At 40.2% G+C, this 72,089-nt stretch overlaps 1 long non-coding RNA gene across 1 annotated transcript; it reads right to left on the bottom strand.

Annotated features, from left to right (window-relative positions):
* Window positions 1-53,324: 53,324 nt before the first annotated feature.
* On the bottom strand, window positions 53,325-63,282 carry LOC124867427. The gene is made up of 3 exons (XR_007038053.1): window positions 63,103-63,282; window positions 55,919-56,530; window positions 53,325-55,837 (listed from the first exon to the last, which is right to left on the bottom strand). It is a non-coding gene; the product is annotated as an uncharacterized LOC124867427 (long non-coding RNA).
* Window positions 63,283-72,089: the final 8,807 nt, after the last annotated feature.

The raw sequence follows: 72,089 nt of genomic DNA, 5'->3' as shown, positions 1-72,089 counted from the left end.
TGTTTCAATGAGACATGGCTGCAGGATCATATCTCTGACTGCAGCATCTCTCTGCCAGGGTTTCTGACCATACGAGCAGACAGAGATTTAAAGAGGAGCGACAAACGTAAAGGAAGTGAACTGGCAGTATTTGTGATCAACAGATTTAATCCAGGACATGTTACTGTGAAATGCTATCTCTGCAGTTCAAATATTTAACTGTTAGCAGTACTTTTTTGTCCATATTATTTACCGACAGAGTTCACTAGTGTCATTTTGGCAACAGTTTACATTACACCTTCAGCTGTTGCCAACACTGCATGTGATACCATAAACTCAGCTGTTGCTAAGCTACAGGCACAAAACCCCAATGTGTTTGTGGCAATATGTGGTGATTTTAACCATGCTTTACTCTCTGCTACCCTTCCAATGTTTCAACAGTTTGTCAGCTGCTCTACCAGAGAAAACAAGACGTTTATGCAAAAGTCAAGGACTCATACATCTCTAAAGCAAGACCTCCTCTAGGCAAATCAGATCACAATCTTGTGTTTCTTTACTCGAAAAAGAAGGACCTTGTTCAGATGCAACCTGTAATAAAGAGAAGTTTGAGAAGATGGTCACAGGAAGCTGAAGAAGCCCTGCTAGGTTGCTTTGAGGCTACAGACTCGGATGCACTGTGCCAGCCACATAGAGACTACATCAATTACATGACTGAATCTATGTCTGACTATATAGACTTCTGTGTGGGTAACACCATCCCCACCAGAGCAAGCTGTAGGGATTGTGTTCTTTGATTTCTCCAGTGCATTCTACACAATTCAACCTGATTTGCTTTGTCAGAAACACCAGCAGACTCAGGTGGAGGCCACAATAGTTGCCTGGATCATAGACTACCTCACAGACCACAGTTTATCAGACTGAAGGGTTGTGTGCCTAACCATGTAGTCAGCAGCACTCCTCTGGAACGTTTTGAGGTCATTGTGCAAATAAAGATCCTTTTCATGAGTCTGTTGTACAACAATAGGGTCTTTAGTCAGAGGCTTCTTTAAATCTGCTGTAAGACAGACTGCTACAGGAAATCCTTCCTGCCCACAGCCATCATGTCTACAACAGCTCTTTCAAGAAACCTGGATAATAGGAGCTAAAACAAAATTTTATTTCTCTTTGGGATGAAAAAAGTATTTTTGAATTGAATTGAATTCTGAATTGAATTGAATCAAATGCTAGAAGGTATATAATTAACATGTCTGCAGCTGTTGCATGCAAACCTTGCACTGTTGTATTTTAAAATTAGTACACTAGTAGTCTGTGAAAAAATATTATTGTTTTTAGAAGAGAAATGTGGGGACAATTGAGTTTGGCTTTCAGTGAAAACTTTCAGTTTTCTTATTTGGAGTGAGATTTGTCTGGGCAGAGTGAGATTTTGAGAACTAGATGAAAAGCTTGAAACACAGTGTGGCAATCCAGTAGGGCTCTATTGATTAATCGAGGTAAATGTCAACTACAAAAAACTATATTTTTGATACAGACCACTGGGCATCAGCCATGCTAATAAAAGTAACCATGTTACTTTAAGTTAAAAAATCCAAAGAAATTATTTTTACTTGCACATTTATTAACATTGTTGGACCACTTGTTTGCTGAGTATTGGATTATCTGCACGTTGTTGGACATCACTGTGCCCCTCCAATGGCATCGGCCATTTTGTACCCAGGACAGCCCGCTCCTACATATCCCATCGAGCATTGCGACTGATATGACTGGGCGTCCCCAGTCTGACGTCACAGGATGCTATATAGGAGGCGCTCATGTTTGAAAACTCGCCTTCTGCTAGAAATCATCTGGTGATTGAAGCGCGTCACTTTAAGAGAAGAATTCTGTGCAGAGTTTCATTCATTCTCTCTCGTTGGACAACGAACCATTCATAACTGAAGTCTCTGGACTAAGAAGGCCAGAGATTTCACTTTGCAGATCGAAGATGTGAGTTAACACGTAACTGGAGACACGGAGTTTCGGAGAGATGAACCGCTACCGTGTTTCATTTTCAAGTTGACTTTGATGGTCAGATCATATTTTTCCTTTTTGTCAAGAAGACCAAAGGACAAAGACTGACCGTTCCCCTGAAGTTAATTGTGGACGCACATTAACTTAATCCCACTTTTCCTCGCTCGAATTCCCTCACTCGGAAGAAGACGACACAAGTAAAACCCATTTTTTTAAATTTCTTTATTAGAAGGCCTGGGCAGGGTCAGAGGTTGTAGAAGCGATCAGAATCGCTGGTTAGGATCTCATGTGTTCTGAATAATATGTGCATGTAACCTTGCTTGTTGAAACTTTGATGTGTTATGTAATATCGGGATCCGCCGTGTCCCCCAGAGCTGTTTGTGTTTACTATCTGAACGCGGGTGCGTTGCAAGACTGGACTGTTAAAACGACCTCATGGTAAAATTCTCCATTTTACCTTTGTCTTCAATCTCACTGTGCTAGCTTGCCGCCAAAAGTTATCAATCCTTTGTGGTCAGGAGTTAGGGGGAAGTTTTATGATCAGAAGACCATAACGACAGTCGTAGCTGCGCTCCAACCCCCACCACTCGCCACCACTCATATCCCCCTCTCCCTTCGTCTGTAGTGCCATAAACTGCTGGTTGACTCAATACATACCCACTACCGTTTGTTGATTTTGCTTATTTAGATGTGTTACCCCTGTGTTTGTAGAATTTTGCATGTTGAGTAGATGAAAATTAATAAATATTCACATAGATAAAGAGAGAGCGTTTGGTGTTTCATTGTGTGCAAAAAGTGATGTGTCAGTCAAAATAAGGTTCAGGTTCCACACGTTTCGGCAGAAACGGTCGATTAAACAGTGACATCTCCGGCAATAGTTATTAATTTTTACGGAGTATTTAACGGTTGTAATTGTCAGAGGCGTTGAGCCACAATTACAACACCAGAAACATCTCTGGTCTCGATTCGTAAATGAGGATTTATGTTTAAGAAATTGATTTTGTCAGATTATGATTTGTAATTATAATTACTGATCAAGATTATTCAATCAATAATCATAAACCCAACAACATTGACTCATTGTATTCTCTTTACAACTGATAGTGATATTGTGATTTATACAGGCCCTACATTTGACAAGCTTTTAAGCAATGAATTAGAAAAGATCAAAGAGAGAGACTTCTCTCCCTTTGAAATTAGGTTTTTATAAAAAAGAGCTCTTACCACTCAAAGAAATAGGCTAAAAAGTCTGTTTGCTGAACTAACATGCAATAAAGTACAGTAAAACAGAATCAGCCATGAATCTATAATGACTTATGGGTAAAATATGTGACCTTGCTCTTCAATTTAAAACAATAGGGTCCTACTTGAAATCCATGTATTTTTACATCAAGCTTGATGTTATTCTGACAATTTATGTCCAACTTAACCTTTTTGTACCCCAATCGAACCACCAACACAATAAAAAGATTGCCCTGTTGTAGCATGTCTTCCTCTTAAACCAAAATGGCGCCGACGATGTCTGCCTCGGAGCTTCGCTCTCTCTTTGTTTGTGTATTTTGTGTGTTTATATGTTTTTCGAGCCATAGTACTGCGGTCTCGGGCCACAATTCTCTGGTCTCATTCAGTAGAGAGGAACTTCTCAACATCAGAGAGCCCTCTCTTGGGATTTTTACACCATCTTTCATCGATCCGAGGTTCACTGAGCTTCTGGCAAGCGGAGCTGCGGCACTCAATGGGATACTGCGCCGAAAGCAGCGGAGGGGGAAACGTGCTTTGAATGCACAGATTGGACTGTTTTCGAAACCTCAGCCACTGACTTAAACCAACTAACTGATGTGGTGACATCTTACATCAGTTTCTGTTAGGACATGTGTGTGCAGACCAAGACTTTCTGCACCTTTGGCAACAACAAGCCATGGTTTACTCCACACCTTAGGAATCTGCGCAAGGACAAGGGAGAAGCTCACAGCAGTGGACATTGGGCGCGGTACAAGCAGGCCAGGAACAAACTAACAAAGGAGATCAAAGCAGCCAAGAGAAGCTACAGTGAGAAGCTAAATAACATCCTTTCTACTGGTGATGCTTCAGCTGTATGGACCGGTCTGAGAAACCTGACTGCCTACAGGAGCCCCCCCACCCTTCCTGAACAGAATCCTCGCCTGGCGAACCGTCTGAATGGCTTCTACTGCAAACATGACAGGAAGCCGTTCACGCCTCAAATCATCTCCTCCACATCCCATTCATGAACAAGTTCTTCCCACAAAGCTACCAACCATCTACCTTCAGATCCTCCATCTGCACTAAAGATCTCCGATGTAAATAGATGTAAATAGGCTCTTTCAGCACATGAAAACAAAGAAAGTTGGAGGACCTGATAACATCTCCCCATCATGCCTGAAAGCCTGTGCAAATCAACTCGCTCCGATCTTCACCAAGTCACTGGAGACGTGTGACGGCCCCTCCTGCTTCAAACGATCCACCATCATCCCAGTGCCCAAGAAACCCACCATCCTAGGATTAAATGACTACAGGCCTGTAGCCCTGATGTCTGTGGTCATGAAATCCTTTGAGCGGCTGGTGTTGAAGCACCTGAAAGACATCACAGGCACCCTGCTGTACCCCCTGCAGTTTGCTTACCGAGCAATCAGGTCGGCAGATGATGCTGTCAATTTAGGCCTACACCTCATTCTGCAACACCTCGACCGTCCAGGGACGTACACCAGGATCCTGTTTATAGACTTCAGCTTGGCCTTCAACCCCATCATACCAGACATCCTCCACCAGAAGCTCACCCGGCTCAACGTCCCAGCCTCCACCTGTCAGTGGATCAACAGCTTCCTGACGGACCGACAGCAGCAAGTGAGACTGGGGAGAATCTTCTCCAGTAACAGCAGATCTATATGTACTGGTGCCCCCCAGGGGTGTGTTCTATCCCCACTCCTCTTCTCCCTGTACACAAATGACTGAACCTCAGCAGACTCGTCCGTGAAACTCCTGAAGTTTGCAGACGACACCACTGTCATTGGTCTGATCCAGTCTGCATACAGAGAGGAGATGGATCAGCTGGTATACTGGTGTTGTCAGAACTACCTGGAACTCAACCCACCCAACACCGTAGCAGCTGTGGACCACTTCAGGTTCCTAGGAACCACCATCTCTGAGGACCTGAGATGGTCTTCACACATAGGCACTGTTCGAAAGAAGGCTCAGCAGAGACTGTACTTCCTGAGGCAACTCAAAAAGTACAACCTTCCACAGGAGCTGCTAGTCATCTTCTACACTGCCATCATTCAGTCTGTCCTGTCTTCATCCATCTCAGTGTGGTTTGGCTCATCCACAAAACAGGACAAGTGCAGACTGCAACGAATAATCAGGACTGCAGAGAGAATAATCAGGGCTGACCTTCCCTCCATCTAGGACTTATACAGGTCTAGGGTCAGAAAAAGAGGTGCAAAAATCTCACACACCCTGCACATAAACTGTTTAGAGTTTAACCTTCAGGCCGCCGTTACAGAGCACTGTTCACTAAAACCAGCCGCCACAGAGACAGTTTCTTCCCCCTGGCTGTTTCTCTGTTGAACATTCAATAGAGTACCAAACAACAGCATACAGATGCTGCAAATGCACCTTTTTATTTATATATGTGTATATTTGTATATTGTATATATGTATATTCTGTAATGCAAAAACAAAAACCAGAGAGCAAAGTGTACCAGAGTCAAATTCCTTGTTTGTATGTACGAACTTGGCAATAAGGCTGATTCTGATTCTTGCAGGAGAGCAGAGGACACCCTATTAAGATTCTCTCTTCATATAAAGCAAAATAATTTTCTCTCCTATGTGACCCGAGAACCGGACTGTTGTTTTTTTTTATAATTATCTCTGTTCGGATTTCATGTTGATGGATTTCTACAGTCTGTTACTTCTATAGTCAGTCATGTGGATGGTAATATTTGGCACACACTTATTTTTAACGTCGCTCAGCTATTATAATCATCCCTCAACACTTGGTCGACTCCATCACAATGACTGACACAGTGTTTAGTGTTGCAGAATAATCAATACTCCAGCTACAAGACTGAACAATGTTGGTCTAGAATGTCAAAGGCATTGACAGTTAGCTACTTTCAATTCAAATAAGGTGAACATAAGTAAATTATCAATATCTTTGTTTGACCCATACTGTCTGCTAGAATGGTTGGCTGGTCTTTCCTTAAAATATGATGTGCATCTCACTTGGTTCCATCTTGTTAATCAGTCATTCTCAAGAGATTTACATCTATTAGCAAGTCTAATCACTTATGTTCGTATTCCATATTAAGATGATGAGCAGCACCAGGCACACTTCAGGCAATCAGTTTTAATGTTTTAGAACTCTCCCTGTGAGTTATACTGTTGTTTTTTTTATTGCTCATTTCCATTTTTCATTTCTTGGCAGCATTTCTTTCACATTTAGACAGATCATTCCCCTGGGTAGGGCACTATGTGTATGAGAGGACATCATTTGCTATTATTGTATTACACTATGAGGCAGATATTGCTGTCATTAACCTCAGAGGAAATCAAGGCTTCTGTTGTGATGACAATAACATCTTAAATTAATTTTTTCTCAAGTCATTCACTAGGCTTAATATCTGTTGTCATTATTGCCTATAAAGGGCACATACTAACAAACTAGGATTTGATCTACAGTGGGGAGAACAAGTATTTGATACACTGCCAATTTTGCAGTTTTTCCCACTTGCAAAGCTTTAAGAAGTCTTCAATTTTTCCTAAAGTTCTCTTCAACTGTGAGTGACGGAATCTAAAACAAAAATCCAGAAAGTCACATTGTGTCATTTCTTAAGTAATTAATCAGCATTTTATTGCATGACATTAGTATTTGATACATCAGAAAAACTAAAACTAATATTTGGTACAGAAACCTTTGTTTGCAATTACAAATATCAGACCTCTCCTGTAGTTATTGACGGGGTTTGCATACACTGCAGCAGGGATTTTGGAACGCTCCTCCATACAGATCCTCTCCATATCCTTATGGTTTCGGGGCTGTCGCTGGGCAATATGGACTTTCTGCTCCCTCCAAAGATTTTCATATGGGTTGTGTGGAAAGGTGTCTTATATACAGATAATGAGTTTAAACAGGTATAGTTAATACAAGTAGTGAGTGGCAAACAGGAGGGCTTTTTAAAGAAGAACTAACAGGCCTCTGAGAGTCTGAATTTTTACTGGTCGTTAGGTGATCAAATACTTATGTCATGCAATAAAATGCAAATTAATTACCTAAAAATTACCCATTGTGATTTTCTGGATGTTTGTTTTAGATTCTTTCACTCACAGCTGAAGAGTACCTATGATAAAAATTAAATAGTTCTATATGCTTTGAAAGTGGGAAAAGCTGCAAAATCAGCAGTGTATCAAATACTTGTTCTCCCCACTGTATGTAAGTAGCAAAATAGATGACAAATTGTTCTGACAGTGACACATTCCTAGATGCATTTACTGCTTAGAGGAAACAACTAGCTACACCTGGCCTGACTGTGTCTACCTGTGACACCTTTATGGAGAGGGGCATCGTCCAAGCTTCTGCTGGCAACAACTTAATGCTCACCCTCTACCAATGATCCACATGTCCCTGTCTTTCAGTGTTTAACCCTTTCTCTCTCCTAGACATGGCAATTGACTGAGCTTTACTGTAACTAATTATATCTGCTCTCTTGCAGACTCTAACCTTGAAGACTGGCTCAGAGTTTATCTGTTCTTTCTTTCTAGGTGAAACGACTAAAGGAGCTACATCCATTAACATTTACGTTTCCTTCCCATAGAAAGTATTCCTGGATCAGTGCTTCTTTGTTCTCTTTGTGTCTCTGCTCACTTCTCTCAAACCCCCAGTCAGTCGTGGCAGATGGCCGCTCGCACTGAGCCTGGTTCTGCTGGAGGTTTCTTCCTGTTAAAAGGGAGTTTTTCCTCTCCACTGTCGCTACATGCATGCTCAGTATGAGGGATTGCTGCAAAGTCAACGCCAGTGTCTGTCCACTGTCTCTACATGCTCATCCGGGAGGAGTGAATGCTGCAAGTCACTGACTGGATGCAATCTGCTGGGTTTCCTTAGACAGAATAACTTTTTATCCAATTTGAATAAATAACTGAATCTGACTGCACTGTTCAATGGTTAGGATTAATTGGAATGTATGTACCTGACTTTTTTGAAGTGCCTTGAGACATGTGTTGTGAATTGGTGCTATACAAATAAACTGAATTTAATTTAACTATACCTAGTATTTTATCCTTAAAAGATGTCAAAAACTATACACAATCAGTAATTTAACCTATCATCTGAGACAGTAAAATCATTTACACTTCACCAAAATACAGATTTTTTTTGTTTTGTTTAACATTTCCCTGTTTTGTTCATCTTTTTTATTCTCATTTATTATTCAGCCATTTACAATGTTTAAAATCATTTACTAACCAAACTGACATAAACAAAAATGATGTTCACTCTTAAAAATGTGTCAGCTTTGTAGAAAGCAATGCACACAACTGAAGTCATATTGGAAAACCTATCATATCTTATCATTGTATGTTTGATGATAGACACTTTCAATATGTCACCATATGTTCAGTGAGAGTTTAAGATCTTCTCTGATGTTTGTAACCGAACATTTAAATGAATCTACATTAAATCTACAAATAAAGTTTCTTGACAAGCTGAAAGACTAGTGTGTTTTGGACTCACTTCAGAGTGTTCCATTTAGGAACTGGCAGGTAACTGGTTTCGGTTCATCAGGTGTAGAATATAAACTATCTATGTGTGTAACTGGAATGTGCTGATAGAGGTCATAAATTGGTGAAGGACAGGGGAGCAGCGGATAGGGAGTGAAGGAGACAGGATAAGAGGAGCCTACTGGAAGTAATAACAGGAAGCACTCCTTATTTGGACATAAGGAACTGTTATGCAGTACAACTAAGTGATATGATATATGTAAAAAAGGAAATGTTGGACACACCCTGGAGACCTAATAAAACGAGCTGGAAGCGGAGAGAGGGCAGAGTTGTTGCTCGCAAGTGTTGGCTGGGGCATCTCTCTCCCTCTGCGCAGAGGCGAACTTAAGCTGATTGTACTTTGTGTTTATTTCACTCTTTTGAAACCTGTGCCCAAAACAACGGACCAGGGGAAGCAGAGACGGCTTCGACATCTTGAGGGCTCGTCCGGGATTTGGGAAAACAGGTGAAAATTGGGATCACTGACAAGGACCAACAGACACCGGACACAGGCTAGCCAAAAACTACAGAAAAGGTAAGCAGAACCTGTTTTATCAAACTCTGCTTTTGGACTTTCGATAGGCTAAATTAATATTGTGTCCGATGTCTTAGTAAGTCTGAGTCTGCTAAAACTTAAGAAAAAGAGTGTCATAAATGTTGACTAGGATTTAAACTGGTGAATAGGATGTTGTTTTAGGAAAATTACAAGACCCCTGGTGGTGTTGTGTGGAAAAATATAGTAGTTTCTTGAACGTGGCACTTCAGAGTACATCCTTGACGGTGGACTACTGTTAGCTTGGTTAGAGGTCCGAGGACATGAGAAACCGCGAATTCTACATATAACTGAGAACAAGACCAGGCAAATACACTGTGTATGAATGCTGATGAGTAACGGAGATATTTCTCTGCGAAAACTCAGATTACAGACGTCTGCATAAGCACAGAAGAAACAATATAAGTGGTGGAAATAACACCGTAAAAGATAGAAAGTCCTGTGAGTTTGAGGAGTTAAATAAATGAGCTGTGAGCTGGACACATCCCCAGCAATACCAGACAAGATTAACAGTTTAAATGAATGACCTGTGAGCTGGACACATCCCCAGCAAGACCAGACAAGATTTACAGTTTAAATGAATGAGCTGTGAGCTGGACACACACCCTGGCAAGAACAGACTAATTAGAAAAATACGAGTGAATGAAAGCTGTTGTGTGAGTGGGGAAGAACGCCAAGCAGCGAGTGATTCCCATTGCGGGTTAAAAAAAAACGGTGTGAAAGGCCCGGGGACTGGATAAGTGTTCGGTCTGGTAACCTGACGGTGATAACAAGGACCGGCCACTGAAAACAGGCTCCTGGGGGGTGGATATGTTCTGGTGTCTGGAGGGTCAATTAGAGAACCTTCAATTAGACCGGGAACTCGGGACATAGCGTGCCATACATCCCAGTCGGCCAGAACTGAATGAGTGAGTGACTGAGATAACGCATTAAATATATCTTTTAGAAAAAAGGATAGTAGTTGTCATAAGATGGAAGGTGAATTTTATAGAGAAACAGATGATAGCGGATGAGGACAGAATGGTCCATGGAAGAGCATAGAGAACCAGCTGCTAATAATGAAAGCTGCTATTAAAAAATCACATGAACATAAAGAGGAGCAGAAGTTGGTTAAATGGATGGATTCTAAAATAACTGAAGAATTGTCAAAAGATGGAAAAAGCAAGACAGATAAAGAGAATGTTGGCAAGTGGTTCTGGTTGAAGATGAAACAGTCAAAACAGGAGAAAGAGTTGGCTGACAAACAGTGTAGAGACAGCAGGTTGTTGGGAAGAGGAAAGTGGAAAGAACTTAGAGACAAGGCAGAAAAGGATGAAAGATTCCTGGTCACCCGCCTGAACTCTGTGCCTGTTGGGGACGACCTCCTGGTCGCCCGCCTGAACTCTGTTTTTTTGTTTCTGGCCCTCCATCCGAGGCCCCCCTCCACCCACCCTGGTTGGGTTGTTTTTTGTTTCGATCCGCTGGTCGTTTTGGGGGACGGGGAGGGCCGAGAGCAAGGGGATTCCAGAGAGGACCACAGAGGAGACTGGGTAGTGATGATGTGTGTTACTACTGCAATGAGCCTGGACATTGGGCCCGAGATTGCCCACATAAGAATGGTCCACCAGGAGGGTATGGTATGGGTGTTATGGTCCCGCCATGGCTCCTCCGGCCCGTCCATACAGAGGCAGAAGTGGCCCCACCCGCGGCGCACACGGACCACAACTCCAATTACCGGCCTGGGACGAGCTTAGTCTCTGGCCTGAGCACCACTGAAGGTCCCCACCGACCCCAGAAGACAGCGGAACCCCTGCTGTCTGTGACTGTGTCCATAAATAGCCTTCCTTTCCTGGTGGACACTGGGGCCACATGTTCAACCATCAAACAGGTTCCTCCAAACACACTCTCCACCAGGACTACAACTGTCATGGGGTTCTCGGGGGCAAAACAGGTCCTGCCATATACCAAGCCCTTAAAGACTGAAATTGGTGGACAGACACTGAATCAAAGTTATCTAGACTCCACTGACACACCAGTAAATTTACTGAGTAGAGGCATGTTGATAAAAATGGGAGCAACCATTTTATGTGGGAGTGATGGACTGCAGGTTCACCTGCCCAATGGCACCCAGTTATTTTGTGGCAATAACACTTCTTTTTCACATGGACAATACCTCCTCCAGCCACTGCAGGACTCAATGGCTGACATATACCGGGTTTTGCTGCAACCTGAAACCACCGCGCACAGAGGCATTCTCTCGGCTTTCCATCGGTGGAAATCCTGGGTCTCCACTCTGGCGCCCTATGTACCTCCTCCTGACCCCCCGCATGTCACCTTATTTTATGATAGAAACAATTGTGAATGCTACCAGGAAAGCTTTGCTGATGAGTTAGAGGGTACGCACTGGGACAGTGTCACCACAGACATTTATGTAGCACCAGAAGGAGTGGTGGACGAGGTTCACTTGGCTGAAGAGCAGGAAGTGAGGTTTAGGATGTGGTCTGATGGCGTGCCTCATATCTCTTTGGCTCTGCACCCAGGTCATGAAGCACGTGAACTTGGAGGTGTGTTAAATCGCTCCCTGAGCCTACAGGATTGGCAGCCGTTGGCAACCCCCAACCTCTTTTACTCGCCCTCAGGTAACACTTATCGCATATTCAACCACTCCACGGATGTGGGCACACTGGAGCATGTTCAGTTAGAAAGACACCATGGTAGGGAAAAAACACAACATCCGCTGGCAGCTGCTATTGTAGAAAAAATGCCTTCCACCCTCTGGGCAGAGGGACCCACAGATGTAGGCCTGATTCAATGTTCCCCCATTACCTTTCAGTTGACCACCGACCAACCAATGTGGAAGCCCCAATACCCTCACAAACCAGCAGCAGAACTAGGCATTAAAGATACAGTGGAAGGCCTCTGGAACTCAGGTGTTTTAGAGTCCGCACATTCCTCTTCGTGGAACACACCCATTCTGCTAGTGGAGAAAAAAGGGACGGGTAAATGGCGCATGGCACATGATTTACGGGCCATAAATGCAGCTTTGGCCACCCCTACCGTTCCGGTGCCCAATCCCTATGTTGCTCTGACAAATCTTAACCCTGACCATTGCTGGTTTACCTGCATTGACCTGGCCAACGCATTTTTCTGCCTTCTTTTAGCTGAGGAATGCAGGGACATTTTCGCATTTACCTATAATCCCAAAGGTATAGATACACTCGTTTGCCACAGGGATTCACGCTTTCTCCAGGAATCTTCAATCAGGTTCTGGAAGACTCTCTCCAAGATTGCCCATTACCACCAAACACCACTCTGATTCAGTACGTGGATGACATTCTCCTCGCAACACCCACTGTGGCTGAATGCCTAGAGGCAACAGAAATTGTCCCGTCGCATTTGGCCAAAAAAGGCTACAAGGATAGCAAAGCCAAACTCCAAATCTGCAGACGCCAGGTTGACTTTCTGGGCAGAGTTGTTTCCCAACCTGGCACGGGGATGTCCCCAGCTCACCAATCTGCAGTTTTGTCCCACCCAAAACCACTCCTGGTTAAGGACATGTTGTCTTTCCTAGGACTCACAGGCTATAGCAGATCTTTTGTGCCCGGCTACACCGACCTCACTGCACCCCTTAGAGATCTTGTCAAAAAACAGGGCATGAGAAACCTCACTGCCCCGCTTGAATGGACTAGAGAAGCCAAAGAAGTGTTCATTAACTTAAAAACCAGCCTCTCGCAAGCTGCACATTTGGCACACCCAGATTACACGTTGCCCTTCCAGTTGGATGTTTCTGTCACAGCACACACGGCAAATGGTGTGCTGTTCCAGAAAAAAGGGGGAATAAGAACAGTGCTAATGTACATAAGTGTAATGTTGGACAATATGGAACAAAGACATCATGAGTGCACCCGACACGCAGCAGGGATGGCTAAAATAATCCAAAAAACAGCTAATCTTGTGATGGGACATCCTCTTAACATATTGACATCACATGGTGTGGTGGCCTTTGTGAACTCTCAGGCTTTCACACTCTCAACATTAAGACAACAGAGGCTGAGTAAGGTGCTGGAGGCCCCAAACATCACATACACACATGAAGGAATAAACATGGCAGATAGAATAATTACCGGTACACCACATGTCTGCGCAGAGTTCAATGAAAAAATCAGACCAGATCTACAAAGTACATCCCTAACAGACGCCCAAAACCTGTACACAGACGGGTGCTGCTTCAGACATGACACAGAAGGACTTAAGGCAGCATACGCGGTGGTGGAAGACACAGGGACAGATTTTGTCACAGTACAGGCAGATGAACTGACAGACGCACAATCAGCGCAGAGAGCAGACGTTTTGGCAGTAATAGCTGCTCTGGAACTAGGAGCAGGACAGAAGCTTAACATCTACACAGATTCCGCATACGCTACAGGAGCGGTACATGTAGAACTCAAAGAGTGGCTGAGAACAGGATTCAGAACTGCAGGACATAAACCCATTAAACATGAACAGGTAATGAGAAAGCTGGCTGAAGCGTTGTTGCTCCCTCAAGAAGTAGCCGTCATTAAATGCAAAGGACATGACAGCAGTAACAACAGAGTAGCACAAAGGAACCAGGCAGCTGACCAGGCAGCTAAACAGTGTGCAGGATATCAGCCCACGCACATAATGCTGTGTTCAGAAGCAGGGTGGACACCAGAACCCACCCTGGAAGAAGTAATGAAATTACAAAAGGGGGCCTGTCCCAAGGAAAAATCAGTTTGGAAGGCCCGAGGGGGCTCACAGGATCAGAGTGGTCTCTGGAGAAGCCCAGACAGATGTCCCATCTTGCCACCAGGTCTTACCAAAGTAGCCCTAGAAGAAGCACACAGAGTAGGACATGTGGGAACAACGCAAATGTTGAAAATTCTTGAACACTGGTGGCACCCTTTTTTGAAACCAATGGCAGTGCATTGGATTAATTCATGTGAGATGTGCAGGCAGTTCAATGTTAGACCAACCTTGAAGCCAGCACCTGGAAAGTTCCCAGTAGACCCAATAGCAGGAAAATAGGTTATCATTGATTATACAGACATGACTGAGAGAGTAAATGGGTTCAGATATCTGTTGGTGTGTGTGGATGCATTTACTGGATGGCCGGAGGCATGGCCTACAACAAAGGAAGACAGCAAATCTGTGGTGAAGTGTTTGATAAATCATTATATCCCTAGACACGGTTTACCAGCTAAAATAAGGTCTGACAACGGAACACATTTCAAAAATGAGGAACTCGAGAAAGTGGAAAAATTCCTGGGACTGAAACACTAATTTGGTACTGTGTACCATCCACAGTCACAGGGCAAGGTTGAAAGAATAAATCAAACCCTTAAAACCAAATTGGCTAAAATCTGTGCACAAACCAAAATGAATAGGGTTACTGCCTTACCATTAGCTCTGATGTCTGTACAGAGTTCTATAAATCAGAAACATGGTTTGACCCCACAAACAGGGAGGCCATTTCCAGGCCCCCAAACAAGGTTACCGTTTCTCACTGAGTGTGAACAATCTATGTCTCATCGTGATTATTACAGATCTCTCCACAGTCTTGTTACAGCTTTCTCCAAACAGATCCCAGCAGAACCAGAGACCAGGATCGGAACCACCACCTCGGAAGCCGAGTGGGTCCTCCTGAAAGTCATCAAAAGAAAGTGGTCAGAGCCAAGGTGGACCGGTCCATTTCAGGTCACAACCCATGCAGTCAGGCTGAAGGGCAAAGGTGACACTTGGTATCACTGGAGCCAGTGTGCAGGAGCAAAACCACCTCAACGATCCCTTTCTCAGGTCCAGGAAGATCTGAGCGAAAACACAGGAAAAGACAATCTCACTTCTCCCACCTAAGAAGGGGCAGAATAATCCCCGGGTGAGAGAAATTAGCCCAGGGTCAGTCTGCCCTGAGAGCTGAAGACAGAAGAAGAACAGCAGAAGAAGAGGCAGAAGTGATTGAGTTTCCCTCTCACTAGGAGTGGTAGAGCTTCCCTCCCACCCCAGAAGACACTGTTCGGCGAACATTTTATATTTTATACTACATTTTGATTTTTCTGTATCTTTTTCAGGTTATGATTTAACTTTATATGTTTATGTTTTAAGTTTCATACGTTTTAAGAAAAATTAGTACCCAAAGCAAGGGAACTAGACTCTAGGAGTTTCATCATAGGTGGAGTGTTTCTCTCAGTATTCATTGTTACGTTTATCTTAGGGTATTTTTGTGAACTTCCATTCCAGACATGTTCTGAAAACCACTCCGGGAAGGTGTCCAAAAGGTCTAGGGTAACTCCATTCAAGGACGTATGCGTTAAATATTATGGGGGATCAGAACTAAATTACATGTTAGGGGCAACTACCACTTTTCAGTTTGACCTGTGTGAAGTCATAGATTGCGGTAAAAATCCAACAGCATGGAGAGGATATGACATAAATTTCTGTGCTGGTCCTTCCCTACACATTGACTGTTACGAAGGCAGGGCATGCGATTTTATGATGAGCCCTAACATATGTCAGCATTGGGGTTTGGCTGTAGCGTACACAGGAAGGTGGTCCCCGCAGTTCGAACATGGATATGGTTTGGTAGAACGAGGAAAATAAGTTAGTTTGGTAAGACAGGCATTAACCCATGACACAGAGGGGGGAGTAAATCCTCTCCTGCTATCTCTAAAAGCTTTACAGGGCGGGCTGCAGCCAGACTCACATTATGAAAATAAAGTAATCTACTTTGCCATAGGTGTAGAGGAATCAGGAACATACCCTAAGGCAATAATAAAAGTTAATTTGAATAAAGAAACTTCTCAGGTGCAGGCCACCAGGGCTCCTGCTGTCCCAGAACCACCGGTCCCACAAGGAGGGGTAGTAAAAGTAGACTACTCCACCTTGCAACCTTTAGAAATAATACAGATGGCCACAGGTTATGCAGAGGATAATCTTTGGTTGCAGTGGATGGCCCAAACTGCGAAGGAACAAAGTAGGTCTGACTGCATTGCATGTGCATCTGCAAGACCACACTTAACCACTGACCCAGCCCTTTTGTATCCGGAAGATGCTTGGGGGTACAGTTGCATGTTACAACTAACTAAAGAAGCCACCCCAGTCAACTGTACCACACTAGCTAGCATCTTTCCACCCATCCCAAACAATACCAAGACAGGACCATTCACTCCCCAGAGGCTGAATGGGACATATTCTTGTTTCAATTTCACCTCAAACACCCCAAAGGTGAATGTAAGACAAATTCCCTCGGACTGGTGTAATACCACCACATCTGGGAAAGTGATGGGACTTTGGGCACGATCAGGATTATATTACTACTGCGGAGGACATAGACGTCTCACTAATATACCAAATAACACCATAGGAGTATGTGCAGTGGTCAGATTGCAGGCCCCGTTGATTTTAATTGGTCCTAATATTACCTCTGTGACATCAACAAAATAAGGCACTGGCACTCACTCGTAGGAGGAGAAGACATATTATGAAAAGAAGCACTCCAACCACTTTTGATTTGAGTCATGGTTCCCCCACCTATATAGATGCAATTGGAGTTCCGCGAAGAGTCCCGAATGAGTATAAACTTGCGGACCAAATATCAACTGGATTTGAAAACATCCCTATTATAGCTGCCTTGTTCCCAGTAATGCCCAACAAAAACGTAGACCGCATTAATTATATTCATTATAATGTTTTGCGTCTGGCCAATCTAACTCGAGATGCTGTAGAAGGTTTATCTGAACAATTGGCCCCAACTTCCCTCATGGCAGTACAAAATAGGATGGCATTGGATATGTTGTTAGCTAAAAAAGGGGATGTGTGTGCCATGTTTGGAGATATGTGTTGTACCTTTATTCCCAATAACACTGCACCGGATGGTTCAGTGTCAAAGGCTTTAGAGGGACTTAAGACCATCTCCGCCACCATGCATGAACATTCTGGAATTGATAATCCTCTGGAGGAGTGGATGATAGGCATGTTTGGACACTGGAAGGGTTTGATAATGTCTTTGATGATTTCTATTGCAGTATTTGTAGCGATAATGGTGACCTGTGGATGTTGTTGTGTACAATGCATTCGTTCTCTGATGGTGCGCCTCATCACCTTCACAATTGAGGGGAAGGATCCAAAGACAACGATGCCACTGTTGCAAATTGACCATAACCAGGATGAGGACTCAGAGTGTGAATTCATGGACGCATAATAAGATGGATGCAAGTTTTCTTAATGATTTTCTCGTTTTACAGGTGGTACAGTAATAGTTTTATTTATTTCTACTTATTCTTAGAAGTACTTGGTTGAAGGACATTTTACAGTGGGAACTCTTATGAGAGTTCAAAAGGGGGGTTGTAGAATATAAACTATCTATGTGTGTAACTGGAATGTGCTGATAGAGGTCATAAATTGACAGTGGTAAGGTACATTGTAGCCACAGCTACACTTGGACACAAATTAAGGCTGCCATACAGCCTCACTTTTGAACCCACTAGTAACAGGACAAACCCCTACCACTTTCGCCACGGTCTCCCATTGTTGTGGCTTTTGTATTCATGTTGTGGCTTTCAAATTTGTGTTGTGGCTTTTGTATTTGGCTTAAGACCTCTGTTTGTTTTGTTTTACTAAAATCTCGTGTGCTCTCACTTAAAATGCAGTCTTTGGATACACTACTTTTACAATTTGATTTCTATTTAACTGTTTTCTTTATCTGGTGTTTTAATCCAAGGGGGGTTTTGGGAAGTTTGAGTTCAAAATAACATGTGCAAATCTAACATAATTTTTCTGTGAATTGACATACTCTTCATTCATTAACAACGACAACAAACAACCATTAACAGTCATCACGTTACTAATTAGGTTTTTCAAATGGGAGTGATAATACTGGTCTTCCTTTGCTGCTGGTTGAGTAAAACCTTGATGGATTGCGACAAAATGCATTTTTTGGAATCTGTGAACCCTCTGCTTCCAGCAGATATGCTGGTTGTGTGTGTAGAAGCCATGTGGTGAATAGCTGAGACCGAGTTTTGCGGTTACATCATTTTGTGGAATTTGTTTATTTTCTGATTCAACTCGCTTTAGTTTTAACTGTTTTGGGTGTTTGTAGAAGTGGTTTATATCAGCTTTTAGCCAAGATTCTACTATTTCTGTTGATACCAAAAATGTGTAAATTAACATTTGAAAATTTGCACCCCTTGATTACTGGCAGCATGGTGTTATTTTTCGTGCTGCACTTGAATCAACTTACAGCCTGGCCACAGTGTAATTTAAAAGCACAGCATCCAGCCATGGATCAAATAATGGATCATTTTTAACTGTAATGATACAGTAGTCCTCTTGTGCTTGAGATTTTTCTACTTCCAGTTACAGAATTGTTTGAAAGTACTGTGGTTGAGATTTCCTTTCTTCTAAATGAGTGAATTTGCAGAAATACTCACAGATCTTCTATAGTTTTCAAAAGAATGTACAAACAGGTTGTTTATAGAGAAATATTTATCAATAAACAACATCAGAATATATTGTTTTAGCCATTACATCCTGAAGAACTACATATGCATCATGCATTTATTAGCAATACCATTCAATCACAACTGATACCATTCAAAGTGAAAAAGCATTTCAACACCTTACAATGTTGATATAACATAAGAGGTTACTCAGTATTTCTTATGCAACATTATATAATTATTCATCCATGGTCAGAAGTTAGAGTTAAGATTGGGATTTACGTATAGCCAAGCTTTAATTGATCTTAATTAGTCTTAACACTGACATAACTCAATGTATCTTGCCCTTTTAACCACAGCAATTCCTGTCTATAGTTTTGTGACTATGAATCTAAATATATTATTTAATATTAATACTTTAATATTTTATCGAATAATATTTCGGTCTGTTGAGGGTTGTCCTGTGAATACCAGCCCAGTAAGGCGATGGTATTAGGACAACATCGAAAAGGGTCAGCCAAGCTCTGACATTATTGAACAGCATAAACTCTGCACACACATGGAATAAATTCACACAATTTCTTAAAATACAAGAATTTATTAACAAAAATAGGTCAACTAGTAAACAACAAGTAAACAAGTTGATCAAAGATGGTTAAAACCATGACCAAAAGAGTGATGCAATATTATCATGCAATATTTATGTTTGAGAACCAAGGATTATCTTGAGGAATCTGGAAATGAAGTTAAATTAGTCTTGGAACTAACTTAGGCAATAATCAGCATACCTTTAAATAACTGTTCACAATGCAAGATCAGATAAAATATTATTTTAATAAAATAATGTTTTAAAGAATGATCTGCTGAATAAAACCAACCTTCTGGATGACTAATTCCCAACGGTGTCTCATTAGCTAACTTTATTTCTTAAAATAATATTTAAAGAAATATTAAGGAAATTGTAAAATATTTAAGGGAATATTTTGGAAAAGAGCCAAATCTTTCTGGAGAAATGGGGCTTAATGGTGTTTCATTAGCTGCCTTTATTTATTAAAATAATATTTAAAGAAATATTATTAAGGAAATAGTAAAATATTCAAGGAAATATTTTGGAAAATAACCAAATCTTTCTGGAGAAATGGGCTTACGTATGCAAGCACGTGTTCTTAGCTGTTAGCAGTCAAAGCTAACAAAACAAGCTGATAGCTTAACACCAGAATCAAACACACACCTTTTAAATACCATTAACAAAAGGGTTAAAATGCATAAGCACGGACGGTGCGATATGGCCGATTTTCTGTGTTTAAAATCACCCTTTAAATAAAGTTTTTCTCAACTTTCAAAACACACAAACGCAGAACACACAACTGAGCATGTGGTGCTGCAGATAGCCTGCTAGCACTAAGATAGCAGAGTTTCACAAACAAAACCAAACTTCATAAAATGAAAAAAGTTTAGATCATTTCATTCTAAATACTTCTATCTCTCTGCCCAAATCCCTAACCTGTCATGAATTGTGCTGAGGAAAAGTTGTCCATGCGACGACGAAGTTTGAAGAAACTCTGAAGAAAAGGTTAGCTACAGCTAACCTCCGGAGCTGGGTGGGGGCGGCTCGTTCTGTCGGACGACCAAAACTGCACAGTTACTGGTAACCACGTTGATGCGGTCCGTGTTGTCCTCCTAGAAACAGTTCGCTTCTGTAGATCTCAGACAGAAAGTCAAGCAACGCTTGTACCTTAATCACCCCGTTTATGAATGAATCTACCGGATACACAGACAGTAATTCATTCGTACTTAACTTTGTGCATATGATCGCGTGATCTTATGACACCCTTGGATCCAGTTTGAAAAATTTATGTTTGTTTGCAAGCAAAGAGACCTTAGCGCGCTGTGTCCCTCCTGTCCCTGTTGTCACCGGCGTGGAAGAGATGTATTCCTTGGAAAGGGGGTGCTTTTATACAGACAGTGACATCATGGGAAGTTCGCTGTTACGCATTTCCCTGGCTTTGCCGGAAGTAGGTTAAATGCAATTTATTTTGAAAGTTCCAGAAAAGTCTGTACCGCATTTCCTGTTGTAACCATGGCTGTGGATGCCAACAATAGTTAGGTATGGATTTCACAAATGTTTACACAATTTAGAAGATTGTTTTAGCAGTTTCAATTGAAGTTACCAAAAACAGCTTTAACTGAATTATGTGAGTCAACACAACAGTTCCTATGAAGAAGTTACAGTAGAACTCAGGGACAGAGGAAACCACTGCTTTCTCAGTTTGACCCACTTCAGGTCTCTAAAGTGAAGTTTTATATTCGCCTGAAGTGTGCTTAAAGGTCATGTAGAAAATTCCTGAGCATGAGACTAGCAATGTTTCTATAAAAGTTTCAGAGTTCATAAAGTTTCCTTTCTTGCATTTTTAGAAGTCCTCTGGTGCCTTCTACTCCTAAAACTCAAAAACTGTTGGACTAACAACACAGGCTTCACAAATTCTGACTTTTACATAATAGATTTGTTTAGTGTCCTCCAGAGATATTTTACTGTGTTACAGTAGTGAATAGGCTGATGGTGACATTATGTATGTGTAAAATGAAGTTGGGCCTAATAAAATGTTATACATATTATTATACACTGAGAGTGATTTGTATGAATCTCTCATATGTCAAAAGTATAGCCAAATACCTTTTTTAGGAAATAACAATTAACTTAAGCCATGATCATCATATCCTCAAAATATTTTCAAGCCACTGCAGCAGCTGATTGGTTGGCTGTAGAATACAGAAATGAGTCCAGATTTGGGAGCATATGCTTCTTTTTGAGGACATGTGTCTGCTCTCTTGAGCTTTCTTACACGATAATTTAGCATGCTTGAAGCACATATGGAGAGTTTTTTATTTTATTTTTTTATTCCAGCAATAGCTTTTTCCTATGAAATAAAAGCTCATTGGAATCAAAAGCAACATGTCAACACTTCTTTCTTGCATTTCTATTTGGTTTAGCCTTTCACTGCAAAACCTGCAAAAAAAACCTAAAATTAAATATATATTTACCATCTGATTACAGATCCAGTTATATTATTTTGGAACTGATTTAATAGCAGAAGCAGGCATACATCCTTAGGTTTGCAGTCTGACTGGTTCTTACACATTACAGTCAAACAAATGGGTGAATTAGAATTTCCACGGCTGATCTGCATATTATTTGGATTTGTAGGAAAGCTAAAACTATCTGCTGAAGCATACAAAATTATAGCTGAATAGCATGATTGACCTTAAGACAGCTTCATCTAATTTAAAATTGTTAACCTCCCCTTCATCTCTGCCCTAATACTAACTGTGTGAATTATAAAAAATTACTTTTTTGTGTGCCTCTACAAAAAGGATTTTTTGTGCAATTAGTTAGTGGATTATGTTTTTTTTCCCTTTCTGAAACAACCCATTTCAAAACCAAATTAATTATCATCCATCCATCTTCTATGCCCCCTTCTTCTGTACAGGGTCATGGGGAAGCTGGTGCCTATGTCCAGCAGTCTACCGGCAAGATGTACAACCATGCACATACCCATTTACACCGAAGAGCAATTGAGAAAGGCCAGTTACCTAACAGTTATGTTTTTGGATTGTGGGAAGAAGCCCAAGTATCAGGAGAGAACCCCCGCATGCGTGGGGAAAACATGCAAACTCCATAAAGACCTCTGCCCGGGAGTCAAACCCAGCAAGGATGTGCTGCTCAGTCAATAATGTTAAACCACTACTTGCTAATATTTGATATAAACAATATACAATATACAAACTATCGATAATTTACTCTGTTTAATACTTTGCATTATTTCATTTACCATTACCTCGTGGCTGACACATAGAGGATGGCAGAATATCCAGGATTTTTAGCTTTAGTGTGTGTGTGTGTGTGTGTGTGTGTGTGTGTGTGTGTGTGTGTGTGTGTGTGTGAAGGGGTATATTGGGGTATATGTGTGCACAGAACCTCTTTCAGATTTCTGCTGTAGGCCAAAGCATGGTCCAAAAATCCCTTCAGGTATTTGGAATTTGAGGCACAGCTAATTCAACCTGATGAGGCATGACAAAATGGTAAAATGACTTCACAGTTTCTGGATGTATGGTCGTACCTTGGCAGCAAGAGTGTAATTGTTTTGACTCTTGGTTTCTTTTTTTTTTTTGTTCAGGGCAACCTGCCACAGTACTTTAGGGTCTATATAGCTGACATAAAGAAAACTAACCTAATTTAATTTGTTAGTTCACAAGAAATACCCATACAATTGTTCAACAAAATGAAAAACAATCTGCAGGTGTCTGGGTTGCTATGTCCAGTTAGTAATATATTCAACAGTCCCACACAGTTGGTAATTGGATTTCAGGAGAGGTGAGACTAATAAAGACACTCCTATCGGTGTAATGCTAGATGGAAATCTGAGATATGCATGTGTGTATTAGTCTACAGAGCACTGTGCATGATTAATCATTTTATAAAAACTATTTCACTGTCTTAGAGAATTATATCTTAAGTGGTTAATAAAAAAAATGTATTTATCCTTAGAGAGCATGACTGGTTTGATTTGAAAATCATTATTGTGTGCTTATGACAAGAGAAGGGTGTCATTCAATGGGATGTGAAGAAAAAGCAATTTTACAGAACTACATTTAGTTTAGCAAATCTGCTTTGCTTAAATAGCACACCTCATTTAAACTTTAATGTTATTCCAAAGTCCACAGAGTGTATGAATTGATGTCTGCTTCAGTCTTATTTTTTTTTATGTAATAAAAGTTTAATATGTGGATATCAGAAAATCGGCTTTCACTGACATCATGGCATGATGTACTTTAATATTAGGGCTGAATCTCAGTAATCTGGTGGTGTGGTGGAATACTGTATATAGAGCAAGGCAGAGGAACATGGCAGAGAAAAGCTTTAACAGCTAGGTTTAGGAAGACCCCTTTTACTCTGCAGGAGTGTTAAATCTACACAGAAAATGCCAACCTGGTTTATATACAAAGCTGCCTCAGTTAACTCAAGAACATAAAGTAATACATGAAAACTGTAAATTCCTGTCCAAATGTTAAATTCCTTTGTGCAAGCAAGGCAGCTCTCTCCTATGTCCAAAAACTGATAACATCCATGCCAGTTCATGCTGCCTTATGTAACTGCATGTTACCAAAGAAGTAAACAGTTTCAACTGTGGTAACAGCACCAACCTTTTAAAACCCTAACTGTTAAAATCCAAATCATGACTTACAGTGAGCATGAAGGATAGAGGGAAATTCCTCTTCCATGGATTTTGTTTCTTATTAAATGTGTCATCACAGGTTAGTACAAGAGATGTCAGAACACTTCTTGACCACAGGTCATAAAAACTGAAAAGTCTTAATTTGTTTTCATTTTGGCTCTTACTTTTTCTGACCTGCAAGGACAGACATAATGGGATTAAAAGGTGGACTGAATAGTGCAGTGTTTTTTTCCACAGGTCCAAAATAAGCATGGTAAATTGTCTCCTATTCCTTAGCCTGTTTATTGACATATTAAGCCAAAAGTCTTTTTGCTTGTAACCCATTTTCTTTTCTGCTGAAAGCTGCCTTGGCATCATTCATATCAATATTCCAACAATGGACAGCGTAGAGTTCTCTTTTTATTATTTGCAGATTCTGAAAGCTCACAATTAACTTTAATTGCTGTTTTAGACAGACAAAAAAAAGTCTTCCATTTTCATGTGCTAATATTAACAACTGATCCTTTAGAGAGTTGTGGAAATAGCTATTTGATCTAGTTATACATCTAATCCTGATGCCATTTATTATTAAGATTTTTTAAATAATAAAAAAATTATATATTATTATTATTATTTCATCATTTGCATTGCTTCCTTTTCAGAGCCGTTATTATAGTTCTTCAGAACAATTCTCCTAGTATTTCTAATTTATTAGTCTTAAACATTGTGGGCATGGCATAATAGTGGGAGCAAAGCTCTTCGAGCAGTTACATGCACTCGGTCTTTTAGAAGAATATGTCATCAGTATTTTTAAGTTACTATCAATGTATGCTGGCCTTTATTAACATTTCTCTAAACCACTCCCCAACTTTTGTTTTACTGAACGTTAATAGCCTTTCTTATTCCTATTTCTACCAGAAGCAATCTTCACTTATCTGTAGCTTTGCGGTCTTTTAAGTCATTTATTTTTTGTTCGCTAAAGGTTTTCTAGTGTGTAATAACCCTGGCTAATTAATTTGTTCTTTTAGTTTATTTTTGTGTAAATATTGTGAGCAGTTTTATTCCTCTTACTAAGTATGCTCACTTTTTTGCCTTTATTTACAAGTGACTAAAGGGAAACTAGCAAAGTGAACTGACTGAACCTAATCTCAGTTTTCTAATATACCAGTAATCCTCCAAATGAGAAATTCTGCTACAGTACTTCATGGCAAGGGTTCAATGCTTTTTCAAGGGCACTTGATTTGGATGAATGTTTCCTGGGGATTATTTGGCTCGAGACATTCATATTGGATGAGAATTGCCCTGCTCATTTGCATCACGGTCATACTGATGTAGTTTGTTTTTTTTCATTTGAATGGGCAAGCAGCTGCTTTGCGTTGGACATTATTGTTATAATAAGAGATAGAAAACAAACTCTTATACCACCTAGCCACCCAGCTTATCCATTCAGAAGACATCATTCTTCTTATATTTGGCAGTTTCACTTCCATTTACTGTAGTAAATAAAATTCTGACACATTTGTACCAGTGCTCCGGCAAAGTAGTAGAGAGGATGGATGCCTTTTGTCTGAGCATTTTGTCTGACTTCCATCCTATGTGCATTCTAAAAGAAATCATGGCCAAAGGTAAGGCTTTTCTTAGCATGTCAGCATGTCTTTTAAACAAATAGTATTCAATCCTGCCCCTCACGACGAGAGGGATTAATGGGTTCTTTACGGCATTTTGATGTGGATGAAAAATGTCTGTAGCCATCTAGTATACCTTTGTGTCACAATGGGGAAAGGTCTATGGTCAGCTTTTTGTTTGCTGCATTTTTTTCCCCCTTTGCTTGTAAATAATTTATAGTTTTGAAATATTTATTTTGTTAGTTTTTTCTGACTTTTATTTATTTTTTGCTTGTTTTGGATAATTTATTGTATAGCCATTTGGCCAACTCTGTTTTTTAGAGGCGTTTATAAATAAAGCTAATTTGATTTGATTCACTATAATAAATAATAGCCGCTTAAGTGGTAAAGTATTACTACTACTATTTTATTTCTTGGAATTGCTAGCAAGAACATATATCAAACCATTATGTTTGTGGTCTTTTCTTCCTCTTTTTATTATCTTTTGTTGACTACATCTAAATGCTAAAGCCCAAATGCAAATAAACTTTTAATCTGAGTCAATATTTTTGATTAAAATCAGATCTCCTTTTTAACTCAATAAGGGCAATGCTCTTCTTTAGTGCCAAATGGTAAAATAAAGGCCTTTAGGGTGATATTCCACACTGCACTGACTGCGCCAAGTCTTTAATGATCTATCCCGTGCTCTGTGAGAATCCAATTTGTTGCTGTTGTTTTGTGAGTTAGTTTATATTGTTATGGATTAAGCCGAACAGGAGAATCTCTTAGGAAAGCTGCACATGGTCTTATTAGGGTTTTTTTTAGCTGTATTAGGCACATTTTAATGATAATCTAATTAGACCACTAATTTGTTATATTTTACTTTTTTCTATAAAATTTCAAAGTTGGCAAATAGTAAGTTTCTCCATCTTGCAGCATTTCAATGCAAAACTGTCACTGAAAAAGCGAACATTTCAGGTTTTCTATCTTTGTAGGTCTTTTTAAGATGGAAAAAAGTAAATAAAAAAATTAATAACAATAATTTACGAGAAAATGTTCAGTATGAACATATACTTTGTTGCTTCCTCTTCAAGTTTTGAGCCCGTTTAGCCCTCATTGTTGTCAGATGCATTTATTCCAGACAGAACTACATTTAAGCATTGCTACTGCAACATAAGTCATCAGTGACTCAGAAACAGGTTGCTATTTTCTTTGTATTCGAGGTGGTTTATGATTACCCTTCATAACCAGTATTTGTAGCATTTTTGATAATGACTGGAGTTAGAAGGGCACAGCTCTATGCAGACAGCAATATGGACTAAGCATCTTGTCGGAATATGTCGTATTGAATGGAAACTTCTGCAACATAATCTGAACTGACTAATAATTCAGTTTATTTTGTCTACTAATATGCCAGATGTGAGCTTGCATGCCTAGCAAAAACAAAAATTGGCTGCTCTTTGAATGAAAGGGGATTTTAATTTTATAATCAGGATTGCTCAGGTTTGAATCATCTATTTAAGGTACCTGCAAAATTACCACAGCTGCCTGTTTGGCTGTGTTCAAAAAAGAGCAGTTTGTGTTTTTTTTTTTTTTTTGCTTGTTTGTTTTTTCCTAGCAGGTTTGAATCACATACACTATGTAGATGTAAGTTTAAATAAAATTAGGCCTTATGTCAAAGTAATGCAATTATTATTATTATTTTATTCTTACAGAACTATTGCTATTTCTGCAAATCTAATCCTGGATCACTAAACTTTGTCTGGGAACAAAGATTTAAAAGGATGTGAAAAACATGCAAGAGGTAAAATCACACACTTACAACTTTACTCAACTAAGTAATGGGGATCTACTTGCTCTGTCCCATGAAGCTTTGTGGCTTTAAATAAATCCTCAACCCTGTAAGAAAACAAGTATTGTGCACTATAACAATTGTATCTATCATAAGCAATAAGGGAAGCTGCCCTACATAGTCAGTCTCTATAAAGAACAACCTTCTAAGAATGTACTGTATGTGTATCTCCTTATGTCTGTATATCCTTTTATGCATGTCTGCAGTTTGAGAGAGTGACAGTGTGGTCTTGATGGGCGGTTTCAAACAAGGTACTGATAGTGATGGTACTGATGTGCTGTTTCTGCAGATCTTAATGTCTGATCAGCCCTTCTAGCCTCTTGTATCTTCAACCCAACTGTAAAGACCTTCAAAGACAAACAGCAAAGCAGGCCATTTCTATCAGCCATTTAGGGGCACACAAGGCATCAGCTCTCTGGCTGTAATAGTGACCAAATCAGACAAACAGAAAGAAGAACAAATAAGTATTTAACATAAAATAGTTTACTGTTGCAAAGAGAACAGGTGACAGATAACCTGTTGGAATAGGAGGGAAAATGTATTCATGATCTAATTATTTGAGGAGAGAAAAAATAAATGTAGAAAGGCTGTATTTCAACTACTGCAACACATTCTGAACTCTCATTTAGAGGGTTCATGGTTGTATGGGTTTATGAAGAAGCCCTTACGAGGAACTTACAGTCTACCTACGGGGGCATTTTTGGGGGTATTGGGCACCAACAGGATACTTGAACATTGACTATGAGGTACTTGGTGTGGTCCTCACAGGGTATACATAAAATACTTACACAATAATGGGGTTTCTTGTAGAGGTACCTTTTTAGTACCTACCAAGTATTCACTGGCTTTGGATGCTGAGGCATCTATGGGACACAGGCTACTTTAAAGGGCGATAAAGTAGGGTGCCAGATATATTGTTAACTTTTTCTTTCTTCTTAAGTGATGCTGCAGCTGCTATCCGTCCGTCCGTCCGTCCGTCCATCTTCTATTCCCGTGTATCCATACAGGGTCGTGAGGGGCCTGATGCCTATTCCCAGTTGTTATTGGGCAAGAAGCAGGGTGCACCTTTGACAGGTCCCCAGTCCATCATAGGGATATCCTGCAATCATTTATGACAAATGTTACTGAAGATTTTGTGGCATCTGCTCAAATCCATTATGTGATGGACCGGAAAACTGGAGAACGGATGAAATCACTCTCCTGGCATAATCATCAAACTATGATATTACAACTTTTTTTATGGCAAACTGTTGCAAAGTCAGATGAGTTAACAAAACAGATGTGCTGGGAATATTTAGATAACTGACATGATTCTGGCAAGATTCCTTGGCACAGCTCTAGCCAGCCTCTGCTTGTCATATTAAAATCTACTCTGCAATTTCATGAAATACATATAAGTTGTTTATTATAAAGACGTATCAGCAATACATACATCTGCTTCTATCTCACATGTAAACAGCAACGTGTTTACGTATCCAACTGCAGGTTTATAGCACCTCCTCTGAAATCTCCTGGGTTGACTGCTTCTTTCATTCACAGCCACAAACATTGGATTGCATTGTCAAGAAGACCAGTGGCTTTATTTATTTGTTTAGGTTTGTAGTTTGCCTCAATTAGTTTTATATTTGCTATTTTTCATGTTAAAAGCCCAGACACTGCGGAGAAAAGGCAGTAATTGGAATTGCTTTTCAGACCTAATTAGGTTAGGCTCAGAATCAGTCATGAACATTTGTTTTCCAAGAAACCAAACAGTAGTATATTAAAGGGGGTACATCTAAGGACGAAGGAGACACAACAATGTTTTACCATCATGCACATATTATTAAGTAGTTTCAAATTAAACAGGTAACAACTATCTTGTTTAATTGTTAAACAGTTAAGTGATGTGACTGAAACAATCTGCTCTAACGAACACTGCCATCATTCATCATTTGTTCAAAGATTTCTACCAATCAATGTTTGAACCCACTGGCAAATGCTTCATTGTTGCTGGATCAATCAGCTACAGTCAGGGTCTTTATTATCACTGCTGTAATATGCGTAATGAGTCTCTTGGTTTCACGGGTGACCATCTTTTTTATTATTACCATAATTCCAAACTAAATGCATCTGTGAGGGCAGTATTTTACCAAAAAAAATGTATCGTTCAACAAAAAACCCGGATCATAAAGAAAGTTAGTGCCACTGATGACTCCTTTTTCAGAACAGAATGCGAAAGTTTCATATATTTTAAAAATGATAATTTCACGTTTTCTCTATGAGCTGCAGTGAAAAGACTTAATAAATGTATCTATGAGTATAATCTCAAACACTGCTGCTTTATTTAATGAAGCTGATCAAAATCGTTTAAACTAATTGTAATATTATTATACCAACATTTGCATACTGAACTGTGATATTCAAGTTCACCTGCATTTTACTTTACATTCAGTCACATTTGTTCATTTGTACTTGCTGTTTTTCAAGTTTAGGCAGCTATTTACATAGTTTTAGTATAAGGCAGTGTTAAAAGTGGCTGCAATAGTACAGTGACATGCAAGAGAATTTATTTCTCTTGAGCTTTTTCACATTTTTCATGTTGCAACCTCAAACTTTTATTTTAACACGAGTGTGTAGACATTTAGTATCTGCTCCAAATAAATGTTTTTGCCTTGGTATTTAAGATGCTCAGTTAAAATTCACTGGAGAGTGTCAGTCTTGGCTTTAAATTATGCATGACACAAGCAGTACTTGACTTGTTTTCTCTGTGAACCTCACTTCCCTTCCACAGTCTAAAAACATGCATGATAAGTTATTTTAAAATTCCAGACTATTTCTGGGCAAACAAAGTAATTAAACATTTGCTACAGATCAATTTAATTCAATCGCATGCAAGAAAGTTTGTAAGAACCTTAAAAAAAGGTATTGAGCACTGAAAGGTGGTCCACAAAAACAGAAATTTCAGGGAATGAATACTGGCTGACTGAGCGCAGGAAGGCACATATTGCTAAATGCAGGAGGGCAGGCAGGGCAACAGTGAGGAGTCCTTGGGGAGAAGAGTGCATGTGATCCACAGGCAAACCTGAAGGGGGAAAGGAGATTGGAATGATAGCAGAATGAGCAGCCAGACTAGGGTTTGGAGGTGAGCGTGGTCAGTGGAGAAGGTGAGTAGGGGCGCGTAGCTGAAGATGAGAATGGACAGGCTAGCAGATGGCTTGTGTGTTGAGCTAAGCGCACAGTCTGACTGTTGAGGGCAATTATTTCAAAGAGAGAAAAAGCAGGGAACCACCAAAGACAGGGGCTGGAAACATAGGGAGAAAACACTGGAGTCATTGTCTAAACAAGCTTATTATTGTGTATCTGCTTGGAGAACAAAAATCAGTGGAAATGGCTTATAAAAGCAGCACCAAAGCCTAAATATCGTACAATTAATTTGCATCTATAGATATAAATACTTCAAGTACAGTCAGAGGAGCAGGAAAGAAAGCACACGGAAAACAAATTAGTATCTGAACCAAATTTTTGTGGAAAGGCTGGCAGCCATAGTTAATGTTGATAATGAAAGTTAAGGGTATGGTCATGTACATTGACTTATCCTAGTCTGAGCACAAGGTGGCTGGTTTTATCAAACCTGCCACTCCAGTGCTCAAAGGACTAGTGGACTGCAGGCTCAGGAAACTTAGCAACGCTGCTATCTCCTGAGGTTCAGCTCTGTGTCTGAAACTAAAACAGTTACAACATCTTCCAATAACACAGAAACTCTGGAAATGGCTCTCAGAAAACCTGTGACCTAATATTTATTCTGGAAAGAAACCCATTACCTGCAGTGTTGATATGACATGGAATCGAGGCTCAAGTTAGGAAGGAACTATTACTTCTTTAGAATCTGACACTGAATTAAAATGCTTTGCAAATACAGACAAGCCATTACAGCAGAGATCATTTATGACATTTACCTGACATTTTGAAAACTTTGCTCAATTTTGGCCTCTTCTCGTTTGTAATCACATTATTAGTCGGTGCTGACAGGGTAAGAAATTCAATTTTAATTTTAAAGGTTATATCTCTATTAAAGTCTAACATGGGCAGTGGAGTATATGTATGATAAATCTGTTTTAGAAAAGGACAGAAAGAAAGAACTTCACGACATTTAAACTTACACATTATGCTATAAAAAAAATATACAATGAGGCCCAATTTCCGTGTGTTGCACAAAGATATGACACTTGCAGTACATTTTAATGTATAAATTTTTTTGATTAATTACATTAAACACCGAGTGTTCTAAATGGTATACAAACTGGTTTTGCTGATTATCCATTTATTAATTGGCATTTTGTGCTTCTGTTCCTGGACAAGTTGAGAACTTGCCTTTCTTTTTCTGTATTGGGTATATTGATTTATCTAAAGCACTTGAAACAGTGAAGCTCCTATTTAAGATTGTTTTAGATATGTTGCTCTAGGAACAAATCTGTTATTGGATTCAGACTTACTGTGTCTCTGAATCCAATTCAAGGTTTATAACCTTAAGTGATATCACGCACTACCTTAAAATGTATTTTAGTATTTATATACTGTTACATTGTTTTATATTGTTGTAGTTAGTTACTGAAAAATATTTGTATAATCCTAAAAATAAAAATTATAGCTAACTAAAGGCAAGATAACACAGTTATTCAATTTTCATGAGATTTTAAGTAAAAAGGATATGTTTTGACGATACTAGTCCTGTATTTACTTGAAATCAGATCCATACCAAAATTCCCATTATTGCCCACCCCTAGGTTCAGCACATTTGATTAACAACATTGCGAGGTCCATCAGAATGAGGAACAACATGACACGGGGGCAGGCTGTTGTTAATATTTTCAGATGTATTTTTTTTAATTTCAATACAGAGCATTAAAAAAGCACCAATCAGAGCCCCACAGTGATGCTGTTATTTCTTTAATGGTATTTTCTTTTCTTTTTTTCTTTATTGTTTATCGTCTGCTGTTGCAGCAGCGCCTCTTTCAGCTGCTGGTGCCCAAGGCTACTGTCTTTGTGGCATGTGCCAAGAACTGGCCTTGTTCCCATTGGTCCGGTGGACCTCTCTGCAGATGTCCTCATACAGCCCAGGTTTTTCGGGACAGATCTGACTGTGTGACAATGACATTAATTCTCCCAGTCTAAAACATTGCACCAAACTCAAAGCAATTAAAGAAAATGGTAAGTCAGATCACAAGCAAAACAAACAAAAAAAATAATAACAATGAAACTTTTTTTAAAGATATACAGAGAGCAGAGATGTTCTGTTTTCTCCATTTAGATAATTTATCTCTTAGAGGCAAGCAGGATACCAAGACTGGATTGATATCCTGGTGAGGAATCACTTTATCTTTCTTTTCGTCTTCTTTTTTGACTAGACAGATGATAAACTAGTAAATCACACACCATGAATGGGTTGTAAAAACTACATATCTGAGTGGAAAGCAATGGTTTAGCTAAGCTGAAAATAGTATAAATATGCTGAAGCACTTTTAATCTGTGGTGAACATTTTACAAAACCAGGACATTATTCGGGTTTGTGACCATGTTTTAAAATCAGAGATTAAGTGCAAGTGTTGGACCAGGGAAGGCAATCTGGACACTCCCAAAGGGTGAAAAGTCAGTGTAGCCTTTCCCAAAGCAACCTTAAGTTAGTGTCTATTTTTGTCTAAATAAACCATGTCGTTCTAAAATAACCAATGAACCTGAGGTGACATCATGCTATAAAAATTCCAATGTAAAACTGTCAATTTAAGACAATGTTTAGCTTTTTTAAAAATGGCTACTTAGATCACTAAACCTGAGAAGCAAAATGTTTTTACCTCTGAATTCTATCCACATAGACAAGTAAAATTTACCTTATAACCCCGAGCAACACACGTATACTACTACATGTATTTCTAACAAAGAGGAATATAAAATACATTGCTTTTGACATAGTTTTGACATTGAATATGGTTGTATTTCATGACCATAACAAAATATGACAAATATTACTCAGAAATGTTTTGTCAGCTATTTCAGGTTTGAAGGTCTGCACTCAGCTGGGCTGGGCACAATAACAGGCAAAATATCTGTTCACTTCTGCTTGTCAGCAGGCTGTACTTTGGAAACCTGCATGAAGCTGATGTAAAGATGTAATAAGAGACTCTACATGGTTGTAAAAATGTGAAAAGACTGATGGGTTAGGGGATGTGAGCAAGAATGTCACTCTGCCTTGCCAAATGGTCTCAATTAAAAAAAAGCAGTAGCCTGAAACGCGCAGTGTTCCAGATGACATCATGTTCACCATGTAAGTTTTAAGAGACGTAGAACATTCGTCACCATTCAAAGCAGACTTGCTGTTTTTACCTTAGGGTCAAGTGCACACATCATGAACTACTAACAGAGTGTTCCCTCTTTTATGGATTTATTTACTTATATACTTCCAATTTTATACATGTTGTTGTTGTTGTTATTATTATTATTATTAGTTTATGTTTTTAAATAAGAAAGAAAAATAAAACACAACACAACTTGCCTTAATAAGAAAATGTTGGCTGAATAGAACTTCTCCTAATCAAGAATGAAGTAAAATCTACTTTTGTTTGACCGCTAGTAGTTTAAGATGTACATGCTATGCGGAATTTCTCAAACTTCAAGTTCAAAGGTCCAAATCTGACTTCTGCATAAGGTCAAAAAGTCTAGAACAACTCACAACAACAGCCACAACAACTTTTTAAACTTGCTGATAACTCACAACCAAAATAAGCTTTATTTCTACAATTGTTTATTTGTGACAGTATATCTAGTATATCTATCTATATTTTTGGAATACAGACATAATGAGCACTGTAATTTCTGTAAACATCACTTAAATTGAATCAACTTCAATGCATTCATGTAATTGTTTTTTTTTTTTTTTTTTTTTTTGTGATAAAAAGGTAGCATACCTTTAAAAATGTGAACACTTTAAAAATTGAAATAAAAATTTCCCACTGCATTTCATTAGTATTAGTTTGGAATGACTTGCTGTTCAGTCTGGATCAGGAATGCAGTAGGGACTTTCATACAGAATGCTCTACAGCCTGGGTCAACATAGTGTACAATGAAACAATAAAAAGAGCAGAAAAAAATGTACAGGACATCGCCACAGGAAACTCGTTCCTTTGGTGTTGAGCCAATACCTCCAGCATAATGTGCAAGTAAAAACAGAATATTTTCCAAGTTGTCCTTTTATTTTTTAATTCCAGAAGTGTGCACCCAGCCTCAATTCTTTAACAGGAAACACAATTATGGAACAAAGTGGACAAAGAACCAAATTCTGAGGCTGAATTATTATAGTTATGTTTTTAGCCGAAAGCCCCCCACTCCATCAACGACCGACGCCTCGCCAACGACCAGAACGAGTTCTACTGCCGCTTTTAAAGACAAAGGTACAGTCCTGCAACCATCCCCCACAACACCCCCCAACAGCTGCAGCCACAATCCACCACCCCCACCTCCCCAACCTCAAAAGGGGCCTTGGCACCTCCAACCGCCACCCTGAAGTTCCCCCCCACCAGCCCCCTACCCACACTGTGAACGGCTCTTTCCATCCAGGAGAGTGACGTCAACAAACTCTTCAGGAGACAGAACCCCCGGAAAGCTGCTGGACCGGATTCTGTCTCACCAGCCAGCCTGAAGCACTGCGCTGATCAGCTGTCTCCAGTCTTCACAGACATTTTTAACACCTCACTGGAGACATGTCATGTACCAGCCTGCTTCAAGTCCTCCACCATCGTCCCTGTTCCCAAGAAGCCAAGGACCACAGGGCTTAATGACTTCAGACCCGTCGCCCTGACCTCTGTGGTGATGAAGTCCTTTGAGCGCCTTGTGCTCTCACACCTAAAAGACATCAACGACCCCCTCCTGGACCCCCTGCAATTTGCCTACAGAGCCAACAGGTCTGTAGATGATGCAGTCAACTTAGCCCTTCATTTCATCCTCCGGCACCTGGACTCCACAGGAACCTACGCCAGGATCCTGTTTGTGGATTTCAGCTCTGCCTTCAACACCATCGTCCCAGGTCTACTCCAGGAGAAGCTCTCCCAGCTGAGTGTGCCCAACTCCACCTGCAGGTGGATCACTGACTTCCTGTCTGACTGGAAGCAACACGTGAGGCTGGGGAAGCACGTCTCTGACTCCCTGACCATCAGCACCGGTTCCCCCCAAGGCTGTGTTCTCTCTCCTCTGCTCTTCTCCCTGTACACCAACAGCTGCACCTCCAGTCACCAGTCTGTCAAGCTTCTGAAGTTTGCAGACGACACCACTCTGATCTGACTCATCTCTGATGGTGACGAGTCCGCGTACAGATGGGAGGTCGACCATCTGTTGGACTGGTGCGGCCAGAACAACCTTGAGCTCAACGCTCTAAAGACAGTGGAGATGGTTGTGGACTTCAGGCAGAACCGAGCCCCACCTGCCCCCATCACCCCCTGTGACTCCACAATTGACACTGTGGATTCTTTCCGCTTCCTGGGAACCAGGAATCTCCCAGGATCTCAAGTGGGAGCCAAACATCAGCTCCCTCACCAAGAAAGCCCAACAGAGGATGTTCTTCCTGCGGCAGCTGAAGAAATTCAACCTGCCAAAGACTATAATGGTGCACTTCTACACAGCCATCATTGAGTGCATCCTCACCTCCTCCATCACCATCTGGTACGCCACTGCTACAGCCAAGGATAAGGGCAGGCTGCAGCGTGTCATTCGGTCTGCTGAGAAGGTTATTGGCTGCTGTCTACTGTCGCTCCAGGAACTGTACACCTCCACGACCCTGAAGCAGGCAGGGAATATTCTGGCTGATCCCTCCCTCCCCGGTCACAGACTTTTTGAAACTCTCCCCTCTGGCAGGAGGCTGCGGTCCATCCGGACCAAAACCTCACGCCACAAGAACAGTTTTTTTCCCATCTGCCACCAGCCTTGTTAACAAAGCCCGGAAACCACCCTGACACTCTCCCTTTCCCCCACATCCCCTCTTTTTTGCTGACAGGACACCTGTAACCTGCAACTCTGTGCGTTACATTATCGCTCAGCTTGGACTCCTGCTTTACTTGCACTGCCATACTTGCACAATGATCACCTGCACTGTTGTACCGCTCTCGCACCCTATACTGCTCTATATATACTCTCACTCACTTAAAACTGTGCTCAAATATTTATACAATATTGTAGATATGTTTATACTGTTTAATTTGTATTGTATTGCACTGACTACGCCAAAACAAATTCCTTGTATGTCCAAAAACGTACTTGGCAATAAAGCTTTTCTGATTCTGATACTGATTAGACAAAACAGCATTCAAGGACAATCACTAAAAGACAAAGAGACTCTTACATCTCAGCTGGCAGATAATCATTGTCACTTTTCTCATTTAAAAAAAAGAAAATTCTACGTTTATGGAACATTATGTCCTGTTTGACGATCACTACATATATTGTGTTGAATCAGACACTATCCTGATACAATGTTTTTGGTAGTCTTGGGCAAATATGTGCCTTTTTAAAACCAAAAAAGATAACTTTGCATTTCCCTGGAAATATTTGTTTCCTCTAGATCAGAGTGAGGTTTAATAACCTGAAAAAGTTCATTCTGGAAGCTGGAAGCATAGAGGACAAACCAACTTGATCTCTATAATAATAAGTATAGTTCAGCATTGGCATAGGTACAAGTTTAAATTTTATTCCAAAAGTTAATAAGTTAGCCTGTTCCCTTTGAGTAGTACAGCATGCATGAATACCTCCAATGGGCACAGACTCCATTAAAAAAAAAAAAAAATTCCAGGGAAACGTTCTGAATTCTTAGAAATAAAAAAAATATATACAGGTCTTTCTCAAAATATTAGCATATTGTGATAAAGTTCATTATTTTCTATAATGTCATGATGACAATTTAACATTCATATATTTTAGATTCATTGCACACTAACTGAAATATTTCAGGTCTTTTATTGTCTTAATACGGATGATTTTGGCATACAGCTCATGAAAACCCAAAATTCCTATCTCACAAAATTAGCATATCATTAAAAGGGTCTGTAAACGAGCTATGAACCTAATCATCTGAATCAACGAGTTAACTCTAAACACCTGCAAAAGATTCCCGAGGCCTTTAAAACTCCCAGCCTGGTTCATCACTCAAAACCCCAATCATGGGTAAGACTGCCAACCTGACTGCTGTCCAGAAGGCCACTATTGACACCCTCAAGCAAGAGGGTAAGACACAGAAAGAAATTTCTGAACGAATAAGCTGTTCCCAGAGTGCTGTATCAAGGCACCTCAGTGGGAAGTCTGTGGGAAGGAAAAAGTGTGGCAGAAAACGCTGCACAACAAGAAGAGGTGACCGGACCCTGAGGAAGATTGTGGAGAAGGGCCGATTCCAGACCTTGGGGGACCTGCGGAAGCAGTGGACTGAGTCTGGAGTAGAAACATCCAGAGCCACCGTGCACAGGCGTGTGCAGGAAATGGGCTACAGGTGCCGCATTCCCCAGGTCAAGCCACTTTTGAACCAGAAGCGCCTGACCTGGGCTACAGAGAAGCAGCACTGGACTGTTGCTCAGTGGTCAAAAGTACTTTTTTTCGGATGAAAGCAAATTCTGCATGTCATTCGGAAATCAAGGTGCCAGAGTCTGGAGGAAGACTGGGGGGAAGGAAATGCCAACATGCCAGAAGTCCAGTGTCAAGTACCCACAGTCAGTGATGGTCTGGGGTGCCATGTCAGCTGCTGGTGTTGGTCCACTGTGTTTTATCAAGGGCAGGGTCAATGCAGCTAGCTATCAGGAGATTTTGGAGCACTTCATGCTTCCATCTGCTGAAAAGCTTTATGGAGATGAAGATTTCATTTTTCAGCATGACCTGGCACCTGCTCACAGTGCCAAAACCACTGGTAAACGGTTTACTGACCATGGTATCACTGTGCTCAATTGGCCAGCCAACTCTCCTGACCTGAACCCCATAGAGAATCTGTGGGATATTGTGAAGAGAACGTTGAGAGACTCAAGACCCAACACTCTGGATGAGCTAAAGGCCGCTATCGAAGCATCCTGGGCCTCCTTAAGACCTCAGCAGTGCCACAAGCTGATTGCCTCCATGCCATGCTGCACTGAAGCAGTCATTTCTGCAAAAGGATTCCCAACCAAGTATTGAGTGCATAACTGTACATGATTATTTGAAGGTTGACGTTTTTTGTATTAAAAACACTCTTCTTTTATTGGTCGGATGAAATATGCAAATTTTGTGAGATAGGAATTTTGGGTTTTCATGAGCTGTATGCCACAATCATCCGAATTAAGACAATAAAAGACCTGAAATATTTCAGTTAATGTGCAATGACTCTAAAATATATGAATGTAAAATTTTCATCATTACATTATGGAAAATAATGAACTTTATCACAATATGCTAATATTTTGAGAAGGACCTGTATATATGTTTTTTAAACATTGCGATAAACCTGGAGATGTTCAAAAATACAATTAGTGTTCTTCAAAAACAGAGCAAAACTTTTTCAACATGTAAAGTGTTGTAAAATTTATTTCTAAACATATTTCATCTCTAAAGGACTTCTTCTGTTTTTGCTAAAAAATTTCAGATTATTAAGGAAATTTTTATATAAGACAAAGTTGGCCTTGGTAAATACAAGTGACACTTTCCAAACGTTACAATTATTAAGAAAAATTCACATCAACCTGGTCTCCTGTACAAAATGAATTTCCTTATTATATAATAAAAAAAAATTTATTTAACCCATTTATTTATGTAATTTCATGAGCCACACCCAGGGATAATTACTACTAGACCAGTAGAACCAGGAAATCCCTTAAATAGAACCTGTCAGATATCATGAAATAAGACTAAATTATTATTTATGTAATTTCATGAGCCACACCCAGGGATAATTACTACTAGACCAGTAGAACCAGGAAATCCCTTAAATAGAACCTGTCAGATATCATGAAATAAGACTAAATTATCTCAAAGGCAAAGCATCATTCTCAGATCTAAAGAAATTCATGAACAGATTACAAAAAACTCTGTGAAGACATTTCCAAAATCTAAAGTTGTGGTACTCTAGGAAACCACAAGGTCATCTCCATTATCTAAAAATGGAGAAACCTTGAAACAGAGAAGAACCTTACTAAGAGTGGCCTGCCGAACAAGACCACACTGACTCATCAAGACGGTCATAAAAGAACCAAGAACATGTCATGGCAGGCTTCACTTGTCTCAGGTAAGGTCAGTGATCATGGTTCAATATTAAGAAAAAAACTGGGCAAAAATGGCAACCATGTGAGAATTTTGAGGTAGAAACCACAGCTATTGAAAAAGAACAGTAAGGCTTATCTCACATTTGCCAAAACTTGGAACTTTTTTACCGACAGTCAAACATGTCAAGCATTGTGGTGGCATTGTGATGATTTAAAGCTGATTTGCTGCTTCATGACATGGATAACATACTCTAACTGACAGCACCATGAATTCAGCTCTCAGCAGTGAAATCTTAAACTACATTGGCCAGCCACCACTTCATTTAGCCCATAACCTGCACCTGTTTTCATCTGCTATTTAAGCCCTTATGTCTGTTTTCCTGGGTTCCATGTGCTTGTCCACTGATTCTGGCTCTGTAAATTTGCTGTTTTGTTCAGTAAAGACCTTCTCATTCATCATGCTGCCCCAAACTCCTGTCTGCATGTTGGTCCAGAACCGCAACCTGTGACGTGATTTAATTTGCTCAATTTGTTTCTTTTGAAAATTGGGACATCCTCTAAATCCTCTATTTGCTTGGGCTCTATTTGTCTGATATTAATATTTTTGATTATCTGAAAGGTGTATCTGAGAAAAAGCAAAAACAGAACGAATCTGTAGCAAGTGAAATACTTTTTTCACATGCACTGCAGACTTGACTTTTCACAGAGGAAGTATCCTGTGGAAAAAAAAAATCCATTGACCCTCTGATAAATATATTACACTACTGCAGAGCAAACAATGTGACGTTTTCTCTTTCATTTTTTTTTTTTTACAAATTAATAATGTACTTAATGTTTCACCTTTAATTGTAACTAAACGTTTTCAACGTGAAAAGTCTGAAAACTTCGATTCGTTCTGCTCATTCCCTCCTAATCCATCCCTCGTTTCCACCCTGTAGCAATTTGCACTCAACATGACTATACCCTCCAGTCCCACAACACGACTTGCTCTGTCTCTTGCTCTGAAATTCTTTTATAGGGGGCTGAGGAGGCCCCAGCTGATCCATGTGCTGCTTTGATCATTAAGGGACCCTGCGGCTCTAGCTTCGCTCAGTGATCATTTTCAATTAGGATTCCATTTTGTGCCACACGGACCTGAGCACCCGAGGGGGACAGTGGTCTGTACAGCAAGATCACTGAGGTGGAAGAAGATGCATTAGGATGTGAATTAAAATGGTAACCCCCGTCACCCTAAGAGAAATGTAACATGCTTCTGAGGCAGCGAACCAGAATAACTAATTAAATGTGGACATTTGTTGAAGGGATTTATGTTGATAATTTATTTTCAGAGTGAAGTAAACTCATCACTGAAAATATTTTTAACATCTTTTGAGATATCATCAATTAGTCACACAGTCTTGAATGATGCATCTCCTTAAAGATCAATGACCCAGATATCAAAATGATCTACTTTATGTGCATTGCATTTACTGACAATGGGACATGTATCTTAAACAAATGGGGGAGTGATGTATTGCTAGATTTAAGTAACCAAATAGGAATAATTGTAGTAAGAAATTGTTGGCTCTATGGATCTTTACCCATATAATGAAATGTACAACCCAAGCTTGGATCCAACAATTACGATTTACCTCCGACTTATAGGCATAGTTTATGGATTTTGCAGACTAAGAAATGAGATTTATTGTTGCATTCAGCTTTATTATCCAAATTCATTGTTAAAAAACATAAAGCTGAAAACAGATATTTACATATACTATGCAAAAAGAAAAGTTATTTTCTCACTTTGTGACATTAAATAAGGCTAAACCTTTCTTGCTTTGCATCAGTTAGCATTACCAAAATTATTTATATCTTCTAAATGCCAGAATAATGATAGTGGGATTTTTTAAAAGACATTTATGTGTCCTTTTGTCTAACGAAACTATAACTCAAGTGTTTGGTCATAATGCTCATTGTTGCATTTGAAGGGAAAAGGGCCGATGAGGTGGAAAACCCCAACCAACTTCAGAGAGTGGATGGTAACATGAAAAAAAGAACATTGTGCAGAAATCTTGAGGAGCACTTTAGGATATCAATCAGGAATTTAAAGCTTGGGCACAACTGGCTCCATTTAAATGTTCAGTGACCCTATGCATACTGGCAAATTAGTCACAAATGTTTTGAAGTGGACTGCACGGTTGCGCAGTTGGTAGCACTGTTACCTTGCAGCAAGAAGGCCTTGGGTCCAACTCCCGGCCGGGGGGTCTTTCTATATGGAGTTTGCATGTTTGTCCTGTTCATGCATGGGTTCTCACTGGGTACTCCAGCTTCCTCCCACAGTCCATAAACATGCCTCTTAGGTTAACTGGTCTCTCTAAATTGCCCTTTGGTGTGTGAATGACTGTGTGCATGGTTGTTTGTGTGTTGCTCTGCGATGGACTAGCGACCTGTCCAGGACTGGTGGAGATAGGCACCAGCTTCCCTGTGACGCACTATGGAAGGAGCAGTATAGAAAATGACTGACTGTTTAGAAGTGACCATCACAAAGCCCTGATCTTCTTATTGTAGCAAATTTATGGACAGAGCAAAGGAGGTGTGTGAGCACGGTTATATCAGTTCTGTCACAAGAAATGGGGCAGATTTCAAGCAAATTATTATGAGGAAACTTACAGAAGGATTTGAAAAAATTTTTATCCAATCTATGGAGTTCAAAGGAAACTGCACTGAATACCAACAAATGCATGTTAATTTTAAATTCAGGAAAGTATTACAAACTTCTCTAACATAATCTGTCACATAATTTTGGCAGTTACCAATTACAAACCATTTCTGTAATCCTGTTTACCTTAAGCAAGAAAGGTTTAGTCTGATTTAGGGTCAGACAGTGAGGAAAAAAATGTATGAGTCTTTTCATATTGTGTATTAAATATTAGGTTTCTTTGGAAATGAACATGGGACAAGAACTGAAGGAACTTAGACCTGATTTGACACAGCATAAACACACATCCATTCAAGATAATAAAGATTTAAACCTTGGTTTGCAGAGCTCAACATAGCACACAAAAAGGAGATATTCCCCCGAATGGCTAAAACATTAGGTTCAACAAAGATAATTAGAGCCATTAACAAAGACATGGTAGGCAGGCAGTACATAGAAGGGAGTGTTATGTTTGCCCAGCTCTGATACATATTAACCTCAAATAAACCACACATGTACGATCAGTGTAATGTAATAGAGTGATAACAATAGGAATTGAACAAACATACAGGACCCTCTTCTTCCTGCATAAAGGCTTGTAAGGGGAAAACAGAGCGAGCCAAGGTGTCAAGGGAGAGCTCAGATCACAGCTTTGGTGCTGACAGCTGGGGATTGTCTGGCAACTGCAAAGTAATAAAACACAACAAAGATCCAAATAAATCAAACAGGACAACATTAAGCATTTCCCTCATGAGAATTACTCAAAAAGTTGAGTACCAGACATTAGACTGATCATTATACTTGTTGCCCAATAAAAAGCCATATTTGATTAAATAAAAAAAAAAAACAATGCTTGGTAGATTGCAAGAGAATAATCTTTAATCTTGTTATTTGAAGTTGGAGAAATAAGCAGATCAGTAACCACAAAAAAAGAAAATAGCCTGCATAACAATCTCACTTGAAAGCTATTGAAATCTTTCTTATGAGAAAACTGCACAGATGGAGCTGTGCAGCCTAAAGACTAGACGTTCCACTGAAGCTAGCACTAGCAACAGGGATTTAGTCAAAGACATCACACGTAGAATCACACAGGCTGCATATGGCTCATGGAGAGCACTCCAAGCACTACAGAAAGAGCCTACTGTGGGACAGATGGGGAAACAGTTTGCCTCTGCAGCCTCACTTGCTGTAGATGCTCTACTATGAAACTTTATATTAAAAGGTATGTGAACACTGACTTCTCTGAACTAGATCAACAAGGAGCTATAAAACAGTCAACACTGCAGAAAAAACAAAGAACAAAAAAATGTACTTCTACAGTACCAAAAATATTCACACCCTTTAAACTTTTCCACACTCTTTTGTGTTACAAATCAAAAAGTTTCATGTAATTGATTTTATGAGACAGAAGAACACAAAGTCGTACGTAATTGTGAGGTGGAAATAAAAAAAAAAACATGTTTTTTTATGGTTCTGATCAAGTTAAAGAATCACACAAATGACAAGAATAAAATCAAACTTTCGGCAACTGAGAATTATTGTTTTTTAATTACATATTCATGAAAATGTACAGGGGAAAAAGCAACAAAATGTTTCCAAACCCTTTCCTAGTTATCAACCCAGTGACCACAAAAGAGGGGAATTAAATATTTCCTACTTGTGTCATTATGGAAATAAAAATAGTTTTTCGTGAAAAAAGAGAACTGCTAAAAATAGCATTTTTGTTTACCTTTTTATCTAAAGGTACTGCTCAGTTTGTCACATCTGGCAAGCCAGAGGACCCCAGAATGCAGCCAGCTAAACATCTTAATTGTAAGTAAAACATTTTTATTTCGATCGGAACAATCACTCACTCTCAGGTGGAGGCAGGCAAACATGAACAGGTGACAGAGGGAAGTGATCCAAAATGTTTCCACGAGGAATGAACAGAATGAAGGTGTAAAAATGTAGCATGGTACAGGTGAAAAACAAAACTGATTAACATGGTACAGATGGACCGAATGAAGCTAATTGCAAACAGACAGGAGAGAACAAAACGTCTGGAGAAAAACAGAAATTCAAGGATACAAACTAATTGGGAAAACATAACGTACAGAACATGAACTAGAACACAATAAGAAACTAAAGCACAGCCAGGAAAATAACAAACAAAGACCCAAACACCCTCAAATCATGACACAGTTTTTGTTTTAAATCCATTGCGGAGGGTCTAAAGAGCCACATCTGGAGCCGTAAATTGCAAACCACTTGCTTACGTGGACGACCATGTGTAAGTAGGGCGGTACTCTTTTCAAATTCAGATGATGGATTGTATGTTGCTCTGGAAGGTGTTCTAAGATGGAATATTGTTTTATGACCTAACCATGTAATAAATGTCTCTACAACCTTATCGCTAATCTGTCTTGTGTGTTCCTTGGTCTTCCTGATGCTGTTTGTTCTCTAACAAGTCTCTGAGACCTTATCAGAACAGGTGCATTTATAAAAAACATTTAATTACAGTCAGATGGAGTGCATATTAATTATATGACTTTTAGGCAATTGGTAGCACTGGATTTTATTAGGTGTGTTTAAAGAAAGAGGGCTGAATACAAATGCACACCACATGTTGTTTTTTAGCCAACTTTGAAAAACATGTATTAGTTTCAATTCAAAGTTATGCACCACTGTGTTTTGCTATTTCACATAGAATGCCAATACAATACACCAAAGTTTGCGATTATATTGTGACCAAATGAGAAAAGGTTGTTGCACTATAAATATATCTATTTTATAGCACAGTATTTTAAATTGTCCTGTGATGTTAAACCTTAGATTGATGCCAAATCTAATAATGAGCCCCATTCACAATGGACTTCCAACAACATAGGTACAAACATAAATATTCATAAATAAAGCTTACAGGATCAAGTGTAGATTGGCCAGCTTTTTGTCAGAGTTATGCTCTAAGGGGCAATATAATTGAAGGTGACATTACCAAAACACTGTCATTAAATCAACTAATCACTTCAGACTATTGTTTTCAATAAATAATAGAGCTGAATAATTAATAAAATGTCAGACCAGACAAATCTAATTTTCCTCTTTCCGTGTCTTGGTCTGATGAATCAAACTAAAGGATGAGGAATCAGCATTAAAGTTCAATCTTTCAGATGCATGCCCTCAGCATCACATCGTTCCTATTCAGGCAATGGATTTAGGTATTGGAAAACCTGTGGCACTAAATTGCTCTCGAAGATTGATGTAACATATCTTGTTCGGAGGCAGCTTGCCACCAGTCGCATTCATCATGCAAGTGCATTCCCATCTCAACAGTAAAGCAATTATAAGCTTAAGCAACTGTGCCCTCAGTCCATACAGAAAGATCATTCTGCTGTTCACCCACTGTCTGGTAATTACATCATTATATCTGATATATGTGTAGTGATGTACTTTTTAGGCTACATCAAATGGATACAATACATTTAACATGATTTACAAAGTTATATAATGTAGGAACAGTGGAATAATCATTTTCAACTGAATTTGATAATAATATGTTCATACATTTTATGTTCACACTTTCTCTGTTGGACAAGAGAAGGAGAGACTGGAAAGACAGTTTTTTTTCCTCTACCAATGAACAATCTTCAAATAACAAAGAAATATACTGACAGAGAAAAGAAATTAAAAAATGTAGGGTTATCCAGCAAAAATCTAAAAAACCTTAGCAAATGTATCACCTGAACTGTAATCTCTTATGTAAATAAAATAAAATATCCTCTGCTGAATTACATGTAGCTCCCTAATAGTTTAAGGAAGAATATTTGATTCCATTTTTTATAAAAAAAAAAAAAAACCTTACATTTCATATAGACACACAATAAACATGATCATTTTGGAGCCCTCCTTGCTCTTCTGCAGCCAAGTACAGGTCCTTCTCAAAAAATTAGCATATTGTGATAAAGTTCATTATTTTCCATAATGTCATGATGAAAATTTAACATTCATATATTTTAGATTCATTGCACACTAACTGAAATATTTCAGGTCTTTTATTGTCTTAATACGGATGATTGTGGCATATAGCTCATGAAAACCCAAAATTCCTATCTCACAAAATTAGCATATTTCATCCGACCAATAAAAGAAAAGTGTTTTTAATACAAAAAACGTCAACCTTCAAATAATCATGTACAGTTATGCACTCAATACTTGGTCGGGAATACTTTTGCAGAAATGACTGCTTCAATGCGGCGTGGCATGGAGGCAATCAGCCTGTGGCACTGCTGAGGTCTTATGGAAGCCCAGGATGCTTCGATAGCGGCCTTTAGCTCATCCAGAGTGTTGGGTCTTGAGTCTCTCAACGTTCTCTTCACAATATCCCACAGATTCTCTATGGGGTTCAGGTCAGGAGAGTTGGCAGGCCAATTGAGCACAGTTATACCATGGTCAGTAAACCATTTACCAGTGGTTTTGGCACTGTGAGCAGGTGCCAGGTCGTGCTGAAAAATGAAATCTTCATCTCCATAAAGCTTTTCAGCAGATGGAAGCATGAAGTGCTCCAAAATCTCCTGATAGCTAGCTGCATTGACCCTGCCCTTGATAAAACACAGTGGACCAACACCAGCAGCTGACACGGCACCCCAGACCATCACTGACTGTGGGTACTTGACACTGGACTTCTGGCATTTTGGCATTTCCTTCTCCCCAGTCTTCCTCCAGACTCTGGCATCTTGATTTCCGAATGACATGCAGAATTTGCTTTCATCCGAAAAAAGTACTTTGGACCACTGAGCAACAGTCCAGTGCTGCTTCTCTGTAGCCTAGGTCTGGGGAATGCGGCACCTGTAGCCCATTTCCTGCACACGCCTGTGCACGGTGGCTCTGGATGTTTCTACTCCAGACTCAGTCCACTGCTTCCGCAGGTCCCCCAAGGTCTGGAATCGGCCCTTCTCCACAATCTTCCTCAGTGTCCGGTCACCTCTTCTCGTTGTGCAGCGTTTTCTGCCACACTTTTTCCTTCCCACAGACTTCCCACTAAAGTGCCTTGATACAGCACTCTGGGAACAGCCTATTCGTTCAGAAATTTCTTTCTGTGTCTTACCCTCTTGCTTGAGGGTGTCAATAGTGGCCTTCTGGACAGCAGTCAGGTTGGCAGTCTTACCCATGATTGGGGTTTTGAGTGATGAACCAGGCTGGGAGTTTTAAAGGCCTCAGGAATCTTTTGCAGGTGTTTAGAGTTAACTCGTTGATTGAGATGATTAGGTTCATAGCTCGTTTAGAGACCCTTTTAATGATATGCTAATTTTGTGAGATAGGAATTTTGGGTTTTCATGAGCTGTATGCCAAAATCATCCGTATTAAGACAATAAAAGACCTGAAATATTTCAGTTAGTGTGCAATGAATCTAAAATATATGAATGTTAAATTTTCATCATGACATTATGGAAAATAATGAACTTTATCACAATATGCTAATGTTTTGAGAAGGACCTGTATTTTGTGTTTTCTTATGGAGAGCTTTGTGTTGTGCACAGATTTCTAATTTCTGGTACTCCTAAATCTTTTTCATGCATTTTGTTGCTCAAAAGAAGGGATGTTCTGTTTAGGATTATTGAGTAATTTGGGTTTCATCCTGAAAAAACTGCACCCAGGCAGATGTTGTATTTTTACCTAATGCTTCTGTGTGCTCTCTTTCAGGATTTACATCTAACAGTACAAAGTCAGAACTGATGAAGCCTATTAACTGAATCATTTTTGTATTGGAAAACGTTTGATTTGATACATTTTAATTTTTTACAACAAAACAAGCACAAAAATATTTTATAGAATTGATACGACAGGAACTGATTAAACTCCCAGAATACAAATTGCCATTTCAATCTTGATTTCAAACATATCAGTGTTATATATCATCCACAGCCAAATCAGGGTTTAACCATTGCAATTAAAGTAAATCACTAAAGTAATCTCCCGCTATGAGGACTCTGTGAGATTAGAGTGGATTATATTGGATCACATCCATTGACCTGATTTACTAACCGAGTGCCCGTTGTTATCCAAATCCAAATCTGACCTTGAGCAGCTGCATTTAAAGCCTCCTAAATCTATACCAGTGAAATGTAAATGCATGCCTTTTATTTTACTTTTATATAGTATAATTCTGACCGTATAATGTTTAAAGTATGCATTTTTTGTCTTTTCCAAATGACAGAAAGCTAAAGACACAAAGATATTCATCCGTGTATTGAAATTAATCAACTTCAGCCCTCTAAGATTTAGGTCACCGTAAGTATTGCCAAAAAGAAGAGGCTCAAATCCTCTTCTGATCTTTGGAAGCAAAAAAATAAGTCATTGCATTATAAGAATATTCTGTAACAGTAATTACAAACTAAGTCTGTTTTCTAAAAAACAAAAAAATATATATTGTAAAACTGTTTATAATATCAGAAAATAGTGATTAGGCACACATAAAACATAACTCTACTTTATTTCATCACAGGTTTAACCTCCTAAAATCAAAATCTTTGGGCCCAGATTAGGGATATGTAGTGATGCAGTGGTAAACACTGTCTGCTTAATGCAATCATACTCCGTCTCACCCCACCCACAAGCCTGAACAACAAAAACAGGTTTGGAAAATAGGCTGATAGATGGGTCAATTTTAGTGCCAATGATTAACCTAGATTATTTGCCTGTGGGGTTGGTTTTAAACCTAATGTGCTTTTTGTAACATGCAGACATGCAGTATACCTTCTACTCATTGCATTAATTATACGAGAATAGCAGGTGTTAGTCAGAGGTGAAGATGCTAAAAGAAAATCTCAGTGTGCAAGTAAAAACAAAGCACTAAACATTAAATAACTTTGAGCGTGGCTTGCAGTGCTTCACAAAAGTTATCTTACACGAGAAATCAAGTGTGCACACAACAAACTACTTTCATGTTCTGTTTAAAACATACCAGGATAAAGTGTAACTTTCAGTGATGGTTCAAGCATGTCTGGTGTCCTGGTGAGCCCCTCAGGCCACACCATTGAGCACATGGCTGCCTACATGTACCAGGGCAGTTTTGCGCTACAAAAAGGATGTCTCAAGACAGTATCCTAATTGCATGATTACCTTTATTAATTCCAGATTCAATCCAGCGTCAAAGGAGGCCACATTGATGTTATAGTGACATGTTATAGTGTTTGTATGACCTTCATCATTTTGAGTAATCGTGTGTGTGTGTGTGTGTGTGTGTGTGTAAAAATGAGTGTTTGTGCCGAGTAGGCGTGCGTGAGCACGAGTTTGTCACCTGTAAGTGCACATTTGTAAGTTTAGCAAGAAAGGTAGAAGGCCTGGCATCCACAACAGCTACACAACACCAGGGGAGACCCCCAGAGCCCCCAAACATCAGACAGGCAGCAGCTCAATACAGCAGTTGGAACCTGGAGGGACCAAGGTAGGAGGGGCACATTACATTACACCCTGGGGGGGACAGTCCCCAAGAGGCCTAAAGGTTAAGATTCCCACCAGAGGCCTGCTAGCCCCCATGGCCCTGGACCAGCCCAACACACCTCCAGGAGCCATAGGCCACCAGACAGGAGTCCACCACTCCATGATGATATGACCCTGGCACCCCAACACCCCACCAAGGCCAGCAGCCCCCTGCTGGGATCCCCCTTGGCGTTGTCAGTGGCCACCAGACCATCCCTTTACCAAGGGGCAGGACAGGGTAAAATATTGCAGAAGTGGCACACTGCATGGTGCTCCCCCCAGGGCCACAAGGCCAATCATCCCACACCCCAAGACTCTACTGGTGTGTGATGTTGCATACGTGAGGTAGGAGGGGGTGGGCGCCAAGGCACCAGCATGAATCCCCCCTTGAAAGCCATGGAGGACATGTTGCACTTTATTCTCTATTTTGTTGTAGCTCCACAGCCTCTAACCCATCTCCTTTTAATTGTTCAGCAGCTTTATCATGATATTTAGAGGTTACAGTTAACAAGATGGCCAATTAATCCAGACCAGTAATTAGGCAGTAATTAAGTGTCACAGAGATGGCAATAACTGCTGGCTAAACCAAAACAATGACAGGGTTGTAAAACTCACGCTGGCCCAAATTAGTTTCCTGATTTAAATAGGTTGCAGGACCACTTTGTAGTAAATAATGTCATGATCATAATAATGTCAAGGACATTTTTGTCAGTCATCGTCCAGTTCATCTCTTGACATTTTCTCTGCAGCTAATCAATTTTCCTCAGCTCCACTGTGAAAAACAACCCTTATGCGCAACAGGGTCCATCATAGACCTTTAAGTTTATAAAGCTGAAATGAATTCAGTGACTTGATAAATCCAGAATATATTCAATAAAACAGCATAAATGTTATTTCTTATCAGAATTTATGGGTCACAAAAAGTAATAAGAGGTGAGACATTATGAGATATGCTTATTAGCGCTGGACATTAATGGAATCATTATTAACACTGAAAGGTTGAAACTCCGGGTTATTATATTCAGTCATATATTCGTTTGCTTACAGTATACAAAATATGTACAGTAGTTTTAGATGGGGCGACCTGTAGTGGAATTTTCTTATCAAAGTGGAGAGAAGTTGACTCACAACACGAGAAAATGCAGACGTTGTCTTTATAAGTTTTATTTAAAGGCATTAAGCGTTCGAAGACCCTGTCACTGAGGTTAGGCAGTGAAGCAGAGCCCCGATCAACATTTACACACAGTATTTATACCAAACATAACAGTGTTATCTCAACTTCAAAGAGTGTGTGTTTTATGGCCAAACCCTCCTCGGGTTCAGAGGTGACAAAGTTATCGAGGAGCAGACCCATCTGCTCTTCCTGAGACATCACCCTAAATGATGGGTTTTAACCATTAAACTTCTGATAATGGCTTTACAGCTTCCTCCTCTAACACAGATGTTCTGAGGAGTGAGGTAACCTAAAGGTCATACACTTTGGAGCACTTAATAAAATAATTTCCATTACAGACCCCAGAAGCTTAAGGTATCATAAACCCCTTATTGATATTATAGGTTTTATAAAAAGGTATTATAAACCCCCAGTTAATGTTGAGAAGGACAGTTTTAGCTTCCAAAAGAGCCATGACCCTCCCAAGTGTTAATTCAAGTGATCCTCTGGTCAGCTGTTCTTACCAAGCAACCAAGCAAAAATTGGCAGAGTTTCAGCAGCTTAAATTCTGCCTTTGCCTTAGTTTCATATGGCTTTATCTGAATCAAATTTAAAATCTTTTTACAGAATGTTAAAAAAAGGTCTGCAAAAATAACAAAAAAAACATTTCTATTCAGTCTTTATTAACAGAAATTGTCAGCAAATAAATGACTTTAATCTTCAAGAAAATAAATATAAAGTTGAAACCAGATGTTTAAATACAAAGTAGAAAATGACAGAGCCCATTTTTCTCGCTGTTTGACATTAAATCGGACCATTGTCAGTTTAAACTCAGGATCACCAATATCATTTGTATTTGCTAAATGCTAGAATTTTGACAGTTTTTTTCTATACACGTTTCATAGCTTTTTCCAAAGTCAAAATTGATTCAAAGTGGATTTTAAGATCACTTTGGCCACAAACAATTTCGGAAAGCCCAGTTGATGATTATATGACTTATTAAGCTTGCATTAGGTTAATTAACAACCTTAAAGTTAAATGGAGGCACATCTGAGGATGCATTGTAAGGCATATGTCAAACAAACTACTTTCTGGTATTACTGCAGCCAAGGTAATAGGAAAATAATTATGGACCTTCACAAATGATGTTCATCTTTGAGTACAATTTTGTGAGCCTGAAGGTAATGGATTTTATTCCCAGAGATCACTGTTTTTTGGTACAAAAAATTCAATTCAATCCAATTCAAAGATACTTTATTGATCCCCGACGGGAAATTAGAATTCCAGTACAACCCATCCAAACAGACATCATGACACAAGACAAGGGGGGGACGGGTCACCGAGGCTTTGCTGCCCACTCACAGGCGGTGCCCTTGCTAGATGAGAAAAGAGGCCACATTAGGAAAGTAGAGGGAAAAAAAATCATATTTCACACTTTATCCTTAGCAAGATACAGTTTGAGATTGCAAAAAACCTCAGCACAAAGAAGCAACAAGTTTACAAAACAACATCATGCCGGGAACGGTGAAGGTGGTGTGAGGGGTGCATATGTTTATCTTGAGCATGCGTGTGTGCGAGTGAGTGTGTGCAAGTAAGTCCATGAAGCACTGTCACAGAGGCCATTGTCCTTGATTGTACGATGGAATGTTCATCAACCAGCCATAAAGTTCTGAGCAGGTCCACAGATGTCCTCAGGGAAGGGAGTGGGCAGAGGGAGCAGAGTGTCATGTTTACATAACTTCCAGGAGAAGTTGAAGATAGCCAGCCATCAAGGCCATGCAGGGGAGCCAGATTCAGAAAAACAACAATTATTTGGGTTAGGCTGACTCTTAATTTTCCGTCAGCCTTGAGAGTCTCACTGGTGCTTCTCAAAGGTGAATCCAAACAGCCAAATTCCTAGTCTTTCGCCAGATCCGAGCGAACAACTTTCTCCAAGATTTATCCCATTTCACCCCTGAGTCCAGGGACCGCAACCTGCCTGCGATCCTGTGTAAGGATCACATCCAGTCTGCGATTCAGCGCACGTAACATCTCAGTCTGAGTGCTGATCTCCCTGAAGATCCCATCACACATACCAGGTAGCCTCACAATTGCCAGAACAGCTGCTGACACTCTCCGAATTTCTCGATATGCCAGGTAACCGCTGACTCCAAAAAGCAGAAATCCTGATATCAAACATCCAATTATATACACATCTGCCACATCCTCGATTGACATTATCGACAAACACACAGTCCTCCACTTCTGCCAGGAGTCCATTGTGTATCCTGAGAAAAACGTCCAGTCTGGACAAGTTGGGCTCTCCTTCTCCCTGTCTTCTCCTTGAGAAAATTTTATCAATTGCATTGAGAGACCAGCTGACCAAATCCATAACTAAGAATTTGGAAGATATGCAAGAAGAGGCTCCAAAGACAAGACACAGAGCTGAAGCAGGGCAGATATGGGAGGGGGTGGGAGACAGAGAAAAAGCATCCTCCTCCATCGAGAGCAGAAAGCAGAAAGAACCAAAGCAAAAGAACTTTAGAAGATGATGACTAAAGCTTGTAGGAGAGTGTCATTACCCCATTACCCACAGTAAAATTAGCCCTTCACTAACATGGGCTAAAAGGACATTCAGGGAGAAAGGAGACATTCCTCCAAAAGAAAAATAATGGGATAAATTACAGTTGGCAAATACACTCAGGAGAAAGGCCTTCATTTAGGAAACCATGTCCTGTAGTCTAATGAACTTACAATTGAGGTGTTTGGCCACAATGGTCACTGTTCCATTTGGAGGAAAACGGGGAAGTCTCCTAGCCTGAGAACACCATCCAAACTGTCTAGCTATTGTATCAGGATGGTATGGTGCACTTCACAAGGAAAAATATTTTGTGGAACTATTGGAGCAACATCTCAATACACCAGGCAGGAAGAGAAAGCACTTTCAAATTGACAATAACCCTAATCATGATGCCAAATTAATTACTAATTGGCTTAAGAACAACAAAGTAAATGTTGTGGAGTGCCCATTGAAAAGCTCTGATCTCAGTCCCTTAGATAATTGGCGAGCAGAGCTTACACGCTACGCAAGACAAGCATAGAATGTCCAACTCAGTTTCACCAGTTCTGTTAGAAGGAATGGGTTAAAATTCTTGCAAACTTGCGCATATTGTGGAAAACTGGTGAAAGAATATACACAATGCTTGATACAAGTCATACGGTTTAAAACACAATTTGACCAAATACTGAGGAAATGTATGTGACCTCCTGAATTTAGAAAAATGAAAAAGAAAATCATCTTTTCTTTTATTCTGGCATTTGCAAATTAGAAGCAATTTTAATAATTCTAACTTTATTTAAAAAAGTTAGTCTGACATAATATCTAAAAACGTGTGTCTGTGAGTGAAAACCTCAAGAAAAACAAAGTTTGCGAAAGAAAGTAAAATCTGATAAAATTTATAACTTACCACAACAGTTATGTGTTACAAAACAGATTGTGCCACACACTTGCAATCAAAGTAATTCAATTTAATGGTAGAAGTACTGTTACATATACATTTTTTCCTACTGTGTTCTATGTCTGACTAGCTTGTTCCCTTTGGCAGAGCTTAATTCCATTTCTTTTTGTACAGTTTTTTTTTTTAGCTCATAGATGGTGGGTGGTGATCAGAATGAGAGGGAAGCACATTAGTCATACAAATTACACGCTGCTACTCTAGTATAAATCGTACTGCTGTAGGAAACAGAGGATGACAGGAGATGAAAAGAGTGATGTCTGCTCCTCCCACCAGACCACAGCATTTGTTTCTGACCAGCTCACTGTCAATTCACCAAACTTGAAGCATGTGTGAGACCTTATCTGCTCGCCTTTGATGGTCTGCCACAATACAGGGCTGAGGGAGCAGCAAAGCACCCATGCAATATCTCTGTTCCTATCCCACTCTTGTCCTTCATCACAGCTCCTGGCTGGAAATTTTTTCACATTCACACAGAGAATATGGCCACAGAACATAAAAAAATAGGAACATACACCTTTACATAAAAAATATTTTTTTTTTCCTTTTTACAGGAAGAGAGAAAATGTTTTGTCAAGGCACTTGACAAACAGATCAAATTCATATCCCATTAAATAGAAATAAAAAATGCATATACTCCAAACATACGGACAGATTCTAATTAAGTAACATACAGTCCAATTTGATTTTAAATCTAAAACTGCAAATCTGTTTATCACATGAATGAAAAAAAAGCCTATGCCAATTTTATCCAGTTTCTTTGGCTTTGCAGCAATTCGATTGCATGATCAAGCAAAAGACACTTGGTTGAGATAAGTACCCCACCAGAATTTTTTAACCAATATGCTGTACTCCCCTAAATGTCGTTTTAATGTCTTATGTGTCTCAAAAGTTCAAGGAATCCTGGACTAGTAAACTGCCCAGGGAGTCTGTCACATTTGTTGATGTGCCATGTGCCTAAATTGTCCAGTTCACTAACAGTTCAGCTGCCAAGTGTATTCCAACACTGCAGTGCAAGTGCAGTAAATGGGAAAGTGACAATTGGTGGTAAACATTTTTTTTACCAGTTTTTAGTATTGGCTTTAATCACAGAATTAATAGTACCAAATGAAACTTCTGTTCCTCACTTCTCCAGAAAGTCTGACTATAGCAGATGTAAGAATATTGTTCCAAATCCAAGCAAAAGGTTGTTGGAGGTGATGATGCAGGTAGTCCAGTGAATGAATAGTTGGTCTGTTTGCCTGTGGCGGAGGTGGAATCCAGAAAGTGCTTCAGAACTGCAGCAGTGCTGAGCGGACAGGTAGTGCAGCAGGGTGGAAGCCAGTCGTGGGAATGAAATCCATAGATCCACAGAAAGTTTGGAATCACAGAGGCAGGTCCACAGGTGAGCACGAATGTCCGGGATGGGGCGAGGTAACCTTTAGGAGGAAGAGAAACACAGGTATATTTGTTGGTGGAAGAAAAACTCAGGTAAGTAGCTCAGACCTGGTTCAAGGTACCTTTTAAAGGCTTAGAAAAATGCTCAGAAAAAGGCTCAGAGATGGCTTGATGTTACCAGTGACGGTTAACACTCAGGCGACTAGCGACTGACTTCCAGTTCTTTATATGCTGCCAGGTGAGTAAGCGTGATTGCCTCAGATGAGCTGCACCTGTGAGAAGGTGCAGGAGGAGGAGGCATGCTCAACCCAGCAGGCGACTGCAGTTGCCCTTTGGTGGAGAAGCTGTAGAACCAGAAACAAAACAGCCAGCAGACAGAACAAACAACCTTTCCTGACAATTTCATTTCAAAAGTATTAAGAGACGTTGACTTTTATTTCACAAAATAAGCATTATAGAGCATTATAGGCTGTGCTCTTTGTGGTGGTCTTGGTGGATAGAATTAGCAGCTGAGACAAAGCTTGAACTGTCAAACAAAGCAAACAAATTAAAATAAAGAAAATATTCACTCTATGAACTTTATGCACAATTAAAACACATCAATGTATTTTTGATAAGATCGCTTTGGTATCTTCAAAAGACTGCCAATACACTCACCTGTTGAGTGCTTGGCCACCTCAGGAAACACATACACTGTGTATAGAGCATTGAACCTTTAGCACAGAATGGCCAGACTATTAATAAATATAAAAAAAGAAAACAAAAACAGAGTGACACCACTGACAAAGGAATGTACTCTATCTTATGCTGTGGTGTAAATTTGACACAGTTTATTCCAACAGACACACGATACATACTGTGGGAACATCACAAATTACATGTCCACTTCTCATATGACGGCACTTAACCGCATGCACTTAAATTTTTTCACCTTTAGACCCAAAGGGAAAGTAATTTTTAGACATATTTTCTATTAGGCTGCTCCTTGAGACAAAACAAAGAACATTTAAATTCATTAACAAAATCAACAGAATTTCATTTACAGAAAAATACACCTTGTAGCAAGAACTGTTTCAATATGCTGAGAGTAAACATTAGTAGTTCACATTAGAATTTTCAAGGTCAAGCAATAATTAAAGTAGTTGGTCAAGAAAAAAATACAAAATTATTAAATAAAAAAAACAACATTGATATCTGTGTTTTAATTCTCCAGGAGCAACAGTAAAAACATTGAATCTCCCAGATACGTATGAATCTGAAACTGTAAAGAGGGTTATTACCCTCCCTGTAAGATGGTTATTATGGCCTTGCAAGGATATAGTGTATTTAGACACTGAATATTTTATGTAGAGATACAGATATATTCTAGGTCCCAGGTTAAAAGATATCTTTCTATGTTCTGTGCAACAAAAGTTTCAGTCTTGCTTAGTGTAGTGCAAACCAGTTGTGAGGGTACACTGTAAACTTTATGTTTCTCTGATTCAACACACCATATTTAACTTATTAAATAATTAACAGGTCTTAACAGAAATTATTTACAAGCTGAATAAATAATCTATGTCATAATCAGATTTTTGGAAAACATTTAAAACATGCAGGACTGTGTGCTTGAGGATGGGGACCTCTGCTCAGAATGTGAAGGAAAAAAACTGTTGCTTGTTCAGTGAGAATTAAGCAGTGTTTTGCAGTGTTCTAAATGCTATCATTTAGGAGGAGGTATTCTCATTATTTTGCTTTGAATTCTCTGTTCTTTTCCTAAATTTTGAACCTTTAGGAAACTAACTCCAGATTTACCTTTCATAGTTACTAGGTCTGCATTGCTTTGTTGTTCATTATCCTCCTGAATATTTTTGCAATTGATATAAACCAGGCAAAAAAAAAAAAGTCTGTAAAGGGTTTCTGGGTGAAAAAAAAACAATGATATAACGTGGCAAAAATATCTTTTTTTGAGATGACTTTGGCACTTCCAAGTCTACTGTTTCTTTTTCAAGGACAGCTAACAAACAGTTATCATCCATAGCTGTTCTAATGAAATTAACTGCTTGCCTCAGCAGTAACCCTGGCAATACAGTAAAAATAAGGTTATATTGAGGGCTGTTATATATATCCTCTGTAAAAACAGTCAACCATGCCTGGAATGTCACATTCAAAAAACCTTATCAAGCCCTGCTTCTCTTTTCAATACAACAAATAAATCACACAAATGAATTTTCTTCAAGATATTATGTTAATATTAACGTGTTTTGCATTGAATGTAATCATTTTAGTTTTTTGTTTTTTTTATGTTAAGTGTTTAGTGATTGGTAATTTTATTACCTTATGAAGTTTACTTATGATTGACATTTATTGCAGATTAGGAACCATCCACTTTTTTCCCACTCTGCAAAGGGAAACCTTTTGATTACAAGTCAAAGTATAAATATAGTGATTGTTAATCAGAAAAGCATAATCTGTTTTTTGTTTTAATTTTGCATCTTGGCTCTTATCACAGGTGCAAACCAAGTGTGCAATAAAAGCCTGACAATGACTATGAAGTCACTAGGGCTGGATTAATAACTAATATTATCACAAGTCTATTATAAAGACAACAAAAATATTGTTTATTCAAGTTACCACCAATACCATAAGTGGGTGTAGATAATGGAAGGACGGATGGATTACCTATCTGTAGAGGGGGATAAAAAACATTAGGATAAAAAGTTTAAAGGGCCTAATTTACTCTTTTGCGAATTACATCTCACGGGTTGCTATTTTGTGCTTTTCTAATTTTATTTCATACCTGTAAAGTGTAAACTAACAAATTTGTACCTATGTACATATACCTTTGTGCATTGCTCAAGGATAAATCCTTTTGTTGGTAGGTATTTTCATTAAATGTGGAGAGAAATTTTCTGACAATCTGACATAATTTCTTTTAATTGTATATCATTTCAGTCTATGGAGCTATTTGACGTCGCCTCCTGCTTTAAATGCTCCACCATCATCCCGATCCCCAAGAAACACAACATCACAGGATTAAATGACTACAGGCCTGTTTCCCTGATGTGGTCATGAATTCCTTTGAGTGACTGGTGTTGAAGCACCTGAACGACATTACAGGCCCCCTGCGGGACCCACTGCAGTTTGCTTACCAGGCCAATAAGTCAGTAGAAAATGCAATCAACACGGGTTTACATTTGATCCTGCATCATCTCGACCACCTAGGGACATACACCAGGATCCTGTTTGTAGATTTGAGCTTGGACTTCCACACCATCCATCAGGACATCCTCCACCAAAAGCTCACCCAGCTCACAGTGCTGGCCTCCACCTGTCAGTGCATAACCAGCTTCCTGACTGGCTGGCAGCAGCAGGTGAGGCTAGGAAACATCAACAACACCAATGCACCCCAGAGGTGTGTTCTCTCCCCACTCCTCCTCTCTATGTACACAAATGACTGCACCTCAGCAGCCCCCTCTGTGAAACTCCTGAAGTTTGCATATTATACCACTGTTTTTGGAGTCATCCAGGACATTGACAAGTCTGCGTACAGCCAGGAGGTAGATCGGCTGGTCCACTGGTGCACTCAGAACCACCTACAGCTTAACCTTCTAAAGACAGTGGAGATAACGGTGGACTTCAGAGAACACGCCCTAGATTGCCTCCCCTCACAATCCTCAACAACACTGTGTCTGCTGTGTATCATTTCGAGTTCCTAGGAACCACCTTTCTCAATACTTGAGGTGGTCCTCACACATAGACACTGTTCAAAGGAAGGCCTAGCAAAGACTGCACTTCATATGGCAACTCAAGAGGTAAAGTCTTCAATAGGAGCTGCTGGTCATCTTCTACACTGCCATTATTCAGTTAGTTTTGTGCTCATCCATCACTGTGTGGTTTGGCTCATCTACAAAGCAGGACAGGTCCAAACCGCAATGAACAATCAGGTCTACAGAGAGGATTATCACAGCCAACCTTCCCTCCATCCAGGACTTGTACAGGTCTAATGCCAGGAAAAGGGCAGCTAACATCTCTGCAGACCCCACACATCACAGACACACACTGTTGTTAAGTCTGGGTTCAGCAACAATATGTGTTCAAAGAATGAGGTCAGCTGACTACCTGAATATACTGAATAACCATGTTATTCTATCAAATGATTTTTTCTTCCCTGATGGCACGGGTATATTCCAAGATGACAATGCCAGGATTCATCGGCCTCAAATTGTGAAAGAGTGGTTCAGGGAGCATGAGACATCATTCTCACACATGGATTGGTCAACACAGAGTCCAAACCTTAACCCCATTGAGAATCTTTGGGATGTGCTGGAGAAAGCTTTGCCCAACGGTCAGACTCTACCATCATCAATGTAAGATCTTGGTGAAAAATTTCTGCAACAGTGGGTGGAAATAAATTTTATGACACTGCAGAAGGTTATCAAAACAATGCCACAGTGAATGCGGGCTGCAATCAAAGCTTAAGGTCGTTCAACGAAATATTGGCGACTTTTATGTTTGGCCAGCTAGTGTATGAGCAATACTAGGGGACTCCATTTTTCTGCTGGGGAACTTCAACACCCACGTGGGAAATGACATTGACGCCTGGAGAGGCGTGATCAGGAGGAATGGCCTTCCTGATCTGAATCTGAGTGGTGTTTTGTTTGACATCTCCTCAATCCTGCATTCACGCATTCCCTGGTGGAAGCAGAGGCTGGGGACTCGGGGTTGGACTCTTCCATCACCCAGGCTGAAGTCACCAAGATGGTTAAAAGGCTCCACGGTGGCAGGGCTTCAGGGGTGAATAAGATCTGCCCTGGGTACCTCAGGTCTCTGGATGTTTAGAGGCTGTTATGGCTGATGCCTCTTCAACATTGCATGGTGGTCAGGGACAGTGCCTCTGGACTGGCAGACCGGGGTGGTGGTCCCCCTTCATAAGAAGGGTGACCGGAGGGTGTGTTCCAACTATAAGGGGATCACACTCCTCAGCCTCCCTGGTAAGGCCTATACCAGGGTATTGGAGAGGCGAGTCCAGCCAGTAGTCGAACCTTGGCTCCAGGAGGAGCCGTGTGGTTTTCGTCCCGGCTGTGGAACACTGGAACAGCTCTACACCCTCTGCAGGGTACTAGAGGGTTCATGGGAATTTTCCCAACCGGTCCACATGTGTTTTGTGGACCTGGAGAAGGCATTCGACTATGTCACTCATGGTGCCCTGAGGGGGTGCTCCAGGAGTACGGAGTTGGGGACCCTTTATTAGGGACATCCCGTCTCTGTACAAGCGGAGCAGGAGTTTGGTCCGCATTACTGGCACTAAGTCGGACCTGTTTCCAGTGCATGTTGGACTCCGGCAGGGCTGCCCTTTGTCACTGGTCCTGTTCACAACTTTTATGGACAGTATTTCCAGGTCCAGCCAAGGGCCAAAGGGGTTTGGTTTGGGGACCTGTGAATTTCGTCTCTTCTTTTTGCAGATGACCTGGTCCTGCCGGTCCACTCTAGCCAAGACCTACAGCATGCACTGGGGCAGTTTGCAGCCGAGTGTGAAGCGGCCGGGATGAAGTTCAGCTCCTCCAAGTTCGAGGCCATGGTTCTCAACCGGAAAAAGGTGGCTTGTCCTCTTCAGGTTGAAGTGGAGTTCCTGCCTCCGGTGGAGGAGTTCATATATCTTGTTCATGAATGAGGGGAGAATGGAGCGGGAGATTGACAGATGGATCAGTGTGGCTGCCGCAGTAATGGGGACGCTGTGCCGCTCCGTTGTGGTGAAGAGAGAGCTGATTTACCGGTCGGTCTACGTTCCTACCCTCACCTATGGCCATACACTTTGGGTCATGACCGAAAGAACGAGATCCCGGATACAACCGACTGAAATGAGATTTCTCCGTAGGGTGGCTGGGCACTCCCTTAGATAGGGTGAGGAGCTCGGCCATCCGGGAGGAGCTCGGAGTAGAGCCCCTTCTCCTCCACGTCAAGAGGAGCCAGTTGAGGTGGCTCGGGCATCTATACCGGTTGCCTCCTGGACGCCTTCCTCGGGAGGTGTTCCAGGTACGTCCCATCGGGAGGAGGCCCAGGGGATGGCCCAGGACACGCTGGAGGGACTATGTCTCTCGGCTGGCCTGGGAACGCCTTGGGCTCCCCCCGGAGGAGCTGGAGGAGGTGTCTGGGAAGAGGCACGTCTGGGTGTCTCTAATGAGTCTGCTGCCCCCGCGAGCCGGATGAAGTGGAAGACGAAGAGTACGAGTATTTAAGTAATATTCACTGAATTATAACAAATCTGGAGATGAACAAATTTGATGAAGTTCTTATGAAACATACAATAACTGCCAGGAAAAAACCAAAAAAAACCAAAACCCCTCCTACAGCATAGGAGGGTTTAGGTAACATACAATGTTACCTAAAATATTTGTGGAAATTGCATTGATTGACTCTACACTAAATGCTCAAATCTGTATTGAGTGTTGGAATTGTTTTCATTCCAAATTTTAAAAGCTTTGATGGTAATGAAATTATTTTTGACAATAACACACGTTTTGATGAACCAAAGGAGCTAAAAAAGAAAATTGTTGGCTATGACTTCAAAAAGAGATCTCACTTGATTGAAAATTTTCTGTGGAAATTGAAAATAAATAGTCCATGACAGGCCTCCGTTCTTTAAAAGTAGTCTGTCAACTAGAAGCAAGAATCTGATTGATGAAGAATATTTGTTCATTAGTTAAAAAAAAAGAAATCCAGTTTTTAGAAAACCCTGAGGATGTTTAACACACTGTGCCTGTAAGAGGTTTTTTTTAACTTTAGCCATGATTTTATGCTACATTGGCCCTGTGTTAGTTTTGTAAATATCGTTGTTCACTGTTATGCTTCATTTTGTTTTGTGTTGCATTCCTCTGCCTGTTCCTTCTTTTATTTGTGTGCTATTCTCTGCCCAAACATACCTCATCCTTGTTCTTTATTACCTTAGCTGCTTTGTCTTTTTTGTCATCTGCTCTAAAGATCTTCTATTGGACTCAAATTTTAACTTGTCCACTTTCATATCCACTGTACAGTTTTTCATCTAACTAGATTTGTTGAAACTGGACTTCTGATATATGTAATCTATATTGTACTTTGTCTAAAAGTAAATACAGTATTCATTAACAATTGGCAGAAAAGAGACAAAAAACAAACAGGCAGGCTCAACCTCCTCTGGCAGCCAAACAAGGAGGTAAAGTTCCATTCAGCAGAACTGTAAAACAATCCCTTATCCTCTAAGTAATTTACAGCATATGTCATAAGTGCAAAACCATAACAATTCACTATGCTGCAGAGCAACACAAGAAAAGGGAGATGGATCATTTACCTGGTCAACAAATAGATCCTCCAGCTAAGAGACCATCCCGAGGGTAAGGTGAAAAACATTTTCAGCCCCTTCAATGGTTTTCGACCCAGATGCTCAGTTGCGCTTTGTCTCTATTAAGAAACCGAAAGATTTATGAGACAAATATTGACCACTAGTTCTGCTGGCAAATTTATATGTCCGACTTGAGAGCAGAAAAGGAAAGGGGTTTATCTTGAGCATCTGAAAATCTGTTAGGTCTGCACTCACTGAAGAGTGAAGAAAAAAGGGCACATTCAAGTCTACACATGCTCACATTTATATAAGTCATTGTGATTGCATGGTTAGTTTCCTCTTTTTTGCAGACATCTCAAAAAGGTTAATATTTTTTCTGTGTTGTACATGCTAATTTGGCTAATTTGAGAATTATGACGACATATTGTTGTCATGGACAGTAACTTCCCTTTAAATGAGATGTGTTGTTTAGTTTATCTAAAAAAAGCCAGTTTTAAATTTGCTCTAACATTTTCAATACAGAAATTTAACATTTATAGACCCAATTTCAAGAGAACTGAGGTACCAGCTGTAATGGTGCATCTGATTTATACTTGGTATACTTGGTATGAACCTCTGAGTGCCAAGTGAAGAAAATTGGCTTGAATGCTGATTTAACCTGGAAGTTTGGTATTTCCTACCCTCATTTCATACCAATTCATTGCTATGTTGTCCCGACATGCTTCCATTTTGAACCTGTAAACACACATGTTCCAGATTTACTTACACACTCATGTCAGTTTATTTCCTTTGGTGGCCAATTTTAAAGAGTCAATCTCACATGTAAATAAATTCAATAGTGTGATATTTTCTGAAGGTATTTTATAACACCCTGTTTCCACTGACTGTGGTTCAGATCTCGGTCTGAGTCAGCTGACTCCTATGAAATATGAAATTATGAACCCTGATGAAACCATAAGAACTCTTCCCTTTCTATGGGCAGATGTGGTTTATTTGAACAACAGGACAATATTTCCCTTAGTAGATTATATAATATTCCTTTAAATCATCGGTTGTCGAAATGGCTCTTGTTGCTTCTAACACATTGCATTTGGCTCCTTTCTTATTTTTCAGAACTCCACTTAAAAGTCTGTTCTGAAATGCTGTACACTGGACACCACTGGAACATAACCTTATCTTTATTACCTATCCACAGTTATCACATTCTAAAGCACTTGATACTAATAGCTATTTGCCTAAAAAAGCACAATGCAAAATAACTGATGTGAGATCCATGCAAATCAAAATTTATTTCATTGCTGGCTCACTAGTTAACTATTAAAAAAGCTGTGTTGAATTCACATTGTGTAATATGCATGGAACATTTTAAAGAGATGTAAATGGTGCTGTAACTACTGCATGGTAATAGTCTTAATTGACTTTACTGCTTGACAGCAGTTAGTAAAAAAGTGACATGGTAACCCTGTGAAGGTCAACACTACATTACAGTAACAGTTATGCATGTATATACTTACCCTTAGAGGGGTGGTAGTCCTATTTTTTGCCACATATGGGCCAAATGTTTCGGGCTAAAAGTATTTGCGGGCCACAAATAATTGAAAACACAAAAGGAACATTTCAATCAAAATCGTAAAAACATCGATTTAAAACAGATTTCTTTTCATTTCATCAGTTCAAACTAAGGTAAACACACAACAGTTAATTAGTGGTAAAATGTTTGTGGAAAGAGATCTGTAGTGAGTTTTGCACATTTTTAGGGTATGTTTTTTTTAATTATTATTATTAGAGTGGGATTTGGGTGACTCTTGCATTAAAAGCAGTAGCAGTATTTTGATAAGGTTCATAAATGGGTGCACTCAAATCTGCTTAACAAATATTAATAATCTCAAATAAAGCAAAACAATTTGGTAATTTTTTTGCCACACCTTGGACACCCCTAACTTAATAGCTTCAAATTGGCAATGAACTAACTGTGGATCTTTTATGAAGGGAAAAAACATGGAAACCTATTGTGATTACCTTTATTGTTTTGATGAAATGATAAAGGCTGATAAGATAAAGTTGATGTACAATCTGAAAATGTTTAGCATTTTGATGCCAGAAAGTATTTTCATTTGATCTTTTTGGGCATTGCTAAATTATAGAAAAAAATATATATAAAAGTTTTTGGGACTTAATGAAAAACACGTGATTATTCTCTAATTACGTCTGCAACAATGATTAAAATGTGGACACCTCCTTCCTTCTGTGAGAGTATAATTATAGTACTTCATTTGACAGTTTTTTAATCAAGACACAATCACTTCTCTGGATCAATGACAAACCCGACCTTGGACTTTCATTCTCAATATGTTACCTCATCAACACTGAGTAGTATTGTGTGTGTCTCTTGATATCAGATATATAAGCAAGGCAAAGTAGGTGGACTCTGCAAGAGTAAGATTTCTCCCTCAGAAGAGGAGCCTATTGTCTTCTTTCTTAATCTTTCTTCAGGGGTCAGCCCCCAACCTTCTTGGCTTACTTAATTAGCCATGCAAAGGTATGGTGAGGAATAGCTTGAAAACACTTCAGTGACTTTTGAAGTCAGATCCACATAGATCTTATGCATGTGGGGAAACTGCTGAACCTCCTGTAGTAATCTGTATTTGATTCCTGCTCACTATACTGAAATCACATCCTGGTTATTGACAAGGTTTCAGGAAGCACGTCTCTAGCTCCAACTTAACTAGATACTCCACAGGGGAATATTCTTTGTTTTAAACATGTGTGTTATGTTTCTGTCGGCACGTTTAAAGATTTAAATCAACTCCACAAAAAAGATATTCTTTCTTTGCTTCATGAGCCAGGAAATTTGATGCCATCTGAGGGGAAAGAAAAAGCTCTTATATTCACCTTTCGTATATTTACCAGACTCCTCTTTTTTCCTTTCATCAATGCAATGCTTAAGGAATGTTTGTTTGCTGATTATAAAATCTGGCAAAAATTAAGACAAATTTCAACCGGTTTTTCATAGACATTGAGCTGTTTTCTGGGTCTATGTTATTGGATTAAAGATTACAATGTTTCAAAAATGTTTTGTCATCTGAAAGGAAGCATCTGAAAAACAGTGGCAGGATTTTTTTTAATGCAGCTGTTATTTGCCAGAGATTTTGGTGTGTAGAAAACTGATTGCACATGTACTCTGTAGAAAAAAGACATTTATTTTTTTTTTTAGATAATGAATAGCACCTTTCTGTTTGCTAGACTTTGTGAATGAACCACCATGAGCGTATAGAGCCCCGGAGTGACAGAAGTGACATTTTCAGTACTGTTCTAGCTTGTCATTCTTACTTAGGTAAGAAGGTGCAGAAGGTCAAGCTGTCACTACTATTAAATACAAAACGTCACAATGAGGGAAACATATCTGCTACATGCTGTTACAATTGCAAAAGGCAAGATATGGAACCTGCTTATTGTTAGAAAGGAGAATTTAGCACTTTTCCCCTGAGATAGATTTTCTGTACCATTTGATAGGCAATGGCATGGACATGAAAAACATCAGGTTCTGAACAGTTGAAGACTGTGTTGACCTCAGGCAAAGATGGTTTCCTTATGCCAACAAGGGTTTCCTTTTGTAGAGCGTTCTGTCCTGTTTTGTACCAGGTCACACAGTGGTTGTAAGACTCCTGGGTGCTATTTGGGAGGACACTGAAAGTCTTCTGTTAGCAATGTTATACTGTTTGTAGGAAGATGTCTCAGGCAGATGTTCTCCCTTTCCACTTCTTTCTGTCAGGGTTTGTGGTCGGTTGGGACTGGAATGCAGCCACATAGTGTTTGTAATCTTTACTTTAATGAACAATAAACAATGACTTACACTAGGAGACAGAGCAGGAGACACAGGAAGATACCAGGAGGAACTCATGGCGAACAAGGAGAACCAGTAAGTAAATATACGGAGGGAAGTGCAATGTGAACCAATGGGAAGGGAGGCAGGTAATCAGATGATAAATGACAGGTGTGATGACCAGGTGTAGGGAACTGAGGGAATGGAGGTTACTATGGTTACTAGTGCAGGGAAAACAGACATGAGGAGAAACTAGACTGGTGACAATACTAAAGGAAACTATATACAAGGAACAAATACAAAACTAACCAGGAGGAGCAAGGACATGATAACCTAAGTAAGAATAATAAAATAAACCTAAATAACAACATATAGTAAACAACAAAAATAACTAAGGACATGGAAGCTCCTAACCATAAAAGTAAATAAACACAAACATTACTAGATAGACTGCAACTAATAACCGGAAATAAAATGTGACAAACTAGACAAAAGAGAACCATGCTAAAATAACAAACCTGGGGGGAAAACAGCTAATAAAACTAATAAGACAGAAATGCAGATGAACTAACAAAACTAAGAAGCACACGGGTAGGAATTACTAAACCTAAGTAAACTACAATGGCAGAACCAGACACTTTCTGTTATTTTGTTATGCTAAAAAGCTTAGGCTTGGTTAGAAAATATGAAAAGAAGACAAAATGTAGGATTTCAGAACGTGAACTAAAGAAACCTAGTATTAAGTGGACACAGACTTTTTTTTAACCATTTATTAGTGTTGTTTCTAATAATTCCTCATAAACATGGTGTCATTTCTTGACATTTCTTCATCTACCCGGAAGAACTAGAAGTTACCTACAGGCTTGGTGTAGTAACTAAGCCAAGACTGTATGCTGTGCAGCGCACACAGCTTCCAGAGTGGGTATGACGTCATTATACCAAAGAGGTGCTTGATGGTTTTCTAAAGAAACATTCAAGTGTGGCATTTCAACATTCTTCACCCTTGAAATTTATTTTTATTTGAGTGCAAACCTTAAATGATAAAAAAACATGTGTATTCAAATAACACATTTTTTGAATAGTACCTGAAATTACAGGGTTCTTTTGGATACATGAAGACCTTGATATCATTTAACTTAACAATTTTGTCAGCTCTGTGGACCCAAAAACATAAAAGGCACTGCCTACCCATACTATAGTCTCTTTCAGATCATAGTTACAAAATAAACACAGCAACAAACCCCTCATCATGAATCACTAAGGGTGGAATTCCTTTTATATATGACGTTATCTTGTGATCTGGGAGGGTCGGGTCATTCAGCTGGGGTAAACGGACATATCTTACAACTTGCAGCAATCACCTGTTTAAGATACGCATTGGATTTCTTCCAGTCGAAACCCCAGAGCTGTGAACTGTGTCATGATCCTTATGCAAGCAGGCTGTCAAAATGCATTTAGTGCTTTAAATACAAGTAACATTGTTGCATGCCATTGTTGTAATTATGAATCTGAGAATATTATTTAATATTAATATTTTAATATTTTATCAAATAATATTTCGGTCTGTTAAGGGTTGTCCTGTGAATACCAGCCCAGTAAGGCGATGGAAAGGTGTGAGACGAGCTCTGACATTATTGAACAGCATAAACACTGCACACACATGAAATGAATTCACACAATTTCTTAAAATACAAGAATTTATTAACAAAAATAAGTAAACTCAAAGTCAGACATATTTCAATCAACAAACTCTTTACTATGCTAAAACAATCCAACTAAACTACCAAGCAGAATTAAAGAATGGGGAGGATTAATGGGCTATGTACAATATAAACAAGTTGATAAAAGATGATTGGATATTATGACCAAAAGAGTGATGCAACATTACCATGCAATGTTTATGTTTGAGAACCAAGGATTATCTTGAAGAATCTGGAAGTGAGGTTAAGTTGGTCTTGGAACCAAATTAGGCAATAATCAGCAACATTTAGACAACCCTTCACAATGCAAGTTCAGATAAAATATTATTTTAATCAAATAATAATATCCCTCATGAGGACCAAAATATGGAGGCACGTGACGTCGCCCGGTACGGCGGAGCCGGGGTCCCACCCTGGAGCCAGGCCTGGGGTCGGGACTCGTCGGAGAGCGCCTGGTGGCCGGGTTGCTCCTCGCGGGACCCGGCCAGGCCAAGCCCGAACGAGAGACGCGAGGCCATCCCCCAGTGGGCCCACCACCTGCAGGGGTAACCGTGGATGTGGAATGTCACCTCGCTGGGGGGGAAGGAGCCTGAGCTTGTGCGGGAGGTCTAGAGATATCGACTAGAAATAGTCGGGCTCGCCTCCACGCACAGCGTGGGCTCTGGAACCCATCTCCTTGATAGGGGTTGGACTCTCTTCTACTCTGGAGTGGCCCACGGGGAGAGGCGGCGGGCTGGTGTGGGTTTGCTTGTTGCCCCCCAGCTCAGCCATCTCGTGTTGGGGTTTACCCCAGTGGATTAGAGGGTCGCATCCCTGCGCCTTCGGGTTGGGGAGAGGTCACTGACTATCATTTCGGCCGAGTGGTAGTGCGGAGTACCCGGCCTTCTTGGCGTCCCTGTCGGGGGTGCTGGATAGTGCCCCTCCCGGGGACTCCATTATTCTGGTGGGGGACTTCAACGCCCACGTGGGGAATGACAGTGACACCTGGAGAGGCGTGATCGGGAGGAATGGCCTCCCCGATCTGAATCCGAGTGGTGTTTTGTTATAGGACTTCTGTGCTAGTCACGGATTGTCCATAATGAACACCATGTTCAAACATAAGGGTGTCCATCAGAATCAGAATCAGAATCAGAATCAGAAAAGCTTTATTGCCAAGTACGTTTTTGGACATACAAGGAATTTGTTTTGGCGTAGTCGGTGCAATACAATACAAATTAAACAGTATAAACATATCTACAATATAATATAAATATATGTGCACAGTTTTAAGTGAGTGAGAGTAAGTATAGAGCAGTATAAGATGCAAGAGCAATACAACAGTGCAGGTGATCATTGTGCAAGTATGGCAGTGCAAGTAAAGCAGGAGTCCAAGTTGAGCATTAATGTAACGCATCAGTGCACTTGGCACCAGTACACCCTAGGCAGGAGGCTGGAGGAGGAGAAAGCCGGACAGACTTGGCAGGCCCAAGTGCATAGTGAGGGTCTGCTGGGAACGCCTGGCGGAGCCCTCGGCCAGGGATGTATTCAACTCCCACCTCCGGGAGAGCTTCGACCAGATCCCGGGGGATGTTGGAGACATAGAGTCCGAGTGGACCATGTTCTCTGCATCTATTGTCGATGCTGCTGCCCGTAGCTGCGGCTGTAAGGTCTGCGGTGCCTGTCGCGGCGGCAATCCCAGAATCCGGTGGTGGACACCGGCAGTAAGGGATGCTGTCAAGCTGAAGAAGGAGTCCTATCGGCTGTGGTTGGCTTGTGGGACTCCTGAGGCGGCTGACGGGTACCGTGAGGCCAAGCGTGCTGCGGCTCGGGCTGTGGCAGAGGCAACAACTCGGGCCTGGGAGGAGTTCGGTGAGGCCATGGAGAAGGACTACCGGTTGGCCTCAAAGCGATTCTGGCAAACCGTCCAGCGCCTCAGGAGGGGGAAGCAGTGCTTCGCCAACACTGTTTATAGTGGGGGTGGGAGACTGCTGACCTCGACTGAGGATATTATCGGGCGGTGGAAGGAGTACTTCGAGGATCTTCTCAATCCTGCTATCGCGCATTCCGTTGTAGAAACAGAGGCTGGGGACTCGGGGTTGGACTCTTTCATCACCCAGGCTGAAGTCACCGAGGTGGTTAAAAAGCTCTGTGGTGGCAAGGTTTCGGGGGTGGATGAGATCCGCCCTGAGTACCCCAAGTCTCTGGATGTTGTAGGGCTGTCATGGTTCTTCAACATTGCATGGCGGTCGGGGACAGTGCCTCTGGACCGGCAGACTCCTCCACATCGAGAGGAGCCAGTTGAGGTGGCTCGGGCATCTATACCGGATGCCTCCTGGACGCCTTCCTCGGGAGGTGTTCCAGGCACGTCCCACCGGGAGGAGGCCCAGGGGACGGTCCAGGACACGCTGGAGGGCCTATGTCTCTCGGCTGGCCTGGGAACATAAATGAAAACGTTCAGATTATTTCATCCTAACTGTTAATCTGCCCAAACCTAACCTGTGACCATGGTGAGGAAATGTTGTCCAAGGAGTGATGAAGTTTGAAGAAGGTATCCACAGTGAACAAAGGGTTAGCTTCCCACTAACCTCCTCAGCTTCTCACGATCAGAAGGTGCGTTCGTTCTGTGAACAAAAGGGTTAGCTCCGGAGCTGTAGCTGGGCGGCTCGTCCTGTCCGCTGTGGTCTCTGCTGTCTTCCTTCCAGGCTGGGAGACCGCATCTTTGCAGGGGCTTCTCTCGAACACCGTTTGCATCTGCGGGGGCTCGGAGAGACAGTCAAACAATGCTTGTACCTTAATTACCCCCGTTCATGAATGAAAATACCGGATAGACAGACAGTATTTCATTCGTACATATCTTTGCATATGATCGATGATCGTATGGCTTCCTTGGATCCAGTTGAAGAGTTTATGTCTTTTTGCCAGCAAAAGACATCATCGCGCTTTGTTCCCCTCCTATCCCGATGGTCACCAGTGTGGAAGAGGGCGGATGTAGCAACAGTTGTGCTTTTATTTGGGTAGCAAAAGGAAGTCCGCAGTTATCTCGTTTCCTGGCTGTGCCGGAAGAAGGTTAATGCACTTTATTTTGAAAGTTCCAGAAAGGTCCTTAGTTTCCTAGGCAAGCCTACCCTAGAAATAAACCTCACTTACCGTCTATATCCTGTGTGTTGAGTCTGTTTTCATCCTCTGGTTTGTTCTACTTTGACTACCTAAGTGATTCATGATAGTATGTTCCAGCCATCTAACATGTCAAAGAACAATTCAGATGATGAACAGACTTCCATTAAAGAATGCTTACAATCTAATGAAACCATGCTCCAACAGCTACTGCAACAACAAAGGACTACAGACTCCCATCTCACAGAACTTGGTGGTATGGTTCATGCTCTAAGTGAAATACTAACCAATCTCTCACCTGCTTCTCCAACTCCTCCAGTTCAAATAGAGAATCCTCAATCATCCACAACCCTCTCTTCTGGGATCCATGAGCCTGACTT

This window comes from Girardinichthys multiradiatus, chromosome 4 (assembly GCF_021462225.1).
Source record: "Girardinichthys multiradiatus isolate DD_20200921_A chromosome 4, DD_fGirMul_XY1, whole genome shotgun sequence".
NCBI lineage: Eukaryota > Metazoa > Chordata > Actinopteri > Cyprinodontiformes > Goodeidae > Girardinichthys > Girardinichthys multiradiatus.
This window is presented reverse-complemented; position numbering and strand designations above follow the sequence as displayed.